Source organism: Artemia franciscana, chromosome 4, assembly GCF_032884065.1.
Source record: "Artemia franciscana chromosome 4, ASM3288406v1, whole genome shotgun sequence".
Classification (NCBI taxonomy): domain Eukaryota; kingdom Metazoa; phylum Arthropoda; class Branchiopoda; order Anostraca; family Artemiidae; genus Artemia; species Artemia franciscana.
This window is the reverse complement of record NC_088866.1, coordinates 7,793,269-7,865,357: the sequence shown is the minus strand read 5'-3', so window position 1 is coordinate 7,865,357 and position 72,089 is coordinate 7,793,269. Positions and strand designations below refer to the sequence as shown.

At 35.2% G+C, this 72,089-nt stretch overlaps 2 protein-coding genes and 1 long non-coding RNA gene across 3 annotated transcripts in view; 1 reads left to right on the top strand and 2 right to left on the bottom strand.

Annotated features, from left to right (window-relative positions):
* LOC136025937 (uncharacterized) overlaps positions 1-7,711 on the top strand; it is a 31,285-nt gene extending 23,574 nt beyond the window's left edge. The window contains exon 3 of the mRNA XM_065702032.1: positions 7,371-7,711. Within this exon, the coding sequence (XP_065558104.1) occupies positions 7,371-7,606 (236 nt within the window). The 3' untranslated portion in view covers positions 7,607-7,711. The remainder of the gene's footprint in view (positions 1-7,370) is intronic.
* A 16,793-nt stretch (positions 7,712-24,504) lies between these two features.
* Positions 24,505-50,955, bottom strand: LOC136025938 (uncharacterized). The gene is made up of 5 exons (XM_065702033.1): positions 50,868-50,955; positions 40,635-40,810; positions 37,051-37,176; positions 26,818-26,988; positions 24,505-24,946 (listed from the first exon to the last, which is right to left on the bottom strand). The coding sequence occupies exons 2-4, from the start codon at positions 40,782-40,784 to the stop codon at positions 26,947-26,949; spliced, it is 318 nt and encodes a 105-aa protein (XP_065558105.1). The 5' UTR covers positions 40,785-40,810; positions 50,868-50,955; the 3' UTR covers positions 24,505-24,946; positions 26,818-26,946.
* Positions 50,956-63,646: 12,691 nt separating this feature from the next.
* Positions 63,647-69,966, bottom strand: LOC136025631 (uncharacterized). Its single transcript, XR_010617124.1, has 3 exons — positions 69,749-69,966; positions 66,719-66,809; positions 63,647-64,085 (listed from the first exon to the last, which is right to left on the bottom strand). It is a non-coding gene; the product is annotated as an uncharacterized LOC136025631 (long non-coding RNA).
* Positions 69,967-72,089: the final 2,123 nt, after the last annotated feature.

Sequence of the window (72,089 nt, the reverse complement as noted above, 5' to 3'; positions counted from 1 at the left end):
CTTTCAAATATATTGACCATCGGGTAAAGAATAATTCCAATTGAAAATATATTGCGTATTCATTGAAGAAGCAATGTTACTAATTGTTTTGGGGAGTTAAATGAGGGTCGCACAACTCATATTAATGGCCTTTTCCGTTTCTTTTTGTGCTGGATTTCTTCATTCAATTTAGTCTGTTTGGTTTAAGATTGTTAACTTAGAGGATTCGACTTGTGCCCGATCTGATCTCTAAAATTGTGTCTTTTCTTTCGCGAAAATGCATCGTTTTCATGCATTGAATTTTTAAATCAAATAACAGTGTATACAGTACTTTTGCGTTGACGATAGCTTCTGGTCTATGGATGAGCATCCTAACCCCAAAAAACCTTTGGGCGTTTTCATGAGTATCTAGGCTTGTATGAGAAGCCTAGAGGAAACTTTTAAGAACCTAATAAAATTATTAAAGAAGAATTTTTATCGTCCTTCAAAAGAACTATGCAGTAAGGTCATGGAAATATGGCATATATTTTATGACATTTTACAAAATGTTGAAGATTAGCAAAAAAATATATAAAACGCCTTTTAAACCGTTGATTGTTGAAAAGACGTTATACTTTTGACTGTGGGGGAGACCTGTACTTAACGCTTTTGGTCTCTAAAACTCATGAAAATTTGGTTATAATAGATTTTGAGTTAATTGTAAATCGAAAGTAACTCTAGAACAAAAGAGGTTATAGCATTAAGCGTTAATTATTTGTAGCATAAGTGCAACATCATTTTTCATAAGCTTACTCTTAGGGAAACAAGTTCTTTCTGCTGTTGTAATTGAAAATACCCTTTAAAACAATTTTTTTGCCGATTCGAGATATAAGGCTCAACCTTTTTTCATAGATTGTTGGCAACAGTAGTATTTTTTTAGTAATGACTTTAATGCAATCAGGCTGTCTAAACATAGGAATTGACTATCCCTTGTGAGGTGTTTCTTTACCTACCGTAACGGTGATACTAGTATATAGCTAGTAAGAATGGTGGGTACTCAGAAGAATATCCATTGACACCCTGTTATATCTCTAGAAGCCGTATTATTAATCCTTTGGAGGAGTATAAACAGATTTCTATGAGCTCTGCAGAACACGGGCATTCATTTTCGGGAACAAGCTTTGTGTAGAATTTGCAGAGAAGTATAATTGAGATGGATGGCTGATCTTTGACTGACTAACTGATTTTTTTGTGTGTTCTCTCTGTCTTTGACTTTTGGAAACTGACCCTCTTGGCAATAGATAACTTTTATGTCTCCACAAGATATACCTGTGGGTACCGGGAAACCTAGGTTGTGTCTCCATTTCTAAGGACATTTGTCAGTATCAGTAAAAAAGTATAGAGAATTCTTTACCTCAAAACAGCGTCGATCTGAAAACACTGTCAATTAGTCCAATCTGTTTTAATGTATTGCACCTTGCATACGGTAAAGCCCTGCTTGTCCATAAATGTGGTCATGATAAAAGTTGAAAAAATCAAAAAGAAAGTGTTCTCCACTAATATTTAATATTTGCACCATAATGCATTTTAAATTAAATAAGCCGATTTTTTTTCTGTTGACAAGAATATTACCTGCCCTTTAAATAAAAATGGTTAATGGCCTCTTTTGAATTATATTATTGAAAGCAGGACGTTTTGCATAAAAAGCAAAAAGTTCAAACCAAACGAGAACCAAAAAGTAAAATCCAAAAGATTTTGCATAAACTCTTAGTTTGAGCAAAATAATTTTGATAAATCAAGCAGAAATCCATAAGAGAAGGAAACTTAAAATAAAGAAAAATGAAAAGAGTGAATGAAAGCAAGCTTAGAATGAACGTAAGTTGCCGTAAGTAAGGGTGCTGATGTCTAGTGCGGGCTAATCAACAAAAAACTTCAAAAATCCTCAGAAAAACCGGTAATTTAAGGCATTACTTAAAGTTTATTTTAGCTCCTTGGATGCAAGTTTCGAGTAGGGACTATAAGAATGATTGATAAAACCCAGCAGATTAAATACGATTTTACGTTTCATTCTGACACAATCTTATATTAGCTGTCTTACAAAACAAAATTGAGTCTTCGTCAGTATGGATATATACACTGTCTGTGTCAACTAGAATTCTCCTGTGGACATTGAGATTGGCAAAGCCATTTAGCCTACTTTAAGACGTCACATTTCTTAGGTGTGTCTTCATTCTTCGAAGTTTAAAAGGAGTGCTCTGTTGTGTTGGTCGATACAGGTATAGTGATTAAAATATTAAGTAAGATATGGATGTTCGGAGAGATTGCTTTGCCACAAATATTTAGAAAATCAGTTGCATTAACATGGTGTGCCTTGTTCCGTTAGATAAATTTTTCTTTCCACCATCAAACGTTTAAGGTGTTGTTTTCCAAATCTTCTTCATAAATTTCGATCAACTTCAAAAATGGCTCTTTCATCTCTTTACTTTCTTCACTATTCTGTGGATAAGTGTGAAGCAAACAGTGAAACCCTTCTAAAATATTCTTGTGCTTTAAGAGACGTTCTTCTATAAAGTTTTATACTTTCAATCCACAAGATAAATAAGTTAATTCTTTAAAATTGTTCTGTGCTTTCGGCTGAGAAATTTCTTCTGTGTATCTGCCTGTCTACAATCCTTGTAACACTAATTGTAGTTCCATTCTATTTGGCCATTTTTGGCCAAATTTCCATTCAATTTGGCCAAAGAAAATAAAATCAGTGAAAAATAGAATGTTAAACTTTATTTCGCCGTGGGGGGGAGGGAAGGTGTCAGCACGCCATAAGTTGAACACCTTACGAATCGTGCATGTTGTTTCAATATCTCTGGTGGGGTGTCCATATTGCTGATGGACGGGTTCTCTTTAGTAACAAACGTAGTGAGAGCCAATTCAAGTTTTGTGCCACTTTCTTTTTGTAGCTCTTTAATGTTAACAATGCTTGATATAGCAACAGGGCCCTTGACTGATACCTAGTGCTTTGCTCAATCTTTGACAAAAATTTTTAAGGCCTACTACCGCTCTATCTTGATAGGTCCATAGAACTTGCTTGCTTGCTTTTTTTTTTTTTTTTTTTTTACTGAACTAAGTATTTACAGTATACATTACAATATAATACTCTTCTGATCTTGTCAAGTGCCTGACAAAAGGCTCTTTAGAAGGGCAGTCCAGTAGACGTGAAACAAATATACCCTCATTCAAAATTTGATTCAATCCAAATTTCAATTTTCAACCCATCAACTAACAGTGGTCCCCCAATTACCTAAAAAAATTCACATAATACCAATCTATTAGCTTTATACAAGTTAATAATTTTTCCTTTTTCCATTTCAAACACCATAATTAGTTAAGGCCTTTTCATTGTAGTTGCCCTGAAAAATTAAAAAAGTACACCAGCTTTGCCTGAAAAACTTTATTGAAGACACGGCTGAATGTGAAAATTGCCTTTGCTTTTGAAATTTATTCTGCTTTTCAACTGGCTGCAAACTACCACGTTTTCTTATATTTTCTCATGCTGTCGATAAATGAGTTTCTTAAATTGAAATTGCTGGAACTCAAATAAGGAGAAATAATATGTAAAAATATCGTACAGATATGCAAGTTTCTGACCCGTCTCTATTTGACAATATGGGAGAATAGGGACACGGAAAAAAAAACGAAGCTATCCACAGCAAAAAAGAAAATAATAATTTTGCAAAAAAAATCTTATTTGAGCCATGATTTCAATGAGGCTTTTTCAGGAAAAGACTTCGTGCTTCTGATTTTTTTTTTTTTTTTTTTTTTTTCTTAGCAACTAAGCGGATTTGAAAATTGTTTCCGTTCAACCAATTTTGCCTAAGAAAGCTATAATAAAGAAAGGTCAGTGCTTTGAATTCTAATTGTCTTTCTTTTGTTGTCCTGTTGCCTTGCATTGTCTTGCTTTGCCTGCTTGGTCTCCGAACTTATTTAAGATTAAATAAAAAAAAAACTAATTTTTATAGCTGAAAGTAAGGAGCGACATTAAAACTTAAAACGAACAGAAATTACTCCGTATATGAAATGGGTTGTCCCCTCCGCAATCCCTCGCTCTTTACGCTAAAGCTTTTAATTGTTTTAAAAAGTAGAATTGTGGCAAAGAGTCAAACTTTAGCGTAAAGAGCGAGGGATTGCGGAGGGGACAACCCATTTCATATACGGAGTAATTTCTGTTCGTTTTAAGTTTTAATGTCGCTCCTTACTTTCAGCTAAAAGAATTAGTTTTTTTTTATTTAATTTCTGAACGTTTTTGAATTAATGCATGTTTGGTTTTGGCTCTCCGCACATAAATTATTAAAATGAAACTTGTATATTAACTCTTATTTTGGCTAAATGGCTTTCTCTTAGTTTTGATCAGACGATTTTGAGAAATAAGGGGTGGAGAAGGAGGCCTAGTTGCCCTCCAATTTTTCGGTTACTTAAAAAGGCAACTAGAACTTTTAATTTTTAACGAATGTTTTTATTAGTAAAAAATATACGTAACTTAAGAATTAACTTACGTAACAAACTTTCATAATCTTATATTTTTATTATGTATACGAGGGGGTTGGTACCCTCGTTAATACCTCACTTTACACTAAATCGTAAGTTTTGTCCCAATTCTTTAAGAATGACCCCTGAATCAGAAAGGCCGTAGAATAAATAGTTGAAATTACTAAAAATACTTTAGCATAAAGAGCGAGGTATATATCTCCTCCTAAATACCTCGCTCTTTATGCTAAAGTATTTTTAGAACCCCTCATATGCGTAATAATCTCTGTTCGTTTTAAGTTTCAATGCTACTCCTTCCTTTCATTTGAAAAAAAGTTTTCATGTTTATTTTTTATTGTTTTCTTATAGTAATGCTAGAAAATCCTGCGCCCTTTTCATTGAATTTTTCTGGCAAAAAATACAAAATTCCACATTTTTGTAGATAGGAGCTTGAAACTTCTACAGTAGGGTTCTCTGATACGCTGAATCTGATGGTGTCATTTTCGTTAAGATCCTACGACTTTTAGTGGGTGTTTCCCCCTATTTTCCTAAATAAGGCAAATTTTCTCAGGCTCGTAACTTTTGATGGGTAAGACTAAACTTGATGAAACTTAAATATTTAAAATCAGCATTAAAATCCGATTCTTTTGATGTAGCTATTGATATCAAAATTCAATTTTTTAGAGTTTTGGTTACTATTGAGCTGGGTCGCTCCTTACGACAATTTCGTTACCACGAACTGTTTGAAAATATTTTGTTGCTAAACTCCAATTCAGCTCAGGTTCGTTTTGATGGAAATTGGCATTAGGGTATTGTCAATAGTCCTTATCGAATTTACTTGTTATGGCACTTGGTATTAACCAAGTGACATATAGCAATCGCCAATTCTGTCGGTCTGTCTGTCGGTCCCGGTTTTGCTACTTAAGGCTCTTCCAGGTAAGCTAGGACGATTCTTAAAAATTCTTAAAATTAATTCTTAAAATTAGAAAAAATGAGGTATTTTCAACTTACGAACGGTGATCGGATCTCAATGAAATTTGATGTTTAGAAGGATATCGTGTCTTAGAGCTCTTATTTTAAATCCCGACCGGATCTGGTGACGGGGGCGGGGAGTTGGGAGGGGGGAAACCTAAAACTTGGAAAACACTTAGAGTGGAGGGATCGGGATGAAACATGGTGGGAAAAATAAACACAAGTCCTAGATACATGATTGGCATAACCAGAACGGATCCGCTCTCTTTGGGGTAGTTGGGGGGGGGGGGTTTAATTCTGAAAAATTCGAAAAAAATGAGGTATTTTTAACTTACGAACGGGTGATTGGATCTCCATGAAATTTGATATTTAGAAGGATATTGTGTCTCAAAGCTCTTTAATTTAAATCCTGACCGGATCTGGTGACATTGGGGGAAGTTTGGGGTGGGGAAACCTAAAATGATGGAAAACGCTTAGATTGGAGGGATTGGGATGAAACTTGGTTGGAAAAATAAGCAGAAGTCTTGCTTACGTGATTTACATAATTGGAACGGATCCGCTCAATCGAGGGGGGGGGGGGGGTAATTCTGAAAAATAAGAAAAAATGACGTATATTTAACTTACGAAAGAGTGATCGGATCTTCATGAAACTTCATATTTAGAAGGACCTTGTAACTCAGATATCTTATTTTAAATCTCAACCGGATCAAGCGTAATTGGGGGGGGGGGCAGTTGGGGGGACCGGAAATCTTAGAAAATACTTAAAGTGGTGAGATCAGGATGAAACTGGATGTGAAGAATAGAAACCTGTCTAAGATAAATGACTGACATAACTGGACCGGATCTGCTCTCTTTGGTGGAATTGGGGGGGGGGGGTAATTTTGAAAATTGAGGTATTTGTAACTTACGAAAGGGTAACCAGATCTTAATGAAATTTGATATTTAGAAGGATCTTGTGCTTTAAAAATCTAATTTCAAATTCCGACCAGATCCTGTGACATTCGGGGGAGTTGGAGGGGGAAATCTTGGAAAAACACTTGGAGTGGAGGAATCGGGATGAAGCTTGGTGGATAGAATGAACAAATGTCCTTGATATGTGATTGACAGAATCGTCCAGTTATCCAGATATCCAATTGATCATGAGTGGTAGTTCTGGATGTTGTGTATAATATTGGGATCAAAAATACAATTTTAAATGAATTAAAATGTAAATAATAATAGAAAGAAACATGATGATCTTATTAATGTCAATATTCTGCATTTTTAAATTAAAAATTCTATTTTATTAGTGTTTTTTTTTAGTTCGATTGCCTATGTGTCCTAACGATACATATGGACACATCAGTACTGTGGTAAATTTTCACAAATGCAACTTTGGCCATAAAAAGAGCATAAAATTAGAAATCTAAACATGCCTCTTTTTTTCTTGCATGTCTCCTTCTGGAACGTTGCCTTTCTGCAATATCAGGTAAATACCCATCATCATGTAAATATCATGTGTCAATACCCATTTATCATGCTCAGTAAAAAAAAAATGTTTTCTTTGTTACTTATTCACGAATGGTAACTATTATTTCCATTAATCTTAATAGTAAGATTTGTTTAGAAAACAGATGTATAAGACTTTCAAAAAAGAGCCTGAAACTCCTCGAAATTGGTGTCGCATGAAAATGAAACATTAAACCATTGATATCATCATGGTCTGAAACCTTATTTGGGAAAGTTACAGCCCCCCTCTTAATATGTGTTGATATAATTAAATGGATCTTGATTTAAATATGTGTATCTCGATATTTTTCTGTATGTCGTCTGTTTGAGTCAAAAGAGTCAAAATACTGTCTCATATCTTCTCTTATTTTTTATTTATTTTTGTTTTATTTTGCTCAGAGATTTTTTTTTGTATAATGCTTCTTTTTTTCTAGCGCCTACACTTCAACAAGCGCCAACCTCAATAAAAAGTAATCTCGGATTCTGCACAGTGCCGAAATCTTCCAGGAAAAAGGCAGATTTCCGACAGGGATCATTGTTAAAACGGTTACTTTTGCGGCCAAAATCAGCCAAAACAAGTAAATCAGGTAGAAGTATGTCATTTGGTTTTCTTCTTTTCTCCTTTTCTTTCTTTTTAAACACATTCCTGTCTCTTCGTGTGTTTATCTGAGAGTGTGCTTATCTGTGTTAGTGTCATGAGTATATACTGACAATCAGACAAACTATTTATGCTAAAAAAAAAAATTTTTTGCGGAATTATTTTAGTACTTCGAAATGGGTTGTAAGCAATTTTGTGTTTGTCTGTTTTACTTTTACATTTTTTTTACTTTTAGTGTTGATTTTTTCGAATAAATCACTTTTAAAAGAATACCTTAAAGAATCGCAGTTTGTTGTCCGTCATAAACTTATTTAGTTCTTTGGCTAAACTATTTATAATTGATATGTCGCTATTGCCCTAACTTGTTGAGCTTGGATGTTGCCATCTGAAAAAAAAAAATGACAGAAAATGAAAAGTTGACCTACAGAAATCTTAGGAAAATAATTTAACTTTTCTTGTTTTGCATCGGAGATAGAGATGTTGATTTTTAATGAAACTGGCATCCTTAGAAAACGATAATATGTTTTTTCCGATCAAATGGAACAGAATTCTTTTTAAAGTCTAGAAGATTGCAGTCCCTGAAAATATTGGAGCATACCTGGTTGGAAAATGTAAAAAATCTTTGCAAAGGAAGTAATAAAGAAGCAATGTGACAGCTGTGGGGGTTCCCTGTGGTGCTACCCACTTTGATTGAAAATTTGCCGACACAGAGGATGTATTTCTTATGCTTTAGGTACATTGAATAGACAGTGCTTTTGCTGGAAAATTAGTTAAAGATTGTAATTCCTCTTTATTTTACCCTTTCGTTAACTTTCCAAATTGTCGGCGTGTCTAAGGTTCCTTATAAAATTTTAAAGACATTTTGAGCAAATATAATTTTTCTATCTTGTTTTTCCCATGGACAACCGGGACACAAATGACGCCCGGGACACAGGGACTATAAATGACGTCCGGGACACTCAAAGAGAAATTACATACCGGGACACCGGGACACAAATGACGACCGGGACACAGGGACTATAAATGACGTCCGGGACACTCAAAGAGAAATTACAGACCGGGATACAAATGACGACCGGGACACAGGGAATATAAATGACGACCGGGACACTCAAAGAGAAATTACAGACTGGGACACCGGGACACAGGGAATATAAATGATGACCGGGACACAACTACAATGGGGACGCCGGGGGGCACAGGGGGGATATATAAATGACGATGGGGACACAGGGAACGTTCGATTAGACATCACTATCAACAAAGCTCAAGGGCAATCATTAGAATAATGAGGTAAAGATCTGAATACGGATTGTTTTTCCCATGGACAATTATATGTTGCATGTTCAAGAGTCGGTAAACCTGACAATATATTTATATGCACAAACAATGGGACAGCGAAGAAGGTTGTATGTTCGCACATTTTACGTAGTTAAAACATATATATATATATATATATATATATATATATATATATATATATATATATATATATATATATATATATATATATATATATATTCGCAGGTTGGGACACAACTGCAATGGCGCATAACTATTATGGCGCATAGACTTACGCACGCGGGGGGGGGGCAAAGTGCCCCCACCAAATAGGTGTTGGGGTGGCTCGAAGCGCCACCCCAACAGCTAGTTACATTATAAAGAAAAGAATCACTACTAGTAATTACCTAATCAAAACAAATATCATAGAACAAATAAACTTTTTTCCAGATGTGCAAACAAATAATTTACCTGTAATTATTTTCATATCGAAAAGTTACACAGTTTAATCCCCTACTCTGTAAAATTGAACACTATAAACCTTTGAATGGACTCACTTGTATTGACACCTCACTACACATCTACTCACTACACATCCAAAAGAAAACAGATGAACAACCACTATACCTAAAAATAGGACAGGGTGTCTGGTTTGAAAATAGAAATTTTTCAATAAAAGAAAGACTTTCAGATGAGTCCTCAATTTTCCAAGCTGAAATTAAAGCAATTGAAATAGCCATAACAGAAATACAAAACAATGAAACTCCAGATTCTTTCCTAATATGTTCTGACTCACTATCATCAAGTCTCACCAACAAACGAAATGGCAAAATCTCCTAAATGATCAAAACCCTTCAAGAAAGGAAATTCACAATAAAAACTAGACCTACGTTGCCCGGGCAACGGGAAGTGTTGCGGAAACCTTTGTCCGGCTTCACCGGCTAAAGTATTGCGAGAGCAACACTTTGGTTTTGTTTCTTCGCTATCGATCAGTAATCACATGATCAACGGCTATTCCTCAGCGTTGAAAAAACAACAACAGTAGTATCGAAAGAAGGGACTAAATTGACTTTGCAGCCAGTTGAACTTTATCCTTTTCAATTGTAGACATCGTGACTTTTGAAAACTTGGAACAATATCTTATATAATCTATTTGGTATCATAAAGCTATCCGTGACTTTTCAGGATTAAAATACCATAGGTGACACTAATTATTACGAATTTACCTCATTATTTTACGTTATCGTTTGTACCCGTTGCGTAAACACTTAACTCTGTCAGAATTAAAGAGATCGAATACAATGTGCACCAATTTGCACGAAGTTCTAGCCCGAAGTGAACAGATTCTTACTTACAAGTCCCTCTCCCATAATAGGCATCAAGTTCACCGGAAACAAATAAATGGGTACACCAGCTAGTATAGTTGCAAACCCATCATCACTGAAGTCGACTGTAGCCTAACAGCAGATTATTACCTACAAGTCCCCTACATGTCTTACCACTGAAACCAAATTGGTTTTACCATCCAATACACTGGAAGCAAATAATAGATACACCAACGAGTAATAGTTGCTAACCCCTCTTTGCCGAAGGTGATTATTACCTAACAGCTGCCTGTTGGTGACGAGTCCTCTATATGTCTCACAATTTGTATCAACCTCGATTTCGTTTCAGTGTGTACCTTAATTTTTGTACCAAAAAATGAATACCATATACTTTGTTCAGCTCATCAAGAGCTATCGATTGCCGTCGAAAAAATATACGATCTGTCTTAATTCAAAAGTTGATTTTTTTTTTTTGCCGTAGGCCAACTTTCTAACGTCAACTCACCTTAGACTTAACTTTCAACTTTTTTCAACTTAGAAAGGAGATAAGGATAAACTCCAATTTCTTTAGCAACGAGAGAACTTTTAAAGTTTATTGTTTATCTGGCATAGAGTTTTAAAGTTTATCTGGCATAGAGCCAGAACATAAGGAAGGGCCAGCACATAAAACGAGACACCAGTTCGGAAAACAGAGTGGTACAAATTTAAATAATGATCTACTATAATGGTTAATGATAATGATTTAATAATGATTAATGATAATAATGATTTAACGATTTTACGCTGTTTTAAAACTGAGTGTTTCCAAAACATACCGTGTTTACTTGATACAGGTGCGTCAAAACGTTAATTAGAAAACAGGTTCTTAAGAGGTTTCCTTCTATTGTACAAAATCTCTGTTTCTGTTAAGCTGTTATTAAGCTGTTAAGTTTCTGTTAAGCTACATTATCACAGATACTATATATGCTAGAGTGTATAGATATTCAAAGCTAACTTATCTAGATGCTCCCAACCGACTTTTACCCAAGTAATCATTTATTGTCGTTTCAAAAGAATACCATTTGAAAAAAGAATTGAAAATAGGTATTAAAAAAAGAAAGAAAGTGAAAAGTGTTGAAAGTCTAGGTTAAACAAGCCAAATTTCCAAATTATTCACTCACCGTAAAAATACGTTCAAAAATTTCTTGTGAGTAGCTAGGGTGTCAAATCATGCAAATAGAAGGGGGGGGGGAGGTAAAATTTATTTTCAAAAACCTAGGTGGGGCAAAATTTATTATATAAAATATAGGGAGGGGGTGGACAACTATGCTCTACCCTTTTCTCACAGAGCTGAAAATATTTTGGTTGATAAAACCACTTTATCAAACTACCAAACTTTGACAACAAAGCAAAATGAAATAATATTATAATGTGCCTCTAAAAAAATAATATTTTAAATCTATTAAGAGCAAAATTTCACTGTTATTTTATATTAAATTTTTTAATAAGTACAAAAGATAATATTTGTAATTCAGTTCAGTTCCTTTCTTTATTACAACAAATATTTACAATAGCACTATAGGCTCCATGGCCCATAGTAGGGGGGCTAAATAACACAAAATTTAAAACAAATAAACAAAAGAATTCACTTCATTAAGTTTATAAAATAATAAAAAAAACTCAAGCAACAAGAGAAGACACCACTCCCTGATCGATCCCAACATTTAAAACCTATCGATCCTTTGACCCCATCCAGTGCATAGGGCAAAAACAGCTACTATCCATCCCAAAAAATTGCTGCCCCATGATTCCTTGTTGAAAAGCATTTCCCTGTTTAAATCAGGAATAACCCTTATTTATTAAATAGGAAATAGAAATAAGGAATAGAAGAAACAGAAATAGGAAAAATAAGAAGTCGAAGAAGAAATAAGAACATTCAGTTCTGGAAAAGGAAAAATCCTATACCTCATTACATAATTTTATTTTCCTATACCATATTACATGAATAAAACCTCAAAATTGACGTTTAAGAGAATTTCTCTGTGACCAAAAGAGAAAATGGTAAGAGAAAATGAGAGCAATAAGCAACGCTATCTAGCTAAAAAAAAATCAACATCATACAAGTTTCATCAAAATACTTATTTTTTAAAAGCAGTCTTTTCGTTTTGCCTTAACCTTGATCAAGGATGATGGAGGTATTTCTCCAAAAAATAGACCCATCTGTGCCGCGTTTGTTCTTTAACTAACATAGTCCTTCCCAAATTTACTTCTTCAACCGCCCCTTTTCATGAAAAAATATAACTCAGGGCCCCCCTGCGGATTATTTATTTTCAAATTTTAATAGCAAATAAACAGAAAAGAGTAAAAAATAATAAATCTAACTTTTTCGTAAATTTTACTAAAGAAAGGAAGAAATTAGTAAAACTGATGCTATTACTAAAATATTTTTATTGTAAAGTATAACAAAGTGACAAAATTATCTACAATGAGATTTGTTTTTCGACAAAATCTTTAAACTAGCTGTCGAGCTTAGAATAGAAAAGTAATGCAAAACAGTTCAAATATGCAAAATCGTCTCATTGAGGAAGATGAAACTTGTTTGCTGCTAATTTAGTTAGCCTTCGGGCAATAGTAGTCTTATGACACCTACCCTATTCTGAAAAATCATTTTTTTCTGTTTGAAAAACAGACAATAAAATATAATTACAAAAACAAACAAGGAGCGTTTTCTCACCTCATCAGAAATTATTAGACCATTATAAACATGAAAAAAAAATCTAAAATTTGTAATTTCATATGCTTAATAAGATTTATTATTTAAATCTGTATTGTTTAGGATAAAACTAATTTATTCATTTGGTTGCATATTATATTTTTGGGTTAGACAAGGTGTGAAAAATAGCAACAGACAAAAGTGCTATAATAAAGTTATGATGGAAATTGTAAGACGAATTTAGCTTGAGTAACAGGGGAGTCTGAAGTTATTATTATCTCACCATTATTTACTTTTAAAAAACCAAGACATTTCTTAAAATAAACTAATAGTTTTAAAGGGAAATGAAAAAAAAAAGGCTTAAACAATGAATAAAACGCATCATAATTTTAATTTAAAAACTAGGCTTTTTAACTTAATCTAAACTTTAATTTACGATTTTTTATGGGATAGCCAATCTATTTGTTTAAAATGAAGTGTATTTTATGGTAAAAATCAAATGAAAAAACAAGTTTTTTCAACTGAAAGTAAGGAGCAACATTAAAAATTTAAACAAACAGGAATTAATAGGTATATGAAGGGGATTGTCACCTCCTCAACACCTTGCTCTTTACGCTAAAGTTTTTTAGTTCTTTAAAAAGTCGTCTTGCTGCTCTAATTAAACGACCCCAGTATTTCAGGAGTTATTCTTAAAGAATTGCGAAAAAATTCAAACTTAAGGGTAAAGAGAGGTTTTGAGGTGGCAAGCTCCTTCACATAGAAAAGAATTTCGATTTGTTTAATTTTTAATGTTACTTCTTACTGTTAGTTGAAATAAACTTGTCTTTTTACTATATTTTTGATCATTTCTTAAAATATTTTCAGAAAATATGACCCCATCTCCACGGAAGAACCCCCTTACCATGGAGGTATCCTCTAGATAATTCAATCCCAGTAAAAATTTACCCCGGACAGTTACTTTTAACCTCTCCTCGCGTAAAATTGAGACAGAAAAGAGAAAACAAGACATATAAAAAGAATTTTGTATAAGAATTCTGGCAAATTCTCTTGACAAGTTCACTCCCTGGAAACTTACCTTCTTATGGCATATTCCCCTGTGGAAAAACCCCCAGCAGAAAATTTGTCCCCTCTCCACCTGAAAATGTATGCATGTATATTAATAACAAATACTATGCGTAAACATTAGGTAAATATTATGACTTAAATACCTTCCCATGGGGCTGTACGGAGGAGAAGTTCATGTTATACCCAAAGAATCAGTTATTAGGTCTTTAAACAACGATGAACAAAATGACTATCTCAAAATTTCTATAGGACAATTTTGGGAAAAAAGTAGCGGGGAGATGGGCAATTCGCCCTTCAATTCATTTGCTCACTTGAAAAGGGTACTAGAACGGTTAACCTTCGCTCGAATGAGCCCTCTTCCAATATTTTATGACCACTGGGTGAATACGATTACCCCTGGGGAAAACAAAAAAACCCAAAAAAAACTAAACAAGCATCCGTGATTTTCTTCTGCCAAAAATACAAAGTTCCACATTTTTGAAAACAGGAGCTTGAAACCTATGCATTAAGGGTGTCTGATACGCTGAATCAGACAGTGTGACTGTGTTGCGAGAGCAACACTTTGGTTCCGTCCCGGTTTTCTTTTTTTTTCCTATGCCACCGACCTCAGCTTATTCCTGGAAACTGGTAAGAGTCTAACCTGTGCGGTTTTTATGGAAAGTGTGGACCTCATGCCGGAATGATGAATAAGACATTACATTTTGGGAAGCTCTGCAGAACTCTTGCCTGGGGCCAAAAGGGATGGATTTTGCTTCTCCACGAGCCAGAGCTTATGGTGTGCGAAGTAAAGTGGAGTTATATGGTCTATGTCAGAGAGGAATATCTGAAGTTGTGCAGCCAAGCTTTCGATTCATCAAAGCATGTTTCTGCTTTCAAGTGAAAAGCTCCGTTCTAGCAGGCAAGCAGGCAGGCACCACTTTCAAATTGAAGATTGACTAAAATCTATAAGTGGTAAATATATGCGGTAGTTACCCGGCCCCACAGCCAATATATCATCTTTGAATGATAAATAGAAAAATTTACAGAAGCTAAATTGTGGTATTTTCCCACGGGTCCGAAAGTGCTGCCATCGATTGTTTCTACCCATTTCTGTTCATGATTTCAGCTGAGTTTATCATTCGGTTTTTTCGACTTGGGATTGGCGTTGAGAAATGTTATCAGATGTGCCTAATAAACTTTAAAAGTTCTCTCGTTGCTAAAGAAATTGGAGTTTATCCTTATCTCCTTTCTAAGTTGAAAAAAGTTGAAAGTTAAGTCTAAGGTGAGTTGACGTTAGAAAGTTGGCCTACGGCAAAAAAAAAAAAATCAACTTTTGAATTAAGACAGATCGTATATTTTTTCGACGGCAATCGATAGCTCTTGATGAGCTGAACAAAGTATATGGTATTCATTTTTTGGTACAAAAATTCCTTCATGAGGTACACCAAAACCAAGGTTTGAAAGTTTCAAGGGGTTAACAACTTCAGTAGTAAGGTACACACTGAAACGAAATCTAGGTCGATACAAATTGTGAGACATATAGAGGACTCGTCACCAACAGGCAGCTGTTAGGTAATAATCACCTTCGGCAAAGAGGAGTTAGCAACTATTACTAGTTGGTGTATCTATTATTTGCTTCCAGTGTATTGGATGGTAAAACCAATTTGGTTTCAGTGGTAAGACATGTAGGGGACTTGTAGGTAATAATCTGCTGTTAGGCTACAGTCGACTTCAGCGATGATGGGTTTGCAACTATACTAGCTGGTGTACCCATTTATTTGTTTCCGGTGAACTTGATGCCTATTATGGGAGAGGGACTTGTAAGTAAGAATCTGTTCACTTCGGGCTAGAACTTCGTGCAAACTGGTGCACATTGTATTCGATCTCTTTAATTCTGACAGAGTTAAGTGTTTACGCAACGGGTACAAACGATAACGTAAAATAATGAGGTAAATTCGTAATAATTAGTGTCACCTATGGTATTTTAATCCTGAAAAGTCACGGATAGCTTTATGATACCAAATAGATTATATAAGATATTGTTCCAAGTTTTCATCAGTCACGATGTCTACAATTGAAAAGGATAAAGTTCAACTGGCTGCAAAGTCAATTTAGTCCCTTCTTTCGATACTACTGTTGTTGTTTTTTCAACGCTGAGGAATAGCCGTTGATCATGTGATTACTGATCGATAGCGAAGAAACAAAACCAAAGTGTTGCTCTCGCAATACTTTAGCCGGTGAAGCCGGACAAAGGTTTCCGCAACACTTCCCGTTGCCCGGGCAACGTAGGTCTAGTTTTTATTGTGAATTTCCTTTCTTGAAGGGTTTTGATCATTTAGGAGATTTTTGCCATTTCGTTTGTTGGTGAGACTTGAAAATTAGCAAGATATAGAAGGGATGATAGTGAGTCAGAACATATTAGGAAAGAATCTGGAGTTTCATTGTTTTGTATTTCTGTTATGGCTATTTCAATTGCTTTAATTTCAGCTTGGAAAATTGAGGACTCATCTGAAAGTCTTTCTTTTATTGAAAAATTTCTATTTTCAAACCAGACACCCTGTCCTATTTTTAGGTATAGTGGTTGTTCATCTGTTTTCTTTTGGATGTGTAGTGAGTAGATGTGTAGTGAGGTGTCAATACAAGTGAGTCCATTCAAAGGTTTATAGTGTTCAATTTTACAGAGTAGGGGATTAAACTGTGTAACTTTTCGATATGAAAATAATTACAGGTAAATTATTTGTTTGCACATCTGGAAAAAAGTTTATTTGTTCTATGATATTTGTTTTGATTAGGTAATTACTAGTAGTGGTTCTTTTCTTTATAATGTAACTAGCTGTTGGGGTGGCGCTTCGAGCCACCCCAACACCTATTTGGTGGGGGCACTTTGCCCCCCCCCCGCGTGCGTAAGTCTATGCGCCATAATAGTTATGCGCCATTGCAGTTGTGTCCCCACCTGCGAATATATATATATATATATATAATATATATATATATATATATATATATATATATATATATATATATATATATATATATATATATATATATTTATATATATATATATATATATATATATATATATATATATATATATATATATATATATATATATATATATATATATATATATATATATGTTTTAACTACGTAAAATGTGCGAACATACAACCTTCTTCGCTGTCCCATTGTTTGTGCATATAAATATATTGTCAGGTTTACCGACTCTTGAACATGCAACATATAATTGTCCATGGGAAAAACAATCCGTATTCAGATCTTTACCTCATTATTCTAATGATTGCCCTTGAGCTTTGTTGATAGTGATTGCTATTCGAACGTTCCCTGTGTCCCCATCGTCATTTATATATCCCCCCTGTGCCCCCCGGCGACCCCATTGTAGTTGTGTCCCGGTCATCATTTATATTCCCTGTGTCCCAGTCTGTAATTTCTCTTTGAGTATCCCGGTCGTCATTTATATTCCCTGTGTCCCGATCGTCATTTGTATCCCGGTCTGTAATTTCTCTTTGAGTGTCCCGGACGTCATTTACAGTCCCTGTGTCCCGGTCGTCATTTGTGTCCCGGTGTCCCGGTCTGTAATTTCTCTTTGAGTGTCCCGGACGTCATTTATAGTCCCTGTGTCCCGGGCGTCATTTGTGTCCCGGTTGTCCATGGGAAAAACAAGATAGAAAAATTATATTGGCTCAAAATGTCTTTAAAATTTTATAAGGAACCTTAGACATGCCGACAATTTGGAAAGTTAACGAAAGGGTAAAATAAAGAGAAATTACAATCTTTAACTAATTTTTCAGCAAAAGCACTGTCTATTCAATGTACCTAAAGCATAAGAAATACATCCTCTGTGTCGGCAAATTTTCAATCAAAGTGGGTAGCACCACAGGGAACCCCCACAGCTGTCACATTGCTTCTTTATTACTTCCTTTGCAAAGATTTTTTACATTTTCCAACCAGGTATGCTCCAATATTTTCAGGGACTGCAATCTTCTAGACTTTAAAAAGAATTCTGTTCCATTTGATCGGAAAAAACATATTATCGTTTTCTAAGGATGCCAGTTTCATTAAAAATCAACATCTCTATCTCCGGTGCAAAACAAGAAAAGTTAAATTATTTTCCTAAGATTTCTGTAGGTCAACTTTTCATTTTCTGTCATTTTTTTTTCAGATGGCAACATCCAAGCTCAACAAGTTATGGCAATAGCGACAAATCAATTATAAATAGTTTAGCCAAAGAACTAAATAAGTTTATGACGGACAACAAACTGCGATTCTTTAAGGTATTCTTTTAAAAGTGATTTATTCGAAAAAATCAATACTAAAAGTAAAAAAATGTAAAAGTAAAACAGACAAACACAAAATTGCTTACAACCCATTTCGAAGTACTAAAATTTTTTTTTAGCATAAATAGTTTGTCTAATTGTCAGTATATACTCATGACACTAACACAGATAAGCACACTCTCAGATAAACACACGAAGAGACAGGAATGTGTTTAAAAAGAAAGAAAAGGAGAAAAGAAGAAAACCAAATGACATACTTCTACCTGATTTACTTGTTTTGGCTGATTCTGGCCGCAAAAGTAACCGTTTTAACAATGATCCCTGTCGGAAATCTGCCTTTTTCCTGGAAGATTTCGGCACTGTGCAGAATCCGAGATTACTTTTTTTTTAGGTTGGCGCTTGTTGAACTGTAGGCGCTAGAAAAAAAGAAGCATTATACAAAAAAAAAATCTCTGAGCAAACTAAAACAAAAATAAATAAAAATAAGAGAAGATATGAGACAGTATTTTGACTCTTTTGACTCAAACAGACGACATACAGAAAAATATCGAGATACACATATTTAAATCAAGATCCATTTAATTATATCAACACATATCAAGAGGGGGGCTGTAACTTTCCCAAATAAGGTTTCAGACCATGACGATATCAATGGTTTAATGTTTCATTTTCATGCGACACCAATTTCGAGGAGTTTCAGGCTCTTTTTTGAAAGTCTTATACATCTGTTTTCGAAACAAATCTTACTATTAATATTAATGGAAATAATAGTTACCATTCGTGAATAAGTAACAAAAAAACATTTTTTTTTTTACTGAGCATGATAAATGGGTATTGACACATGATATTTACATGATGATGGGTATTTACCTGATATTGCAGAAAGGCAACGTTCCAGAAGGAGACATGCAAGAAAAAAAGAGGGATGTTTAGATTTCTAATTTTATGCTCTTTTTATGGCCAAAGTTGCATTTGTGAAAATTTACCACAGTACTGATGTGTCCATATGTATCGTTAGGACACATAGGCAATCGAACTAAAAAAAAAACACTAATAAAATAGAATTTTTAATTTAAAGATGCAGAATATTGACATTAATAAGATCATCATGTTTCTTTCTATTATTATTTACATCTTAATTCATTTAAAATTGTATTTTTGATCCAAATATTATACACAACATCCAGAACTACCACTCATGATCAATTGGATATCTGAATAATTGGACGATTCTGTCAATCACGTATCAAGGACATTTGTTCATTCTATCCACCAAGCTTCATCCCGATTCCTCCACTCCAAGTGTTTTTCCAAGATTTCCCCCTCCAACTCCCCCCAATGTCAAAAGATCTGGTCGGAATTTGAAATAAGAGCTCTGAGATATGAATTCCTTCTAAAAATCAAATTTCATTAGGATCCGATCATCTATTTGTAAGATAAAAATACCACAATTTTCATGTTTTCCAAGAATTCTGGTTTCCCCCTCCAACTCCCCCGAATGTCACAGGATCTGGTCGGAATTTGAAATTAGATTTTTAAAGCACAAGATCCTTCTAAATATCAAATTTCATTAAGATCTGGTTACCCTTTCGTAAGTTACAAATACCTCAATTTTCAAAATTTACCCCCCCCCCCCTCCTCCAATTCCACCAAAGAGAGCAGATCCGGTCCAGTTATGTCAGTCATTTATCTTAGATAGGTTTCTATTCTTCACATCCAGTTTCATCCTGATCTCACCACTTTAAGTATTTTCTAAGATTTCCGGTCCCCCCAACTACCCCTCCTCCCAATTACGCTTGATCCGGTTGAGATTTAAAATAAGATATCTGAGTTACGAGGTCCTTCTAAATATGAAGTTTCATGAAGATCCAATCACTCTTTCGTAAGTTAAATATACGTCATTTTTTCTTATTTTTCAGAATTACCCCCCCCCCCCCCCCGATTGAGCGGATCCGTTCCAATTATGTAAATCACGTATGCAAGACTTCTGCTTATTTTTCCAACCAAGTTTCATCCCAATCCCTCCAATCTAAGCGTTTTCCATCATTTTAGGTTTCCCCACCCCAAACTTCCCCCAATGTCACCAGATCCGGTCAGGATTTAAATTAAGAGCTTTGAGACACAATATCCTTCTAAATATCAAATTTCATTGAGATCCAATCTCCCGTTCGTAAGTTAAAAATACCTCATTTTTTCTAATTTTTCAGAATTAACCCCCCCCCCCCCCGCCCAACTACCCCAAAGAGAGCGGATCCGTTCTGGTTATGTCAATCATGTATCTAGGACTTGTGTTTATTTTTCCCACCATGTTTCATCCCGATCCCTCCACTCTAACTGTTTTCCAAGTTTTAGGTTTCCCCCCTCCCAACTCCCGTCACCAGATCCGGTCGGGATTTAAAATAAGAGCTCTAAGACACGATATCCTTCTAAACATCAAATTTCATTGAGATCCGATCACCGTTCGTAAGTTGAAAATACCTCATTTTTTCTAATTTTTAAGAATTATTCCCCCCCCCCCAACTACCCCAAAGAGAGCGAATCAGTTCCGATTATGTCAATCATGTATCTGGGACTTGCGCTTATTTTTCCCATCAAGTTTCATCCCGATCCCTCCACTCTTAGTGTTTTCCAAGATTTTAGGTCCCCCCCTCCAACTCCCGACAATGTCATCAGATCCGGTCGGGATTTAAAATAAGAGCTCTGAGACACAATATCATTCCAAACATCAAATTTCATTAAGATCCAATCACCCGCTCATAAGTTAAAAATACTTCTTTTTTTTCTATTTTTTGCGAATTAACCGGCTATCTTGGTTAATACCAAGTGCCATAACAAGTAAATTCGATAAGGACTATTGACAATACCCTAATGCTAATTTCCATCAAAACGAACCTGAGCTGAATTGGAGTTTAGCAACAAAATATTTTCAAACAGTTCGTGGTAACGAAATTGTCGTAAGGAGCGACCCGGCTCAATAGTAACCAAAACTCTAAAAAATTGAATTTTGATATCAATAGCTACATAAAAAGAATCGCATTTTAATGCTGATTTTAAATATATAAGTTTCATCAAGTTTAGTCTTACCCATCAAAAGTTACGAGCCTGAGAAAATTTGCCTTATTTAGGAAAATAGGGGGAAACACCCACTAAAAGTCGTAGGATCTTAACGAAAATGACACCATCAGATTCAGCGTATCAGAGAACCCTACTGTAAAAGTTTCAAGCTCCTATCTACAAAAATGTGGAATTTTGTATTTTTTGCCAGAAGACAAATCACGGGTGCGTGTTTATTTATTTTTTTTTTTTTTTTTCCCCAGGAGTCATAGTATCGACCAAGTAGTCCTAGAATGTCACAAGAGGCTCATTCTAACGGAAATGAAAAGTTCTAATGCCCTTTTTAAGTGACCAAAAAAATTGGAGGGCATCTAGGCCCCCTCCCACGCTCATTTTTTTCCCAGTCAACAGATCAAAATTTTGAGATAGCCATTTTGTTCAGCATAGTCGAAAACCATAATAACTATGTCTTTGGGGATGACTTACTCCCCCACAATCCCTGGAGGAGGGGCTGCAAGTTAGAAACTTTGACCAGTGTTTACATATAGTAATGGTTATTGGGAAGTGTACAGACGTTTTCAGGGGGATTTTATTTTGTTTGGGGGTGGGGATGAAGAGAGGGGGCTATGTTGGAGGATCTTTCCTTGGAGGAATATGTCGTGGGGGAAGAAAAATTCAATGACAAGGGCGCAGGATTCTCTAGCATTACTATAAGAAAACAATGAAAAATAAACATGAAAACGTTTTTTCAAATGAAAGGAAGAAGTAGCATTGAAACTTAAAACGAACAGAGATTATTACGCATATGAGGGGTTCTAAAAATACTTTAGCATAAAGAGCGAGGTATTTAGGAGGAGATATATACCTCGCTCTTTATGCTAAAGTATTTTTAGTAATTTCAACTATTTATTCTACGGCCTTTCTGATTCAGGGGTCATTCTTAAAGAAATGGGACAAAACTTACGATTTAGTGTAAAGAGTGAGGTATTAACGAGGGTACCAACCCCCTCGTATACACAATGAAAATATAAGATTATGAAAGTTTGTTACGTAAGTTAATTCTTAAGTTACGAATATTTTTTACTAATAAAACATTCGTTAAAAATTAAAAGTTCTAGTTGCCTTTTTAAGTAACCGAAAAATTGGAGGGCAACTAGGCCTCTTTCTCCACCTCTTATTTCTCAATCGTCTGATCAAAACTAAGAGAAAGCCATTTAGCCAAAAAAAGAATTAATATACAAGTTTCATTTTAATAATTTATGTGCGGAGAGCCAAAACCAAACATGCATTAATTCAAAAACGTTCAGAAATTAAATAAAAAAAAACTAATTCTTTTAGCTGAAAGTAAGGAGCGACATTAAAACTTAAAACGAACAGAAATTACTCCGTATATGAAATGGGTTGTCCCCTCCGCAATCCTTCGCTCTTTACGCTAAAGTTTGACTCTTTGCCACAATTCTACTTTTTAAAACAACTAAAAGCTTTAGCGTAAAGAGCGAGGGATTAGAATAAAAGAATAGGTAAAAGAATATTGATTAATCCCATCTCCTCAAAAATATATTTTCACCATCCATTCACACGGTAGATATTCTCGAATGGGTTTGTTCCTTCTGGGTAAGAAAGCATGGTGAAATTATACCTTCTATGGACACAATGCCATCCATCTCAATTATACTTCTCTGCAAATTCTACACAAAGCTTGTTCCCGAAAATGAACACCCGTGTTCTGCAGAGCTCATAGAAATCTGTTTATACTCCTCCAAAGGATTAATAATATGGCCTCTAGAGATATAACAGGGTGTCAATGGATATTCTTCTGAGTACCCACCATTCTTACTAGCTATATACTAGTATCACCGTTACGGTAGGTAAAGAAACACCTCACAAGGGATAGTCAATTCCTATGTTTAGACAGCCTGATTGCATTAAAGTCATTACTAAAAAGAATACTACTGTTGCCAACAATCTATGAAAAAAGGTTGAGCCTTATATCTCGAATCGGCAAAAAAATTGTTATAAAGGGTATTTTCAATTTCAACAGCAGAAAGAACTTGTTTCCCTAAGAGTAAGCTTATGAAAAATGATGTTGCACTTATGCTACAAATAATTAACGCTTAATGCTATAACCTCTTTTGTTCTAGAGTTACTTTCGATTTACAATTAACTCAAAATCTATTATAACCAAATTTTCACGAGTTTTAGAGACCAAAAGCGTTAAGTACAGGTCTCCCCCACAGTCAAAAGTATAACGTCTTATCAACAATCAACGGTTTAAAAGGCGTTTTATATATTTTTTTTGCTAATCTTCAACATTTTGTAAAATGTCATAAAATATATGCCATATTTCCACGACCTTACTGCATAGTTCTTTTGAAGGACGATAAAAATTCTTCTTTAATAATTTTATTAGGTTCTTAAAAGTTTCCTCTAGGCTTCTCATACAAGCCTAGATACTCATGAAAACGCCAAAAGGATTTTTGGGGTTAGGATGCTCATCCATAGACCAGAAGCTATCGTCAACACAAAAGTACTGTATACACTGTTATTTGATTTAAAAATTCAATGCATGAAAACGATGCATTTTCGCGAAAGAAAAGACACAATTTTAGAGATCAGATCGGGCATAAGTCGAATCCTCTAAGTTAACAATCTTAAACCAAACAGACTAAATTGAATGAAGAAATCCAGCACAAAAAGAAACGGAAATGGCCATTAATACGAGTTGTGCAACCCTCATTTAACTCCCCAAAACAATTAGTAGCATTGCCTCTTCAATGAATACGCAATATATTTTCAATTGGAATTATTCTTAACCCGATGGTCAATATATTTGAAAGAATGAATTATTTTAGTCATTTTATGATTATTATTACTTCGCCATTAGTAAGCATATAGATACAGTAAACCCTGGCATTGGGGTTTTTGGACAAGCAAGATCCTCTTTCCTACTTTTATCAGGTTCACTCTATATATAAAAAAGTCCTAGCTACATTTTTTAAGTTTAGCATTAATCCGCAAATATAAAATGGCGGGCCCAAAATAGGTCTGTCGAAACTGTTTTTGAAACATAACCACAATATCACTTTTCCTTCATGGCATCCCCTTCTTAAAAGGGGATGCTTAAAGTTGAAAGTATACAATAGTTGTTCATGTATAGTAAGTGCTCTTCATAAATTGTTTTGATAAACATAGTTATGTATTTATTTTAATTTTCTCTATCTTGTACTCCGTCCCTATGAACTATCCCTAGCTCTAAGAACAACAAGCAGTTTGCAAGAATACAAAGAAACAATATTTTATTGATTAAATTTATATTAAAATATAAAATAAAAAAATGTTGTTGTATGTTGAGTCAGGAAGAGGTTCTTTGGCAGGAGCAAAGGCCACATAGTTGCACAGCTTCAGTGAGCAGTAAATTCGTTAGGTGAAGGATGAGCAAAAAATTGAAGCAAAATTGATTAAAAAATTTTTGAGGGTTCTATTTTTTTAGTAAAATATAAAAAGGGGAGCAAAAAAAATATACGCGAATTTTACTGAGATTCTATTTAATTTGAGGTTTAGAACCCTTGTTTTTTTATTTAAACTTTAAAATTATAAGAAACCAGTTCTGCTGCACTGTCTTTTTATGTAAAAATAAGCGTCTATACACAAAAAGACGAATGCAACAGAGAACAGGCTTATACAGGGAGTTCCGAAATTTACTGCCCAGCTACTTCATTATCTAGAAAAGAAAAGAAAAGTCAATCATTTGCAGACAATAGACAATATGTTTTTCCGAACTAAAAAAATTTATAAAAGGATAAATTTCGAAGACTGGCTAAATACATTACAAGAGCGAAAACCTCAAGATGGTTGCGATGTCTGATCAGACCTTTTTTCTTCACATGTAATTATGCTGGCTATTAACAAATCCTTTTAAACTTTCCTGGAACATTTTCCACAGATACAAATGTGTTCCTTAAAACAGAATTAGTCAATACAAGATAGAATGCTAAATGTGAAAATGAGCACTACCTAAGGAGGGGCGGGGGTAGCATGGATTAGTTTTTGGCGGAAAAGACATTTTCCGGACAAAAACTTTCATGGGTAGATAAGGTGTGATTTAAAAAAATTACATTTTCTAAGAGCCCCACGGAGATAAAACCATCGAAAAAGTGATGAAGAACTAATATATTATACAATATATATATATATATATATATATATATATATATATATATATATATATATATATATATATATATATATATATATATATATATATATCATGAAAAGAGAAATCACCAATGCAACAGCACAAACACACACACAAAAAAAAAAAAAAAGAAAAAAAGAAAAAAGAAAAAAAAAAGAGAGACAGAAAGAGAAAAGGAAGACTGTTTTCCTAAATTAGTGATTAATATAGACCAGCACTTGAATGAGGCCTTAATCCTACTCATCCATACAATCACATAGGTCAAACAGCATAGCCATACACAATCAACCATAAAGAATAATCCGTGGACAGGCAGTCATGTCGTCAATAAGTATAAGTCGTCATTTACCAAACAATAGAAAAAAAAATATAAAAAAGACAAATAATTCAGAGGCAACAACCCAACACAAGGGCTCATCAGGAGAATACACTGGCCTATATAGGGTTTCGCCACTTTAAATTCTCTACCAAGCACAGTGTTGTGGCTACCACAGAAGATCCATGGCATCCCCGTGTCAGGTATCACCCCCAAAATACATGCCTATGAAAAAAAAAAAAAAAAAAAAACAGCAAATGTAAAACAACCAAGTAACACCAAAACAAGCTTATCCTGTTAATATATCCCTCTTTTTAGCAAGAATAGGTAAACTAAATATAATAAATTTTTACCAAATCACAAATATTAACACATTGCAAAAAACCTGAATGAACTAAACAATTATAGAATTGATCTTTACCATGTGGCTAATTAAAAAAAAAAAAATCCGCTCAATTAGAAACACAATTCAAAAAAAAAAAAAATCAAAAAAATGCAATTCAAAAAAAAAAAAATAAATATATATATATATATATATGCATATATATATATATATACAGATATATGTACATATATATATATTTATATATACAATGGGCGGACTTAATGTTTTTATTACATACATGAGGGGATTCCCCCCCCCCCCGTCAGTACCACGCTCTTTACACTAAAGCTTAAATTTTGTCCCAATTCATTAAGAATGACCCCAGAATCACAAAAGCCGCAGAATAAATAGTTGAAATTGCTTAAAATACTTTAGCGGAAAGAGTGAGGTATTAGGAGGAGGTGAGCCCCTCATATGCGTAGTAATTTCTGTTTTAAGTTTTAAAGCGGCTCCTTACTTCCAGTTGAAAAAACTTTTCATATTTATTTTTTCATTGTTTTTTTTTAAAATAATGTTAGAAAATCCTGCTCTCCCTTCATGAAAATTTTCCCCCGTGAAAAATTCCTCGATGAAAAGTTCGATCGAAACAAAAAATGGTTAAAAAATCGGTGGATTGAGAAAAAAAATGACATTAGCCTTGGAACATACAGAACTTCACTAACATCTATTAGAGTTCATATTCAATTTGACACATACCTTGAACTGTTTTACCAAGATACTCTCCTTTCCTTTCATTGAGAATCACACTCTGATATATTTTTCCAGTGGTGATATTGTTTTTTCTGTGAAGAGTCACGTCCAAAAATCGTTCATAATTGCCAAGATCTAAGTCAACTTCACCACCATCGTCAAGCACAAAAACTTCACCTAGGATGAGTATGAATGAATGATAGCATTCATTTATCCAACTTGGAACAGGTTTAAATTAGCTGTTCTCAGTATACATAATCAGATAAAAGAAAATATTTTCTCTTTAAATTTGTCCTTAAATCAAACATTAAGATTTTTGTTCTTTAATCATTAAATAGCCAAAAAAGCGTTGGGGCAAAAATACACTTAGTCTTGGATTGTTTTTTTTTTTTGTAGGAAAGGAGTGAGTCTTTTTTCCAAAAATGGGAGCCTATGAACATAAGTATGTGCAGAGTGATCCTCAAGGAGACGATCAAAGAATTTACAAGCCAAATATATATGAGAAAAGTGTTTTCCGATTTTTTCTTCAATGGGGAGAGAGGAGCCTTCAGATGAGTATGAAAGGGCTTACCATATGGGGAGGTCGTCCCCCTTCCTTTATTTTCGGACATGTAGGTGCACACAGAAGTAAGCCGTTACAGTAGGGCATTAGAACGTTTACCCTTGAGACATGTCAAAATTATTAAAAATATGTTCTTTAAGTATGCTACTTTCTGGGAGGATGGGGCATATAGAAGAATAAGAAAGTAAGAATTCATCCCCTTGCCTGTCTTTAACGGTCAAGGAGATGAAATTCTGGAACCCAATGAGCAAGAATATACCAGAAAATATCCGCCTTTATCAATTATTCCTTTTTATAGGCTAACCTATAGCTTCAGCTACTTTCCATCAAATACAGCACCATTTACCTTTTTTCTTATATGCTCTATAGCATTTATGCTTTACCTCTGTCTTCAAGTTTCTAGAGTAATTAGAGAAATTTCAGATTGTAATCCCTCTAAGCTGAGCACTGAACAGGGTAGCAAAGCTGTAAAGAAAAACTTGTTCCTATCTAAACTTGTTCCCTTTTCTTTTATACTTCTTGATATACTTACTTTTTATTATGTTTTTTTATTAATCTAGGTATCTTAGTTTTCAGTTTTTGGGGTTCTTTTTCATTTTTTTTTTTTTTTTACCCGGCTTATAATCTTAAAAACGATGTTCTATTTTCAAAAGATTTATGGTGTGATTTAAGCCTTGAGTTGGATTTAGTCATATTTCTGTTGGTTGTTGGGTTTGTTGACCAATGCTGTCTCTTTTTTTTCAAAAAGACCTTGCCACAATACCTCTTGAGAACAGAGACGATGTAGGTATATGCCTCCTGGGCCTCCTTGCCAGAAAAAAGTAGTCAAGTAACAGGAGAAACGTAACAGGGAACTAATTGAAGCTGTTAATTTAGATTCATAAACATTTGTTTAGCAAACTGTGCATGGATGATGGAATAGACGACAAGTGAGGAAGCAAGTCAATAAATCCACTTAAGGGTAACGCGAAGCCTTTTTTTTTAACCAAGACAAAAATACAGCCATTTTATCGTTATTAAATATTTGAAATAATTGAAATACTGGCTAAAACAAAACCAAGACCAAAATATAGCCATTTTACAACTGATGTTACTTTGCTAAAACAACAAGAGCTAAGAGCTCATATGGCACTTGTGACGAGGCGAGAAGAGCTAAGAGCCAAGAGATCATATGGTATGAGCTCTAACAAAATTCTATGAATCAATAGATTTTTTAAAAAGGAAAATAAGAGGCTTAATGCCGGTCAAGATTTAAAATAAGAGCTCTGAGTCAAAAAGTCCTTCTAAATATCAAAATTCATTAAGATCCGATCACCCACTCGTAAGTTATAAATACCTAATTTTTTCTAATTTTTCCTCTCCCTTTTGCCCCCCAGATGGTCGAATCTGGGAAAACGACTTTATCAAGTCAAATTGTGCAGCTCCCTGACACGCCAACCAATTTTCATCGCCCTATCACGTCCAGAAGCACCGAACTCGCCAAATCACTGAGCCCCTCCCCCCCCCACTCCCCCAAAGAGAGCGAATCCAGTACGATTCTGTCAATCACGTATCAAGGACATTTGTTTATTCTATCCACCAAGCTTCATCCCGATTCCTACACTCCAAGTGTTTTTCCAAGATTTCCCCCTCCAAATCCCCACAATGTCAAAAGATCTGGTCGGGATTTGAAATAAGAGCTCTGAGACATGAATTCCTTCTAAAAATCAAATTTCATTACGATCCGATCATCTATTCGTAAGATATAAATACTCCAATTTTCATGTTTTCCAAGAATTCCGGTTCCCCCCTCCAACTCCCCCGAATGTCAAAGGATCTGGTCGGAATTTGAAATTAGAACTTTAAAGCACAAGATCCTTCTAAATATCAAATTTCATTAAGATCTGGTCACCCTTTCGTAAGTTACAAATACCTAAATTTTCAATATTACCCCCCCCCCCCCAATTCCACCAGAGAGCAGATCCGGTCCAGTTATGTCAGTCACGTATCTTAGACAGGTTTCTATTCTTCCCATCCAGTTTCATCCTGATCTCACCGCTTTAAGTATTTTCTAAGATTTCCGGTCCCCCCAACTGCCCCCCCCCAATTACGCTTGATCCGGTTGAGATTTAAAATAAGATATCGGAGTTACGAGGTCCTTCTAAATATGAAGTTTCATGTAGATCCGATCACTCCTTCGTAAGTTAAAAATACGTCATTTTTCTTATTTTTCAGAATTACCCCCCCCCCCGCAATTGAGCGGATCCGTTCCAATTATTTAAATCACGTATGCAAGACTTCTGCTTATTTTTCCAACCAAGTTTCATCCCAATCCCTCCAATCTAAGCATTTCCCATCATTTTAGGTTTCCCCACCCCAAACTTCCCCCAATGTCACCAGATCCGGTCAGGATTTAAAATAAGAGCTTTGAGACACGATATCCTTCTAAAAATCAAATTTCATGAAGATCGGGTTTCATCCCGATCCCTCCACTCTAAGTGTTTTCCAAGTTTTAGGTTTCCCCCTCCCAACTCCCCGCCCCCATCACCAGATCCGGTCGGGATTTAAAATAAGAGCTCTAAGACACGATATCCTTCTAAACATCAAATTTCATTGAGATCCGATAACCCGTTCGTAAGTTGAAAATACCTAATTTTTCTAATTTTTAAGAATTACTCCCCCCCCCCAACTACCCCAAAGAGAGCAAATCAGTTCCGATTATGTCAATCATGTATCTGGGACTTGCGCTTATATTTCCCATCAAGTTTCATCCCGATCCCTCCACTATAAGTGTTTTCCAAGATTTTAGGTTCCCCCCCTCCAACTCCCCCCAATGTCATCAGACCCAGTCGGGATTTAAAAAAAGAGCTCTGAGACACAATGTCATTCCAAACATCAAATTTCATTAAGATCCAATCACCCGCTCATAAGTTAAATATACTTCATTTTTTCTATTTTTTCCAAATTAACCGGCCCCCACTCCCCCCCCCCCCCCAGATGGTCAAATCGGGAAAACGACTATTTCTAATTTAATCTGGACCGGTCCCTGATACGCCTGCCAAATTTCATCCTCCTAGCTTACCTGGAAGTGCCTAAAGTAGAAAAACCGGGACTTAAGGTTTTCCCCCTCCAACTCCCCTCAATGTCATCAGATCCGGTCGGGATTTAAAATAAGAGCTCTGAGACACAATATCATTCCAAACATCAAATTTCATTAAGATCCAATCACCCGCTGATAAGTTAAAAATACTTCTTTTTTCTATTTTATGCGAATTAACCGGGCCCCCACTCCCCCCCCCAGATGGTCAAATCAGGTAAACGACTATTTCTAATTTAATCTGGTCCGGTCCCTGATACGCTTGCCAAATTTCATCGTCCTAGCTTACCTGGAAGTGCCTAAAGTAGCAAAACCGGAACCGACAGAATTGGCGACTGCTATATGTCACTTGGTTAATACCAAGTGCCATAAAAACCTTCAGAAATTCAATAAAAAAAAATCAATTTTTTTTAACTGAAAGTAAGGAGCAATATTAAAAATTAAAACGAACAGAAATTATTCCGTATATGAAAGGAGCTGTTCCCTCCTCAACACCCCGCTCTTTACGCTAAGACTGAATTGAAAATTTTGGGCTGTCTTTAGTTCTTGTAAGAAGTTACAATAGTTGGTCCTTGTTAATATCAGAAATCTTATTCGAGAAAGTGCATTTGACAAAGAAATCTTTTGAACATCATTGGCATATTTACTTTCATCTAGTATTTTCTACCATTTTTATTTTTTTTTACATATAGCAGTGGGCAATACAAGATCTTCTCCAATGGTGATTACATTTTATTTTAATAAATAAGGTAAGAAAATTCATATAACGTGAAACATAAACATATAACGTATACGTTTCATATAACGTATAACATAAAAACATGCCATGATTAAAGATTTATTAAAATTTTTTTTTTCATTACCGTCACAATAATAAAAATGTAAAGAAAAATTGAATAAATTACTCTTTTTCGTACATTAGATTTTTTTTTTCTCAATAAGCCTACTTTATCCTGCCTGAGCAGCGTTTATAGCATTATTATTTGCGTCACTGCCATTCTTGTATAAGTTGAGCCATTTATCATTGGCTAAAAATTATTATGATCCGAAAATCAAATAAGTATATATAATAACTTGTTGTATACAATAATTGATCATTAGTGAATAAAAATAAATTAATCTATTTTTTACGGTGTTTTACGTGAGTTAAGGTAAAAAAAAAAAAGTTGGAGCTTTGAAAAACAATTTTTTACAGTGTCAAACGCTATCACAAAGAACATAACCCCAAACTTATTCGAAATATTGACGAACAAAGATCTTTAGTTTGTCCTTCCCAGCCTTTCAAGCACTCAGAGAGTACAGCTTCGTGATGTGGCGTAAAAATTATTCGATTCGAATGATGTAAGGATTTCTCAAGAAAAAAAAATTCCGGAAAAAGCATTTTATGCCGAAAATAGGGCTAACACTCAAAAAACCAACAACTCAAAATGCCTACGACTCTAAATGACCACGGCTAAAAAGGCCCACGACTCAAATTACCCACGACTCAAAATGCCCACGATTGGATAAATTTTAGGTTTCAGTCCTTAATTGGGGATGAGACGGGGGGTTACTCACTCCCTAAACCCATGTACACCAGGTGCCGGTGCCGGGAGGCACTGGATGGGTGCCATTTCATCCTACACAGGATAAAATCCCAAACACAAGTCCAAAAACTGTTATTTTTAATCAAAGAATCATTCTTACTTTCATGATGCAAGTTAACTGGTGGATTTGTATATCCTGGTTTTGCTTTCTGTGTCAGCACAATGTTATGCGGCATTGCTTATTTACTTGAACGCAAACAATTCTAAACTGATCAAAAAACACAGGAAACAATTATTTTTCACCCATCCGGCACCTCCCGGCACCTTCCACTTTTGTCAGTCTTTACCTTGTCTATGATGAAATGCCACCCCCATGGCATCGGCACCGGGTGTATATTAATTCCCGGAAATCCTCCCAGCACCTCGCGGTATCTTCTAATTTTATCAGATTTTGCCCTGTCTAGGATGAAATGACACCCCCCCCGGCACCTTCCACTTTTGTCAGTTTTTACCCTGTCTAGGATGAAATGGCACCCTCCCAGCGCCTTCTGGCACCAGCACCCGTGTACACGGGTTTGGGGAGTGAGCAACCCCTCGTCTCATCCCCAATTAAAGACTAAAACCTAAATATTATCCAATCGTGGGCATTTTGAGCCATGGGCATTTTGATCGTGGACATTTTGAGTTGTTGGCGTTTTGAGTCGTGGGCATTCTGAGCGTGGGCCTTGTGAGCGTGGGCCTTGTGAACGTGGGCAAAAAGATCGTGGTGATTTTGAGAACCACCTGAAAACAGTAAGACAACAATAGTATTAGCCAAGATTTAAGCCAGTGGATAAATTTAAAAAAAAATCATCATCTACCATCAACATAAGCCAGTCAGGAGAAATAAGCCAATATGGCAAAACAACAGAGTCAATTCTACACTAGTTTACATAACAGTCAGCGTTATTGAATCACTATATCGCTGAACCCATGTGGGGGAGTAACTGCAAAAATACACATCTAGATAATGTAAAATCGTCTACCAAATAAGATTATAAAAACTTAAGAGGGCTGTATGAACCCTCTTTGGGGACTCAGGAATCCACTCATATAAATATCATCATGACCAGGGGAAGACTTGATATTAAGAGAATTAAGTGCTAAACAAAATTCCTCTTGGGAATAAGGTTTCATCAGAGTGCCTTTATAAGAACAGGTAAGAGGGAGATTAAAAAAAGGAGGTCGGATAGGATGAAAATCTGAGCAACCATTTTTAAAAATATTAGTAAACAAATCTGCCTTCTTTTTATCTGAGACAATTGGATAACTATCCTGAATGATATCATATCTACGGTCATCATTAGGCTGCTTTCCACTATTTAGTTGGCTAATGAAATTCTGGACCTTTGAAATTGGGGTTCTAAAACTTATACTTGAGCTGAAATTCAGCCATGTACTCTGTTTAGCTCTCCTACAAAGTAGTTTCACTTTAGCACATGATTCCTTGTAAGAGATTGCTGTTGACTGAGATGGGTGCTTTTGAAACATTCTACGAGCCATTCTTTTTGCCAGAACTGCAACCCTAGACTCATCATTCCACCAATATTTGGGTCTTTTGGAGCCATTGTAAAAATGCGTCCTAGCCATTGGAATTGCCAATTTAGCTGACTCCAGAAGGATTGATTTCAAATTAAACTCAATTGCATTAATATCAGAATTGAAAGAAACAAAGGAAAAATCTACTTCATTTAATATCTCACGAAAAAGGGACCAATTGCCTTTGGAGTTAATAAATGTAGGGATGTAGGGTTTGGGAGTATAGTATAAATCTTGAAATGATGTAAGAATTGCAGAATGATCAGATTGAAGAAACGACACCTTTACCATCTGAACTAGATCATAATACGAAGAAGAACCTAGAAGCAAATCTATAGTTGAGAAAGAGTTAGAAGAAATATTATACCTGGTATGAAAGTCAAGTGAAGTGAAAATCAAGGTGTCTGGATAATGGACAGAATGTACTCTATTACTCTTCCTACTTTGTTGCTAGCAGCTGATTATTCCCAGAGAGGATCTGATAATTCTGCTTCCAAGATACTTTGGATGTCCTTACTCCCACTTGGATTATAAAAAGATTTTATGGCAAGATGGTTACCATTGGCTAAGGTAATTATTATACCAACAACATATATTTCATCCCTGTGGATAGTTAAGGGTTGAGGGGAATACAGGATTGAAATTCTCGTTTTGTATGTTTATTATTGAAATTCACATTTTGTTTGTATTATTTGTATGTTTTCTCGTTCATTTATTTAAAATTGTTTTTTCTTTATTTATTAAATATGTCTTGTTGCATTGATATCAGTTAACCAGTAATAGAAGAAGTGGGTAGGATTATACTCATTGCACTTCTACTTTCAGTGATTAAAAGCGGAGTGAAAAACTTCTTATATGGTTAAATACCCTTTTCTGGGATGCATCGGGCTGGGCAAGGGTGTTACAGACAGCATCAGGCTAATTTTGTATTTTTCGGTAAGCACTATAACTGAAAATGTTCATCACGATTGGTGAAACTGAATGGGTTGTTACAAAATTGGAAAGCTTGCCGACGTATGTGATGCTTTGCAAAAACAAAGGCTAACTTCTCGTGATGTTGAAATACTTAAAGAATACATGAAAATTATGGATCCAGAAGCAGTGACATTTAGACATTCTTCAGGGGGAGGAAAAATGTTTCCTTGATACTAATAATCTTACAATCAAATCGCTTGAAAGGAAGATAAAAAATATCAAAGATTTGGCGAAAGTCAGCCAGTCTTTGGTACATGCTCTACTTGTGGGTCTCGAAAAAAGGTTCCTCACGATCCTGGACGAGAGAGTTCTTCATGCAAGAGACTATGTTATTGCCACTGCAAGTCAATCTTTCTTCAAATTGAAGTGGTCTCCTGATAACCAGAATGATGTAACAGTTGAACTCTTAATGGACAAAGCAAAAAAGGTCAAAGATTTCAGAAGTACTGACGAAGCTGATAAAAGTAGTTTTTTGTCTGGAGATGAATACTTTAATCTTAGTAATGAAGAAACAACTCATGATAATCCTGTCAATCGTGGCCGTGAAACCAATTCTGTGAAGGTGGGGGATTTTGTCATATTTGAATGAGAGGCAAAAGGAACTATGTGCGCTCAAAGTGTACCCAAGGTTAATGAAAGTGTTCAGTTAGTACAACTGTATCATTCCTTCGTCCGCAACTGCAGAACGACTTTTTTCGGTAGATGGTGGAATTTTTACTCTAAGAAGAAACATGCTTGGAGATGGTATGTTTGAAAAGCTTCTGCTGTTGAAAGGAGCAAGTAAGAAATTTAAGTTTAGTTATGATGAAGCTGTAATGAACCTTCTTCGTAAATTATTTTCTTTTTATATCTCAAATGAAGTAAAATTCGATTTTTCGTGCAACCAGTTGATTTTTTTCATAAAAACTGTCGGTTTTTCTGAAAAGCAGTCGATTTCTCGTCAGAATCTTGCTTATCTTGACTACAAGGAAAGGGAACGGATACTAAAGAAGTGTTTTGCGCATTATTTACTGTAAGTATAACATTAGTACTTGACTACTTAAATACTGAAGTAAAATCGAAATACTTGATTACTTAAGTACTGAAGAACTTTTTCAAAAGTACTTATTACTTAAGTAGATTATTAGAGAAGTACTTAATGCTTGTACTTCAGTAAAAATTTCTCTGAGTACTTGGTACTTGTACTTAAGTAAAAAAAAAAGTACTTGGCAAAGCACTGACTAGTGGATAGATGTTGAAACTGCATCAGATAAATATTTTGTCTTAAGAAACATCCACTTCACAATTAAAAACTTAAGGCAACTCGCCAATTACAATAAAAACAAAAAATAATCAATTATTGTAAAGAGACATTGATCATCTAAACAATCTATATAAAATCGATAATTATTGGGATAGTAATATTCATCTTCAATCACCAGAACAAATTGAATAGAAATGAATTCCTTTGCATTATTACTAGTATTATGATAAAGAAGGACTGATAATTCTAAAATTAAGTTTTAGATTAGTAAAAAAACCTTACTAAGGTTTTTTTTTAAATCTTTAGAAGCTTTGAAAAATATTGGCTCATAATGTTCTTTTCTAAGCTGGGGACCTGAAAATCTTTTGGGACGCTAAGGAAATTGTATTTTCAAATTTTTTCACCTTTTATTTTGCATATCTTTTGAGCGTGAGGTCAAGCGGCAAGACATCAGTATTTCCTTGTGCTCTGAATTCCCCTTATGCCTTCCTCAAGACCAGAATATAATTTGCACTTTACTAAAAACAAATTTTTCGCTTTTTTTAATTTAATAAATAAAAAAAATACCAAAACTTGCAGGAACAAATATCAGTACATATATATACATATATATGTACATATATATATATATATATATATATATATATATATATATATATATATATATATATATATGTGTGTGTGTGTGTGTGTGTGTGTGTGTGTATACATTTAATCTGTTTGGAGGGGAAGCATGTAATGAAAAAAGACTTAGGGGAAATGGAAACTTCTTAGGAGGGTGTAGAGGGAATCTTTGATTAGATTATAATGGAGGAGTGTGCATAGCGCTCTTGGCCTCAGGCAGTTTGGTGCTGCGGTGAGTTGTTAGTAGCAGTAATTAGACAGGCAGTAAAAACGATGTACAGACATCTATTGTTATTCTTTTTACATTTTTACTGTAACTTACTCGTATGGCATAACAGACATGAACCAATCTTCGACTTTTCCCAAGCTGGAATAGTAAAGAATAAACCACCGGAAACGAGGAAGAAAAGTCAGTCAAATATGACCCCACTGACCCAGCCCAAGAGAAGCAAGTTTTAAAAAGATATTTATGTTATATTATCTATAGATATGTGTATTGCAGCATAAGGCGTATGCATATTTAAATTGATTTTTTTTCTCAGTAGACAGTTTTGTTTTTCTTAAACAATTTGAATTATTTGTTACTAAGAGCAGTGTTTCAGGCTAGCCCTGGTTTCATCCCAAATTAGCTTTCTTTTGAAATAATTTAACATACCTTTATTTCTTTTTCCACTGAATATTCTTCTTCTTTTTCGATTTCCTCTTCTTCTATTTTTCTTTCTTCTTCTATTCTTTTTTTTTCTTCTTTTTCTTTTGCTTCTATTTCGAATCGTATTTGGTACTGAATAAAGGTATAAGTTTACTGGTGATGCAAAGAAAAAAACTTAGTCGCAATTAATATAATCAAGGCTTTTGACAAGTGGACCGTCATGGAAATGTACAAAATGCTGCATAAGGTTTTGGAGAAATTTAAAGAAAAACTTTGTTTGAAAATAGTTAAAGGAGGACTTTTGACTAGTGTGGCGGTATAGGAGTGTACGCAAATAAAATAAAGTAGAATAGAGATAAACTAGTTTGAAAAAAAATAAAAGAAAAACTTTTTAGTAATATCAGGGTAAGAGATCGCTATAATGGTCTAAATAGAGCTAAAAGAAATTAAGATTTGCAGCGAAAGTCACCAGAGCTAGCAGTGTACAGAGAGGGGCCCCAGCGAGGTGTTGAGGGGTACAACCTCACTCATATAAGAAGTAATTTTTATTCGTTTTAATTGTCAATGCTACTCTCTTTACTTTCAGCTGAACCCATTTTGTAAATGAAGAGGGCATATGCCATCATAACCCATAGACTGTCTTTTGTTAAGCTTTCGTATAACATCACATTATTCACTAGAACTTACTGCAAAGGTACCCGGTCCAGGAGTATGTAAATGATGATTTAATTCCATTTCAAATTTATCAAGAGTGTTAACGTCGGGTTCGGTGAACTGACTTTTGAAATATGAATGCCATTGGTTCTCCCGAGTTTTATCAGTTTTATCATTTGCCGAACGAGTTTTACATAGATTACTAGGGTCATTTGCGATCAATTCCGCAATTGCAACACTTTGGTCAACCCGGTGAGCTTTGAGCTCCTTCTGGAGTGCCGCTTAGTAAGTAACCGTAAAGTAATTACAACTCCGTTTCTAGGTTTTCACAATCATTCCACAGACATAACCAAAATTTCGAAGACTAACAAGCGGATTTGAGGCTCTCGTTACTGGACCATCCAAATTTTTCAGTTCCAAATCTACACGTTCTCACTGGGACTCACTGCGCACAAAAAAATTCAATTCAATATGAATATCAGACTTGCCTATCCATGTTCCCGTTGGGGCAGATGAAACGGTTTTTATCTATCATGAAGTCACACTCCCCTTGGAGGATACCCTTATCAATCTTGTCCCAAGATTTAACACGTAAAATTTTGATTTCCTTTTGACAAATTCAGAGAAGGGAGTATCTCGGACGGGGACCGACAGGGTAAAGGGATACGGTCACTATATTCACCTTCAAACCGACTTTAACAATAAGATGTGCACTGGGAGGATGGAAGAAGACTACATGGTCAAGATTAGAGGTTTTTCCAGAAATTGAAATAGATGAATAATTTCGGTACAATCGAATAACCGGTTGGTAGAATAGATAGAAACGTTTCAGCTCTAGCCCACTTAAGATCATTAGAAATTGTGACACCAAGAAGCTTAACATGTTTCACTAGCATTTCGCTTGGGATAGGGTCGCAAAAAGCAGGAGTAGATTTCAAGAAGTTGATCGTCATTATCTGTGATTTAGTGGGATTTACTGTCATATTTAGACTCTCAGATTCATCCGAACATTAGGTTAGGATTTCAACGGGGTCACTTTTAATATTCCTATGACATACATCAAGGATCGACAAGTCATCCACATATTTCTATCTTTGAGGAATTCCTTGCCAATTTCGTTAATCATGACAAGAAACAATAGGGGTCCCAATAAGGTTCCTTGAGGTATTCCACAGTACCTAGGGAGGGGGTTAGAGAAGGTATTTTTGTATTTTACAACTTGTGATCTGTCTGAAAGAAACGATATAACAACATTTACTAAAAGTGGGTCAATTTCAAAGTTATAATGTAGTAAACGAATTAGGATAGTGTGGTCAACTAAGTCAAATGCTTTTTGGAAATCGACTAAAACCAGGTTTAGCCAAACGTTTGGCTTCTCTAGTTCACTTAGGATCGTGTGAATCAAGTGTACAAGGTAATGGGTGGTGGAGGTTTTTCTTAAATTACCAAACTGTCGGATGTCAATGCGTGGTATACTTTTAATTTTAAGCCAGTGACAAAGGAACCCTTCGTTTAGCTTAGAAAAAACTGGAGTGAATGTAATAGGACGCATGTTGGTTATAGTCAGACTGGAAGATTTCTTTGGAATGGGTGTTATAAAACCTAGTTTCCAGCAACTTGGAAATTTACCAGATTTTGTAATTTGGTTAAAAATATCAGATAAAGGTCCAACAATTGTGTCTGAAAAGGCATTAATCAAGTCAACTGGGATGTCTAATGGACAAGTACTTGATTTTTTTAGCTTTCGGATTTTATTTATAACATCAGAGGGAGAAATTTGGGGGAAAGAGGATGAGGGAGGAACAGTTCGACCTGAACCAGTGAAAGGGGGGAGACTTTGTACTATGGACGCAAGATAGAGGTTCAAATCGTTGGCTATCTTGTCAGTGGTATTCTGTGGCCTGCTTTGTTGTTAATTCTTAGTTTGGGCACAGAGGCAGTACTTTTCTTTTCCAGTCACAGGACCTCAGTTTTTATGGCACTTGGTATCTACCAAGTGACATATAGCAATGGCAAATTCTGTCAGTCAGGCTGTCCTGGTTTTGCTACTTTGTGCACTTCCAGGTAAGATAGGACAATGAAATTTGGCAGGTGTATCAGGAACCAGACCAGATTAAATGAGAAATTGTCGTTCTGCCGATTCGACCATCTGGGGGAGGGATTCGGGGGGTGGTTAAATTGAAAAAATTCAAAAAATGAGGTATTTTTAACTTTCAAACAGGTGATCAGAACTTAAAAAAATTTGATATTTGGAAGGATATCATTTCTCAGAGCTTTCATTTTAAATTCTGACCCGATCTGGTAACATTGGGAGGAGTTGGGGGGGGACCTAAAATCTTAGAAAACGCTTAGAGTGGAGGGATCAGGATGAAACTTGGTGGGAAAAATAAGCACAAGTCCTATATACGTGATTGATATAATCGGAACGGATTCGCTCTCTTTGGGTGAGTCGGGGGGGGGGATTAATTCTGAAAAATTAGAAAAAATTGAGATATTTTAAACGTCCGAATGAGTGATTGGATCTGAATGAAATTTGATTTTTGGAAGGATATCGTGTTCCAGAGCTCTTATTTTAAATCCTGACCAGTTCCGGTGACATTGGGAGGAGTTGGGGGGGGGGATCTAAAATCTTGGAAAATCCTTCGAGTAAATGAATCCAGATGAAGTTTGGTGGGAAAAATAAGCACACGTCCTAGATACGTGATTGAAACAACTGGAACAGATCCACTCTCTTTGGGGTAGTTGAGGGGGGGGGGATAATCCTGAAAAATTAGAACAAATGAGGTATTTCAACTTATGGAGGAGTGATTGGATCTTAACCATTAAGTAATTGAATCTAACCTACTGTCATTCCTCAACTGGCTTCTAAATTTGCATGGAGTCTTAATGGTAAGAGCCTTTAAGAAAAGAAAAAACAGATTAATAACTGTGTTTACCCAGTCATCAACTATCCTGTTTATCCAGGTCTCGGAATCGTATGCTGGATCTTTTAGTTGTTTTTCAAAGAATGTCTTCAAATTGGATATGCTTGTTTCAAATGCTTTTTGATATCGTTGTTGCCCATTAAACCGACGGTTCATGTACATATTTACCAAGTGCTCATCATTGCATTCTGCAAAAAAAAAAACAGGGAGAACTGTGGTTAAATGTGTGGTAAAATGTGGTGCAAATAATTTTGTATCTCTTAAAAAATATCCTAATATTCTTGTCATACTCTCTTGTTTTCCCGTTTCTGTTATGCCAATAATTTCATTATAATCAAAATTTCCACTTGCATTACCATATAGCCCAATGTGAGATGGTATCCAGATAATTTGTGTTGCGAGAGCACCACTTTGGTTTCGTCCCGTTTTTTTTTTTTTTTTCCATGCTGCCGATGTCGGCTTATTCCTAAAAACTGGTAAGGGTCTAACCTGTGCGGTTTTTACGGAAAGTGTGGACCTCAGGCCGGATTGAGGAATATGGCATTACATTTTGGAAAGCTCCACAGAACTCTTTCCTGGGGCCAAAAAGGATGGTTTTTAGCTTGTTTACGAGCCAGAGCCTATGGTGTGCGAAGTGAAGTGGAGTTATGTAGCCATGTCAGAGAGGAGTATCTGAAGTTTTGCAGCCAATCTTTCAGAATATTGACATTAATTAGATCATCATGTTTCTTTCTATTATTATTTACATCTTAATTCATTTAAAATTGTATTTTTAATCCCAATATTATACACAACATCCAGAACTACCACTCACGATCAACTGGATATCTAGAGTCTACATAGCGTAACCGATTCAACAATGAACTAATCACTGAAAGAACAACAAACAAATATATAATTGGGGCTATATATGTGTCCATCAGGAGGGGGGAGTGTTTGGGCACCGACTATAACGTTAAAGCAGGGGCTGTTGCCCATATGTATGGATGTTACGCCCTGTCATAGCTGTCCTCCTATAGGTGGTGTTCTGCGTCACCAAACAATTTAACCCATTACTGGGAAAATGTTCGTAACTCAAGGGACGTTTAGACGCACCAATGGACCCTGTTGAGTGCACATTTGAAAAATATTCTTCCTCCTCCAAGTGTATTTATGGTCCTGGTCAGGGGCAAGGCCCCCCTTGGTCCATACCTTCTATGGAGATACCCTACATATCTGTAGGGCGTCCCCCTATTGCCACCTGGGGACTTTCTAAGTGGCCTGGGGGAGGCCTCTTAAAGCTAGAAAATGGCTTCAAAATTACCAGCTTTAAGGGAGGCTCCTTAAAGCTAGTAAAAGTTGGTTATTGTGGCTGCAAATTATGGCTGCTTTTATCATGGCAATTGGTTACAACAAAATGTGGCTACTATGAGCACAACTATGGCTACTCCCCTAGTATGTTGCAATAAATTACGGCTATTATAAAAATTGCAACTGCTTCCTTCCTAAATTGCACAAAAACATGGTTTTTATTACCACAACTGCAAAATTATGGCTACTATTATCATGGCTATTATTTACAATAAATTATGGCTAATACAAACAGAATTACGGATACCCTATCTCCAGTGCTGCAATATTAGCTATATTACCTAATTCATGACTAATTTAAACAAAATTAGAACTATCCCCCCCCCCCCATATTGCAATAAGCCAAGGCTACTCGTATGATGACAATTAGTCGTAATAAATTATTGCTATTATGAATTAAACTATGGCTAATACCTTCTGACATTGCAATAAGTTATGGCCATTATTAGTATGGAAACAAAATCATGGCTAGAAATATATACATGGCGAGAATTGGATGATACAACTTTTCTTTAGTTATAACAATCAGCTCAGGAAGGGCCATGCAAAAGAGTGTTATCTTTAAAAAGCAAACTTTAAAAAAAATTTCTAAGTTATGCATTTAGCGTCAAACCACAAGCAATTCACCCAAATGCTGTACATGCTTGTAAGTAATAAAAAAAAAATAGACCTACTTTGCCTGGGCAGCGTGAAGTGTTGCAGCAGCCTTTGTCCGGCTTTGCGCGACTATTATACTAAAACTGACGTTCCATTTTTCTGTGTCCATCACTTAAGCTTGATTTATGTCGTTTCATCAGTTTTTTTTCATTTCATAATGAAAAAACAGCAAAAAGTAATTTATAATAAAAAAATTTACTGATGGAAGTGAAGAAAAAATCAAAATAAAACCAAAATGACTGCTTCTTTGAATATCAAATTAGCCAACTCGTGATACATTCTTATATTTGCAAAATTTGCAAAAAAACTACCATGTTTTGGAAAATGCAAAATAGTGCTTTACAATGATTTTTTTAAGAGTGGAAACAATACTCTTTAAGAATGTATTACGGTGGAAAATAAAAGTATTTTGGGATGTTTCACGTGAGTTGAACATGGTTAATTTGATATCTATTGTACATAATCATTTTGAAAACAAATGTGGAAAGATGGTGTCTAGATAGTGTTTAAAATATAAACTAGCCTCTTGAATTCGCCTAATAGCTTGAAAACATCAATACTATACGAATCCTTTGGATGAATTGAAGGATTTTTTTGAAGCGGATAATAGAGAATGATTTTCTTTCGGGGGGAGGGGTTACAAAAAAAAAACTAAAAACGCATAAGAAATTTATCTATATTCACTTTTGTTACGTTTCTAAGAGTCAGGATAACATGTCGGGGGGGGGGGGGGGTTGAAAACCCCTAACCTCACCCTGGATACGGCCTTGATTATGGGTAATAATAGGACCTCTGGATTTCATATAAAGGTTGATTAATTCTTGATTTCAAATATTACTTAATTACGTTTCTAAAATTAAAAATCAATAAAAAATTTTAGGCTATTGATAATTTTTAATAAAACAGCAGAAAAACATCTTTTTTGTTCTTCAGTATTTGAAAAATACAAATGGCAATATTTTAAATTGTAGAAAAAGATAGTATTTTTCCTTTCTAGAAAACAGATGAAAATGAGGTCAATACACAACCTTCATGACAAAATTACTTGACTTAACTTGACTTAATGCTCCTGCTGAAATGCTTCCAGCGTTGAGAGTGATGCTACATGGTGCCTCCATTTAGACTGGTCTCTTGCAAGGATGTGGACCTCCTCTTGAATATTTGCCATGGCTAAGAAGACACCTCTCGTGTCCTTCCATCTGGTTGGGGGACGACCTCTTGGGCGTTTCCAACCATGCAGCACGGGACAAAAGTCAAAAATCGTTAGTGTGGGAGTGTTGGGGGCATGCAAAGGAGATGTCCATACCCGCTTAGTGCTCGTTGGGCGAGTTGGACTGAGAAGAGTGTTTCAGCAGTTAGCAACAGGAGGTTCTTGTTGCTAACAAAATTGTGCCAGCGTAGTCCTTCAATGCAGCAAAGATGTTTTGTTTGGGCTATATTTAAGGTGCTAAGCACAGACTGAGTGGCTGACCAGGTTTTGGCTCTGTAAAGAAGCACAGGTCCCACTGAAGCATTGTATATGGGCATCTTGGTCCTATGGCTGATAGAAGCTTTTCCTCCAAAGGGCACTTAGTCTTCCCACTACTGCTGAGGCTTTGGCAATTCGGTTCATTAGATCTTTGAGGATTCATCCGTCATTTGAGAGATAGAGCCAAGGTATGTAAATTCATCAACAATCTCAGCTGGTTTGTCACCAACCATTAGGACTCACGGGGGATGCAGTGAGTTATGGGGTTCAACAAACATCACTTTTGGCTTCTGCCAATTAATCGAAAACCCTATCTTTAAGGCTTCATCAGCAAGGATCTCTAGGGCTTCTCTGAGCTTTGACGGTGAATCAGAGACAAGAGCAAGGTCATTGGCATAGTCAGCATCTGAAAGTACTCTATTGCCATAATGCAACCTCAACTGAAGGCGGTTTATGGTCCAAGTCATAATGTAGTCAATGACACAATTAAATAGCTCTGCAGCAGTAGAACAGCCCTGACGGACTCTAGTATTGCTTTCAAAAGATGAGCTGTGTCTGCTACTGACTTGCCTGCAGCTCTCAGTCCCTTTGTGGAGCCGCTCAAAAAGGTTGCAGTACTTTGCTGGTAGTCCTGTTGTTTTCAATATGAGCCAGAGTGATTGTCGGTCGACAGAATTGAAAGCAGCCTTGAAATCCACAAAGGCATCATATGCTTTTTGTTGAAATTCTCGAGTCTTTTCTATCAGCTGCCTCAATGTGAATATTTGCTCCATGATGGACCTTCCTGGCATGAAGCCAGCCTGTTGGATTCTTTGTTCGCTTCTGAGGAAAGTGGTACAGTGGTCCAGGAGGGTCAGAATGAAGAGCTTCCCGGGCACAGAGGAGTTTGATACCACAGTAGTTGGAGCAGATTCTGCAACTGCCTTTCCATTTCCAGAGAGGCAGAATGATGCCCGTTTGCCAGTCTTCTGGAATCCATTCTGTACAAAATACTATGGAAAACAGTATTTGGAGCCAGAAAAGGGTCAAAGACAAAATTAGATCTGACAAAGTTAAACCTTAAATGAGCTAAAGGGAGAAACTGGTATTTATTGGTTTTCTCAAATTAACATATTACAACTTATACATACCCAGCTCATATAAGTAAGACAGAGAAAAACTCAATTTGGTTTAACTGAAAAGTAAGGAATGTAGCACTAAGCACTGATTGAAAATCGATAGTTAGAGAAATTATACATTTATAGCCAGTACTAAGCCAAAAGAGTAAAGTAGTTGTATTTTCCTATCCATTAGGTTTTATTTCCACAAAATAAAATGGAAAAATTGTTTTACCCAAAAAGCTTTTGCAGATATTGTAGGGTAACAATCTGTTCTATGGCCTCTTTGGGGGAAAAAAAGAAGAAATAACAATAGAGCAATATACAGTCTACAGTCATTCCTTCCATAAAAGTCTTAGATGCCCTATGGACAGAACTTACAACCCTTGCCCAGGCTCTGGTAGTTTGTATCAACCCCCAAAGTCTTGTTATATGATTTTCTGACTATTTTGAATAAAAGGACTGTCTCAAGTTTCTATTGGATGCATCTTGGGAAAACACAAAATGGGTGTGATAAAGGAGGGGGCTAGCTGTACTCTGATCATTTTAACTCTTAAAAGGGCCAATAGAACTTCTGATTACAAACCCAATGCATATACAACTAGCATTTCTAAAAAAAATATATATGCCCCAAGGGCATAACTTAGAACCCTTGCCCTGAGACCAGTGTGGGGGGAATGTCTTCCTCACAGCCTTAATTTTCAGACCCTTCAACTACAATTAAAAAAATTCTATATCAAAATTTTGCTTGGTCATGTTTGGGGAAATGATGGGCTTGGAAATTGATGGAAAAGGGGGGGGGGGGAGGGACTGGTTGCTTTCAAAACAATTAAGACTCTTAAAAAGAACACTATAACTTCCAATTTCAAATCTAATAAGCCTCATCTTAAGTTTATATACAATAAAATTCCATAAATTCCATTCCATTGAAAACTAGCATGCCAAAAGGTAAAACTTACAACCCTATGCCCAAGGAAATGGGTTTATTTTCAACCCTAGAGGCATTACAATTAACATCTGTATATCACAATTTCCATCAGATGTTTTCAGTGAAAAGAGGAACTGTCAGACAAGGGGGACTAGTTGCTCTCCATCACTTTGACTTGTAAAAGGGAACAAAACTTCAATTTTCAACCAAATAAGACTTGTTCCAAAGTTAAACAAACACCCCATCCATAAAAACCTTAAATACCCTAGGGCATGACATACAACCTTCCCTCCCAGACTCTGGTTGTTTGTACCAGCTCCAAAAGCCTTGTTAGATGATCTTTGTACTATTTTGAATAAAATTACTATAAAACTTCTATTAGATGACTGTTGAGGAAACATATTGTGTGCGTGGGGGGGGGGGGAGGGGGAGGGTGGCTACCCTTTAACTCTTAAAAAGGGCACTACAAATTCTAATTACCAAAGTAATTCTGTATGCAAAATGAAACAAAGCCTAACAAAATACCAACTAAATATTTATTAGAATATAACTACAATATAATTTTTGACTGAACTGAAGCTAACTGTCTCTGTATTCAAACAGCAAAAAACTGGTTATTGCCTGGTCTTATAGGTCCAAATTCTCAAGTAAAGGATAACAGATCAAGTACCAGTAAATCCTTACCCTCCCCTCCATGATTCCATGGATTGGCACTCCTGCATTGTGATATGGCAAGGAATATGACACCAAAATGATAAATCCCAAAGATTAGTGTAAATCTAAATGGAACAGTTTGCCCACTGTAGGTATATTTAGATTTAATTTTTTATTAACAATATTCTGTTACAACATTCTCATGGCCAAGTGTAGATCTCTACTGAAATATTTGTAATTACTCCCTTTTTTACTGGCTATTATTTTGTTTGATTTTCATTATTGCTCAACTTTTCTTTTTTATTCTGTTAACCAAGACTATAGATATTGAACCATTGATTTAAACTAATCTTAAGCAAATTTACATAATAAGTATTTGTATTTTCTTTATGATTGTGGTCAAGCCACAATAAAGTCAAATTTTTTGTAAAAACTAAATTACCCAGGAGTGCAATGCGACTGGGTAGTCCCATCATTAGTTTATTCAATTGAGCTTCTTTAAACTTCCAAATGTATTTTTATGATTGGTCAATTATGAAAATGATTTAGGGCACAGTTTCTGAAATTAAAAACAATAGAAATTTTGAACAGTATATTCACAAATTGTGTGAGCAGAAAAAGAGTTGAGTAATTTTCTAAGCCTAAAACTACCACAAATCACTCATGTCTTAAATACAGGAATACTTTCTTGTCCTTTTTTATATATGATCTTAGTCATTAACTGTTAAGCCATTGAAAGTCCAAACAGCCATGGATAATCAAACTCCAGACAGCAAGACATACATGAACAGGAGTGGAACCAACATGGTACAAAATTATAAGTAGCAATTGTATTAAAATTCAATACTACTACTAATAACTCACTGAAGCACCAAGCACCCTGAGGTGATCAAGGCTACACATAATCCTCCTCCATCCATGTCTATTCAAATCCCTCTGCTTTACACCCTCCCAGGAATTTCCCATAAATCTTTTTTTTACAACATAATTCCACTGCAACCATGAATGACCTGCTTTCTGCTTAGCCCTAGACAAACACCTAAAACAAGAAGAACAATATAGAATTTCTCAAGATAGTGGGAAACAAATTACAATGAATATTTTGGCCCCATGTCCAAGGGCTGTCTTCAAAATATAGGACTATAAGAAGAAAAAACTTATAACAGGTTTAGTGTTTTTCCCTAAACTAATAAAGTAAAATATATCATTATATTGGGGAGCAGCTACATTAACTACTCCCCATAAGCAAGATGTATATAACAATGAAGACCACACTGCCTTTCCATCATGAACATCTAAAACAAGAACAACAACAGGGAATTTCACATACTAATCCTGTTGAAGTTTTTTCTTCTGATACACTTTTGTATTGCTGAAGATGGCCCTTGGACATACAGCTGAAATATTCATTCTTGTTTGTTTCCTACTGTCTTGAGAAATTCCCTATTGATCTTCTAGTTTCAGATGTTTGTGTTGCTAAGGTGGTGGTGGTCTTTTACATTTGCTATTTACATCTTACTTATGGTGAGCAGTTGACCAATGATCAATTTTACTTTATTAGTTTAGAAAAAAAAACATTATCCTGTTGTAAGTTTTTTTCTTCTTATATATTTTTGTATTGCTGAGATGGACATTGGACATGGGGCTGAAATATTCATTCTAATTTGTTTCCTGCTGAAATATTCATTCTAATTTGCTCTTCTTGTTTTAGGTGTTTGTGATGAAAATGCAGTGTGGTCTTTGTTGCTATTTATTTAGGTCTAGATCAGGGAGTCCCAAAATTATTTGAACAATAGACTCCTTTCCAGAAAAAATTACTTGGTGCCACCTGGATTTTGTATTTATTTTAATAGCAATTAATAAGGGATACAAATATAATTGTATCTGTGAGAAGAGGAATTAACATGTAAAAGACTACTTTTTATAATTTTACAATATAAATCATCAAATGTTTTGGGAATAAATCTTTCTATCAAATATAAGTCAATTTCTAAATTTGTTAAGTTAGAATAAGTTAAAATAAATTAAGTGATGAAAAAATAACACCAAAACCATGTTAACAAATGATCAAAATTTATAAATCTTAACTTAAATTTTTATTTTATCTGTAAACATGTCATAAGGGTTCCCAATTAGCCTATTTTCTCTTTTCTTTTAAACTTTCACTACCCTCTAAAGATTATCATTGCACCCCAAATGCACCTGTGCCCATTACCAGGATTCTGGTTTCCTCCAACAACCCCACTGGGTAGCAGTATCCACTTTGAGAATGACTGATATAAATAAATTTTTGATGTATTCTTTAATTTATTTTTGACCCCCACCCATGAAAAAATCCTTTTGTACCCAACCCTCTCCCTCCCAAGTACCGGTAACTATTTTACAAGCCAGAACTTTCTTATTAAAATAAATCACAAAACCTCCTTTTTTTCAAAGTGGGTGGTCAACTGGCCATAGCTTTAAATAGATCTGCTTAATTGAAATGCAACAAAATTGTTTTCAGCTTCATAACTTTGCTCAATTCCATTTTATAAGGTTTTTAAGATATGCAAACACATTTCCTAAATTTAAAAAAACAACTAAATTAAATTTAAAAACATTATCCTGTTGTAAGTTTTTTTCTTCTTATGTATTTTTGTATTGCTGAGGATGGGCCTTGGACATGGGGCTGAAATATTCATTCTAATTTGTTTCCTGCTGAAATATTCATTCTAATTTGCTCTTCTTGTTTTAGGTGTCTGTGATGAAAATGCAGTGTGGTCTTTGTTGCTATTTATTTAGGTCTAGATCAGGGAGTCCCAAAATTATTTGAACAATAGACTCCTTTCCAGAAAAAATTACTTGGTGCCACCTGGATTTTGTATTTATTTTAATAGCAATTAATAAGGGATACAAATATAATTGTATCTGTGAGAGGAGGAATTAACATGTAAAAGACTACTTTTTATAATTTTACAATATAAATCATCAAATTTTTTGGGAATAAATCTTTCTATCAAATATAAGTCAATTTCTAAATTTGTTAAGTTAGAATAAGTTAAAATAAATTACGTGATGAAAAAATAACACCAAAACCATGTTAACAAATGATCAAAATTTATAAATCTTAACTTAAATTTTTATTTTATCTGTAAACATGTCATAAGGGTTCCCAATTAGCCTATTTTCTCTTTTCTTTTAAACTTTCACTACCCTCTAAAGATTATCATTGCACCCCAAATGCACCTGTGCCCATTACCAGGATTCTGGTTTCCTCCAACAACCCCACTGGGTAGCAGTATCCACTTTGAGAATGACTGATATAAATAAATTTTTGATGTATTCTTTAATTTATTTTTGACCCCCACCCATGAAAAAATCCTTTTGTACCCAACCCCCTCCCTCCCAAGTACAGGTAATTATTTTACAAGCCAGAACTTTCTTTTTAAAATAAATTACAAAACCTCCTTTTTTTCAAAGTGGGTGGTCAACTGGCCATAGCTTTAAATAGATCTGCTTAATTGAAATGCAACACAATTGTTTTCAGCTTCATAACTTTGCTCAATTCCATTTTATAAGGTTTTTAAGATATGCAAACACATTTCCTAAATTTAAAAAAACAATCATTGATAGGGCTCAAAATTCAACTCAAATAAGAGGAATTGCATTTTCAGAACTAAAGGCAGAGAAAAAGCAACTAGGCTAATAGCCTAGTTGCTACTATTAAGGTAAAATTATTAATTAAGTCAAATTAATTAAGTGAATTAAGGTAAAATGTTGTTTTGTCAAAACCTGTCATGTAGGCAAATTTCAGGGCCCTCTAGAGGGAGAAGGAGTGGAGGTGGGTACTTTAAAATACCTTCCCAGAACATACTTTAGCCTGTAGACCCATCCCTGAAAGTTTCATTTCCTAACCCAAACCCTTTCCGAGATAGCAAGAAGTCCATTAACTAGAATTTTCCCATATAGGCTAATTATACACACCAAAGGCCTGAAGCTTTTGTTAGCCTAGTTTTCCATTAGATGGAGTCTGACCTCTGTTAATATAGGCTAATCATACACACCAAAGGCCTGAAGCTTTTGTTAGAAGGTACAAAGAGCTTTATACTTACCAATTTTATTTATTTTACTAGTTCTCAGCCAGCCAAAGGGCTGGCTGAAATTGCAGCCCAAGTGCAGACAAAATGTCGGAGACTTTGATGATGGTGATAGAGGGAATAACCGACCAGCGTTGCAACGTCTTCTATCTATGAATATGTTCCCTGAGTATCGTAGAAGTCACACTTTAGCCCTGTCTTAATTGATGTATCGGCCTGCCTATAGTTGGTAGATTAAATAAGGCGTGGCTTCTTGACTTAAATATAAAGAATTGTCAGTTCATTCATATCATCAATTTGAATACTTGTCAATTCTATTTTCTTTGAAGCCATCCAATCCTCTTTGTAAATAACGAGTGAGATTTTTTATTCACAGTGAACTAAATTTCAGCACCCATTCTAAGAAATCTGTGGCTAGTTAAGTATAACCTTTCAAATCGATCTTCAAAAGCCATAAGCCTTCCGTGTGATGGACGTGTTGGTTTTGAGCTCAAAGATATAATTTTTATATCCTCCCTATATTAAAAAAAGCATACAACAGTTTTGAAAGACGTGCCACCAAACTTATATACAGGGGGTGGAAGCTTTTCTATCCTTGAAGACTAGTTAACCTAGTTCTCCAAACACTTGTATAAAGAAGAAATAGATATGATGCCATGAAGCCAATAATAACCGATGAGCTATACGAGAAACGGACAATCAAGATAAACTAATAGTTTCCCCGATGCTGAATTTTGTTAGCAAAGCAGAATCAAAAATTATCTCGATTCCACAGAGTTCATTAGGAATTACTTCTCAGCTCTAAAATTCAACCTAGAAAAGAAGGTCATTTTGGCAATCCTTCGTTTTTAGTACTGCTAAGATGTCCTCGCTTTTATGCTTATGATGTGTTTTATTTTGTTGTTCTAAAAATATAGTTTTAACTGAAAAAACGCCTTACAAGCCATAACCAGATAGATTAGTAACTACAGATACAATTTCAATCAACCACATAGAATGTCAACCACGACAAAAATGGAAAGGATGCCTACTTGAAACCTTAGAAAATTTGCCTGATTTCGAACAAGGTGGGAAACAACCCTAAAGCATCAAGTGATCCTTATAAGAATCACACCATCAGACCCAGGGTATCAGAGAACCCTCTTGTAAAGGTTTCAAACTCTTATATGCAAAAATGTGATTTATTTCCTGTAGAAAGATCACGGAAGAATGTTTACTAGTTCATGTTAAATATGTTTGCTACTCATACTACAACTGTTCCTACATTGCAAGCAGAGGGTATTAAGCTGAAGCTTTCTAGGCTGACAAATTAATGTCTCAAAATTGGCTCAGATTATTAAGTTAGACTTTTCAGGGTAAGTTTTGACAGATTTTGAACTCAAAAGAAGATGCTAAGTGTACACTTTTAAAATCGTTCGATGTTTCAAACAACTTTTTATATTTGAAAAGTGCAAGAGAAAACATTAAAAGAGAAAAAAGGAAGATGGTGTAGTAAAGCTGACTAATTAAGTAGGAATTTGATTTTAGTAAAAATATTAAGACACAAAATACAAAATGCAACATTTCGAAATACCACTTTTTATTATGATATAAGCGTACATCCTTGTGAGTATAGGCTTGTAAAGGAAATTGAGAAATAACCGCTTTTTTGCTTATGTACGTATGTAATCTGAAATGACACGCTTGACCTATGATATAAAAGACACATTTTATGGGATCAAGCAATTTTTTCCATTTAAATTACCGGACTGACCTCTGTTGAGTTTAATTAGGAATACCTTGGACTTTTGTAAGCGTTTTGATGTTTTATGTTTTGTAACTGGAATATTGTATTTGTTTTGCACTGTGGGACGTTTAGTCCCAGTGCCAAATATATAGCCATTTCCCTTATGCCGTTTGTGTTGAGTTAAATAAAGTAATTGTATTATACCAAACTTCTCTATGAAACATTATTTAAGCTTCTCGTTAATTCCCAGTAGGGAATCTTCAGATAATAGGTCAGGCTGTCCCTATGGAAACACTAGCCAAATTTTTGTCACCTTAGGATCTTACTCACAACCCCTCCAAGGGCACGGTTTACAACCGTTACAGTAACACAGAAAAATCTTCCACAACTGGTGGCTTGCGGAAGAACTGGGTCGAAAAGACTAAATAAAGTTGTAGATAAAAACGTAAATGACTCTACCAGAAGGCAAATTGACTTCACAAACAACGCTACTTGACATTGCAAAAAATATACCAGAATACGCGAGAATTTGTGATGTGGATAAATTCATCGAAAAATTGAGAATCTTTGACGATTTAACAGAAATAATTGACGATTAAGTGATAATGCGTAGCAGTTAGATTAAGGGGAAGTGTGCTAAAATATTTTGAATCAATTAAAGAAAAGAAGCAAAAGACATTGAAACTGTAATTGAATCCTTTAAAAATTAAATTTAAAAAAAAGGAGTTTTTTAACGAAAAGTAAGGAGCGACGTTAAGACTTAAAACGAACAGAAATTACTTTCTATATGATAGGGCTGCTTCCTCATCAACACCCCGGTCTTTGCACTTTAATTTTGACACTTTCTCTTAACTCTACTTTTTAAAACAGTAAAAAGCTTTAGCGTAAAGAGCGGAGCGTTGATGAGGAAGCATCTCCTTTCATATACGAAGTAATTTCTGTTCGTTTTAAGTCTTAACGTCGCTCCTCACTTTCCGTTAAAAAACTCGTTTAAAAAAAAAAAATAATTTCTGAACGTTTTTGAATCAATGCATGTTTCGATTTTGGCTCTCCGCAGATGAATAATTAAAACGAAATTTGCATATTTTTTTTTTGCTAAATGGCTTTATCATAGTTTTGATCGAATGATTTTGAGAAAAAAGGAGCGGGGGAGGAGGCCTAGTTGCCCTCAGATTTTTGGTTACTCAAAAGGCAACGTGAACTTTTAATTTTTTTACGAATGTTTTTATTAGTAAAAGATATACGTAACTTACAAATTAGCTTACGTAGCGAACTTCTGTATTCTCATGTTTTTATTACGTATACAAAGGGGTTCACCCCCTCGTCAGAACCTTGCTCTTTACACTAAAGCTTAAATTTTGTTCCAATTTCTTAATAATGACCCCTGAATCACAAAAGCCGTAGAATAAATAGTTGAAATTACTAAAAATACTTTAGCTTTAAAAAGAGCGAGGTATTAGGAGAAGTTGAGCCAATCATATGCGTAATAATTTGTGTTCGTCTTAAATTTTAATGCTTCTCCTTACTTTCAGTTGAAAAAACTTTTTCATATTTATTTTTTCGTTGTAAATTTTAAAATAATGCTAGATAATCTTGCGCTCCCTTCATGAAAATTTTCTTCCCCCATGACAAATTCCTCCAAGGAAAGTTCCCCCAACATATTCCCCTCTTCTCAACTCCTCCCCCCAACCTAAAAATCACCCTGAAAACGTCTGTACACTTTCGAATAACCATTACTATATGTAAGCACTAGTCAAAGTTTGTTACTTGTGGCCCCTCCCACGGGGACTGTGGGGGAGTAAGTTGTCCCCTAAGACATAGTTATAAGGTTTTTGACTACTTTGAATAAAATGGCAATCTCATAATCTTGATCTGGTGACTCTGGGAAAATAATTAGCTTGGGAGGGGCCTAGGTGCCCTCAAATTTTTTTTGGTCACTTAAAAAGGGCACTAAAACTTTTCATTTCTGTTAGAATGAGCCCTCTCGCAAGATTCTAGGACCACTGGGTCGATACGATCACCCCTGGGAAAAAAAAAAAACAAAAAACGAACAAAAAAACAAATAAACACGCATGCGTGATCTGCCTTTTGGCAAAAAATACAAAATTCTACATTTTTGCAATAGGGCTCTCTGAAACGCTGAATCTGGTGGCGTGATTTTCGTTAAGATTCTATGACTTTTAGGGTTTTTTTTTGCCTATTTTCTAAAATAAGGCAAATTTTCTCAGGCTCGTAACTTTTGATAGGTAAGACTAATCTTGATTAAACTTATATATTTAAAATCAGCATTAAAATGCAATTCTTTTGATGTAGCTATTGATATCAAAATTTCATTTTTTAGAATTTTGCTTACTATTGAGCCGGGTCGCTCCTTACTACAGTTCGTTACCACGATCTGTTTGAAAGGTTCATAGATAAGAGTGTTTCTGAGAGGCTAAGAGCGGAGGTAGTTACTTTTACAACTCAACTAGTATTCAGGAGTATGGAGACAAGATTTGTCGGCCTGTAAGCTTATAGTTAGGCAAAAGCAGAAGTGACGAAACAATACAAAAGTATAAGTACAAACTTTTACACAAGGGATACCAAAAAAACTGCTAAGACTAATATTATCACGTTAGCCTGAAAATCTCAAGCAGGCTATAAGTTTGGCAGAAACGGAAGCGAAAATTGATGAAGTTATGACAAAAATTTCATCAGATGTCAATAAATAACACAGTAAACATATATTACTTTAACCATGGAAGAGGGCAAAAACGTCTCAAATTTGGGGAGACAGATCGTGAACCTAAGAGGCACGAAGGGGGCCAAGATTTACCGATTTTACGCTGTTTTAAAATTGAGTGTTTCCAAAACATACCGTGTTTACTTGATACAGGTGCGTCAAAACGTAAATTAGAAAAAAGGTTCTTAAGAGGTTTCCTTCTATTGTACAAAATCTCTGTTTCTGTTAAGCTGTTATTAAGCTGTTAAGTTTCTGTTAAGCTACATTATCACAGATACTATATATGCTAGAGTGTATAGATATTCAAAGCTTACTTATCTAGATTGTCCCAACCGACTTTTTCCCAAGTAATCATTTATTGTCGTTCAAAAGAATACCATTTGAAAAAAAAAATTGAAAATAGGTATTAAAAAAAGAAAGAAAGTGAAAAGTGTTGAAAGTCTAAGTTAAACAAGCCAAATTTCCAAATTATTCACTTACCGTAGAAAGACGTTCAAATATTTCTTGTGAGTAGCTAGGGTGTCAAATCATGCAAATAGAAGGGGGGGGGAGGTAAAATTTATTTTCAAAAACCTAGGTGGGGCAAAATTTATTATATAAAATATAGGGAGGGGGTGGACAACTATGCTCTACCCTTTTCTCACAGAGCTGAAAATATTTTGGTTGATAAAACCACTTTATCAAACTACCAAACTTTGACAACAAAGCAAAATGAAATAATATAATAATGTGCCCCTAAAAAAATAATATTTTAAATCTATTAAGAGCAAAATTTCACTGTTATTTTATATTAAATTTTGTAATAAGTACAAAAGATAATATTTGTAATCCAGTTCAGTTCCTTTCTTTATTACAACAAATATTTACAATAGCACTATAGGCTCCATGGCCCATAGTAGGGGGGCTAAATAACACAAAATCTAAAACAAATAAACAAAAGAATTCACTTCCTTAAGTTTATACAACAATAAAAAAAACTCAAGCAACAAGAGAAGACATCACTCCCTGATCGATCCCAACATTTAAAACCTATCGATCCTTTGACCCCATCCAGTGCATAGGGCAAAAACAGCTACTATCCATCCCAAAAAATTGCTGCCCCATGATTCCTTGTTGAAAAGCATTTCCCTTGTTGAAATAAGGAATAACCCTTATTTATTAAATAGGAAATAGAAATAAGGAATAGAAGAAACAGAAATAGGAAAAATAAGAAGTCGAAGAAGAAATGAGAACATTCAGTTCTGGAAAAGGAAAAATCCTATACCTCATTACATAATTTTATTTTCCTATACCATATTACATGAATAAAACCTCAAAATTGACGTTTAAGAGAATTTCTCTGTGACCAAAAGAGGAAATGGTAAGAGAAAATGAGAGCAATAAGCAACGCTATCTAGCTAAAAAAAAAAAATTAACATCATTCAAGTTTCATCAAAATACTTATTTTTTAAAAGCAGTCTTTTCGTTTTGCCTTAACCTTGATCAAGGATGATGGAGGTATTTCTCCAAAAAATAGACCCATCTGTGCCGCGTTTGTTCTTTAACTAACATAGTCCTTCCCAAATTTACTTCTTCAACCGCCCCTTTTCATGAAAAAATATAACTCAGGGCCCCCCTACGGATTTATTATTTTCAAATTTTAATAGCAAATAAACAGAAAAGAGTAAAAAATAATAAATCTAACTTTTTCGTAAATCATACTAAAGAAAGGAAGAAATTAGAAAAACTGATGCTATTACTAAAAAATTTTTATTATAAAGTATAACAAAGTGACAAAATTATCTACAATGAGATTTGTTTTTCGACAAAATCTTTAAACTAGCTGTCGAGCTTAGAATAGAAAAGTAATGCAAAACAGTTCAAATATGCAAAATCGTCTCATTGAGTTGCTGTTTGAGTTGCTCATGAAACTTGTTTGCTGCTAATTTAGTTAGCCTTGGGGCAATAGTAGTCTTATAAAACCTACCCTATTCTGAAAAATCATTTTTTTCTGTTTAAAAAACAGACAATTTTCTCACCTCAGCGTTTTCTCACCTCATCAGAAATTATTAGACCATTATAAACATGAAAAAAAAATATAAAATTTGTAATTTCATATGCTTAATAAGATTTATTATTTAAATCTGTATTGTTTAGGATAAAACTAATTTATTCATTTGGTTGCATATTATATTTTTGGGTTAGACAAGGTGTGAAAAATAGCAACAGACAAAAGTGCTTTAATAAAGTTATGATGGAAATTGTAAGACGAATTTAGGTTGAGTAACAGGGGAGTCTGAAGTTATTATTATCTCACCATTATTTACTTTTAAAAAACCAAGACATTTCTTAAAATAAACTAATAGTTTTAAAGGGAAATGAAAAAAAAAAGGCTTAAACAATGAATAAAACGCATCATAATTTTAATTTAAAAACTAGGCTTTTTAACTTAATCTAAACTTTAATTTACGATTTTTTATGGGATAGCCAAACTATTTGTTTAAAATGAAGTGTATTTTATGGTAAAAATCAAATAAAAAAAAACAAGTTTTTTCAACTGAAAGTAAGGAGCAACATTAAAAATTTAAACGAACAGGAATTAATAGGTATATGAAGGGGATTGTCCCCTCCTCAACACCTTGCTCTTTACGCTAAAGTTTTTTAGTTCTTTGAAAAAGTCGTCTTGCTGCTCTAATTAAACGACCCCAGTATTTCAGGAGTTATTCTTAAAGAATTGCGAAAAATTTCAAACTTAAGGGTATAAAAAGGTTTGAGGTGGCAAGCTCCTTCACATAGAAAAGAATTTCGATTTGTTTAATTTTTGATGTTATTTCTTACTGTCAGTTGAAATAAACTTGTCTTTTTACTATATTTTTGATCATTTATTGAAATATTTTCAGAAAATATGACCCAATCTCCATGGAGGAGCCCCCTTACCATGGAAGTATCCTCTAGATAATTAAATCCCAGTAAAAATTTACTCCGGACAGTTACTTTTAACCGCTCCTCGCGTAAAATTGAGACAGAAAAGAGAAAGCAAGACATATAAAAAGAATTTTGTATAAGAATTCTGGCAAATTCTCTTGACAAGTTCACTCCCTGGAAACTTACCTTCTTATGGCATATTCCCCTGTGGAAAAACCCCCAGCAGAAAATTTGTCCCCTCTCCACCTGAAAATGTATGCATGTATCTTAATAACAAATACTATGCGTAAACATTAGGTAAATATTATGACTTAAATACCTTCCCATGGGATTGTACGGAGGAGAAGTTCAAGTTATACCCAAAGAATCAGTTATTAGGTCTTTCAACAACGATGAACAAAATGACTATCTCAATATTTCTATAGGACAATTTTGGGAAAAAAGTAGCGGGGAGATGGGCAAATCGCCCTTCAATTCATTTGCTCACTTGAAAAGGGTACTAGAACGGTTAACCTTCGCTCGAATGAGCCCTCTTCCAATATTTTATGACCACTGGGTGAATACGATTACCCCTGGGGAAAACAAAAAAACCCGAAAAAAAACTAAACACGCATCCATGATTTTCTTCTGCCAAAAATACAAAGTTCCACATTTTTGAAAACAGGAGCTTGAGACCTATGCATTAAGGGTGTCTGATTCGCTGAATCAGACAGTGTGACTGTGTTGCGAGAGCAACACTTTGGTTCCGTCCCGGTTTTCTTTTTTTTTCCTATGCCACCGATCTCAGCTTATTCCTGGAAACTGGTAAGAGTCTAACCTGTGCGGTTTTTATGGAAAGTGTGGACCTCAGGCCGGAATGATGAATAAGACATTACATTTTGGGAAGCTCTGCAGAACTCTTGCCTGGGGCCAAAAGGGATGGATTTTGCTTCTCCACGAGCCAGAGCTTATGGTGTGCGAAGTAAAGTGGAGTTATATGGTCTATGTCAGAGAGGAATATCTGAAGTTGTGCAGCCAAGCTTTCGATTCATCAAAGCATGTTTCTGCTTTCAAGTGAAAAGCTCCGTTCTAGCAGGCAAGCAGGCAGGCACCACTTTCAAATTGAAGATTGACTAAAATCTATAAGTGGTAAATATATGCGGCAGTTACCCGGCCCCACAGCCAATATATCTTCTTTGAATGATAAATAGAAAAATTTACAAAAGCTAAATTGTGGCATTTTCCCACGGGTCCGAAAGTGCTGCCATCGATTGTTTCTACCCATTTCTGTTCGTGATTTCAGCTGAGTTTATCATTCGGATTTTTCGACTTGGGATTGGCGTTGAGAAATGTTATCAGATGTGCCTAATAAACTTTAAAAGTTCTCTCGTTGCTAAAAAAAATTGGAGTTTATCCTTATCTCCTTTCTAAGATGACAAAAGTTGAAAGTTAAGTCTAAGTTGAGTTGACGTTAGAAAGTTGGCCTACGGCAAAAAAAAAAAATCAACTTTTGAACTAAGACAGATCGAATATTTTTTCGACGGCAATCGATAGCTCTTGATGAGCTGAACAAAGTATATGGTATTCATTTTTTGGTACAAAAATTCCTTCATGAGGTACACCAAAACCAAGGTTTGAAAGTTTCAAGGGGTTAACAACTTCAGTAGTAAGGTACACACTGAAACAAAATCTAGGTCGATACAAATTGTGAGACATATAGAGGACTCGTCACCAACAGGCGGCTGTTACGTAATAATCACCTTCAGCAAAGAGGGGTTAGCAACTATTACTAGTTGGTGTATCTATTATTTGCTTCCAGTGTATTGGATGGTAAAACCAATTTGGTTTCAGTGGTAAGACATGTAGGGGACTTGTAGGTAATAAGCTGCTGTTAGGCTACAGTCAACTTCAGCGATGATGGGTTTGCAACTATACTAGCTGGTGTACCCATTTATTTGTTTCCGGTGAACTTGATGCCTATTATGGGAGAGGGACTTGTAAGTAAGAATCTGTTCACTTTAGGCTAGAACTTCGTGCAAATTGGTGCACATTGTATTCGATCTCTTTAATTCTGACAGAGTTAAGTGTGTACACAACGGGTACAAACGATAACGTAAAATAATGAGGTAAATTCGTAATAATTAGTGTCACCTATGGTATTTTAATCCTGAAAAGTTACGGATAGCTTTATAATACCAAATAGATTATATAAGATATTGTTCCAAGTTTTCATCAGTCACGATGTCTACAATTGAAAAGGATAAAGTTCAACTGGCTGCAAAGTCAATTTAGTTCCTTCTTTCGATACTACTGTTGTTGTTTTTTCAACGCTGAGGAATAGCCATTGATCATGTGATTACTGATCGATAGCGAAGAAACAAAACCAAAGTGTTGCTCTCGCAATACTTTAGCCGGTGAAGCCGGACAAAGGTTGCCGCAACACTTCCCGTTGCCCGGGCAAAGTAGGTCTAGTTTTTATTGTGAATTTCGACTTAAGTGTAGCTCTCGCAACACTTAAGTCGGCAAAGCCGGACAAAGGTTGATGCAACACTTCACGTTGCCCGGGCAACGTAGGTCCAGTTTTTATTAAGATCAATCGATTTTTAGGGACTCTTTCATTCTTTTTTCGACAATCAAGAAAATATTCTCAGGCTCGCAACCTTTGATGGATAAGACTAAACTTAATGAAATTTTTTATACTTGAAACCAGCATAAAAATTTGTTTCTTTTGATATATATTTTTGTATCAAAATCCTTTTTTATATAACCGTTATTTCGAGTTTTGGTTACTATTCAGCCGATTCTATGATTTTTAAATGAAGTGTATTTTATGGTGGAAATAACGGTTTTTAGCAGTTCTTAGCCATTATGAGATGGCCAGAACCCTAATTTAAGGGCTTAGAAACCTATTTTTAGGTACGTTTTGTTTAGAATGTATTATATGGTAGAAATAAAAATTTAGCATTGATTGGTCATTACGAGACACCCTGACCCTCTAAATTAACCGCCGATAAAGATATTTGTAAATACGATTTGTTAAAAATGAAGTGTATTTACGTTAAAAATGAAGTTTTTTTTTAGCAGTACTTGGCCATTATGAAATAGCCAGACCCCTAATTTAATGGCAAATAAACTTATTTGTAAATACTATTTGTTTAAGATGAAGTGTAATTTATGGTAGAAATTATGATTTTTAACTGTTCTTAGCTATAATGAGATAACCAGGTCCCATAATTAAGGGCTTATAAACCTATTTGTATATTTGATTCATTCAGAAGAAAGTATATTTTATGAAAGAAATAAAAAAAACTTAGATGTCCTTGGCTATTACTATATAGAAAGACCCCTAAATTACGGGTCTATAAACTTATTTGTAAGTACAATTGTATAATTGAAGTATTTTTTTTCTGGTAGAAATAACAATTTTCTAGCAGTCCTTAGCTAATACGAGATAGCCAGGCCCATTAGTTAAAGGCCTATAAACTTATTTGTAAGTATGATTTATTTACAGTAAAGCATATTTAAGGTAAAAAATAAAGATTTTTAGCCGTCCTTAGCCATTAAGAAATAGCCAGGTCCATAAATTAAGGGCCAATAAACTTATTTTTAAGTACGATCTGTTTAAAATGAAGTGTATTTTATGATAAAAATTAAATAAATACAATTTTTTTCTTCACAAAAACTGAAAGTAAGGAACAGCATTAAAACTTAAAACTAACAGAAATTATTGCGTAAATGAAGGGGGTTGCCCCCTCCTCAAAACCTCGGTCTTTACCCTAAAGTTTTTCAGTACCTTTAAAAAAGCCATTTTGTTCTAATTAATGTTTTTGTGTTTCAGGAATCATTCTTAAAGAATTGGGAAACAATTCAAATTTTAGCGTACAGATGGAGGTCCTGAGGAGAGGGCAACCCCCAACATATTAGAAATTATTACTGCTTGTTTTAAGTTTTAATGTTACTCCTTACTTTAAATAGAAAAAAAAAACTTATTTTTTTTATTGAGCTTTGGTTATTTTTAAATAATTCCAGGAAATCTGATCCCACCTCCACGGACGGAACCCCCCTTACCATAGAAATATCTTCTATATAATTCAATCCCGGTTAAAATCTACCGCAAACAATTACTCTTAACCACTCCACGCTTAGGATTGAGACGGGAAAAAGAAAGCAATACATATAAAAAGAATTTTGTATGAGAATTCTGGCAATTTTCCACAGTCTATAATTTCCCTTGACAAGTTCACTCCCTGGAAACTTCAACCCCATAGAAAATTCCCCCGTGGAAAAAACCCCAGCAGAAAATTCCCCCCCCCCCTGATAATTTATACATGCATCTTAATAGCAGCTACTATTGGTAAACAATAGATACATTTTATAACTTAAACACCTTTACCCAGGGGCTGTGGAGGGGGCGGGTCATGTTATACTCAAGGGCATAGTTTTTGGGCCTTTCAACTAGGATGAAGAAAATGGCTATCTCAAAAAATTTATCGCAGCATTTTGGAAAACAAAATTTGGCAGGGAGGTTGCCTAGTTGCCCACCAATTTTATTGGTCAATTAATAAGGGTAGTAAAACTTTTCGGTTTTCTTGTAAAAGATTTTCTTGTCATAGATTTGCGGTGGCCATCTTATTACCCCGTATTATATTCAGCTGCCTATCTGATTTGAAAGTTGTGACCAATCGTAGTAGTTGCGATAACAATCTTACACAATTGATTTTAAGCGTTGATTGGGGTAGTTTTTGATGCTGGGTTCTTTTTCATAGTCAAACATGGAGAATTATTTAAAATATCTGTTACCTCAACAACACCACCTGATACTGAAAAAGTGCCAAATCATAGACAGTGCAATAGATTTTATAGATAGCTATAAAAATTTTAAGAGGATTGATTTACCTGTACTGCTTGTTGGAACTGTGGTAATAGAAGAACAGTCTTCAAATTAAAAACTTCGGTTTGAGGAAAACAAACTCGATTCTACATTTTGAGTAATAGGTGGAGATGAATAAAAGAAAGTAGAGATAGGAAGGAGGTCCAAGTAGAATCGTTCTTTAAAAACTTTGATCTTGTGACTGACAAACGAAGCAACAACATGATTTAAGTTAAAGTTGAGGAAATTAGCTCAGTATATGAAGTTATCCTTCTTAGGCCACTTTTTAAAGAAACCTGACTAAAAGCTTGCACACAGACGCAAATCGTCAATCAGATTGTTCTTGTTATAATTTGTAGGCATATGCACGTTAATTACTGCATGAGCTTCAACCTTTTAATCAGGGTTCCTTAAGTAATTACAAATACAAAAAAAAAGTTTTTTTAACTGCAAGTAAGGAGCGACATTAAAACTTAAAATGAACAGAAATTATTCCATATATTAAAAGGGTGGTTCCTTCCTCAACACTCCGCTCTTTACGCTAAAGTTTGACTCTTTGTTACAACTCTACTTTTAAAAAAATAATAAATACATAAATGATGAAACCTATATATTTTAAATCAGCAAAATCAGTATATTTTAAATTTTTCAATTTATTTTATTGACTCAGGATGCAATTTCTTGGTTGAGTAGACTTCACGAAGAGCAGAAGAGCTGGGATGAGCAGTAAATTCGCTTAGCAAAGGATAAGCAAAAAATATAATTAGTTCAAAAATGTTAAGGGCTGGATTTCTTTTAAAATGTGAAAAAGAAGAAGAAAAAAGGCACAAACAAGAATTTTACTGAGAATGAAACGAATTTAAGGTTGAAAGCCCTTGATTTTTATTTTAACTTTAACATTACAAGAAGCCTGGTCTGTTGCAACGCCTTTCTCTGTGAAAATTAAGGCTATCACACAAAAAGACGGCAACGGTGTACAGGCTTACACAGTTAGTTTTTACTGCAAAATTTACTGCTCAGCTACTGCTTAGCCTAGAAAAGAAAAAGGGCGTTAATCGATTAGAGATAAAAGACATGTAAAGAAGTGATAAAATAAATAAATAAACAAAGACCAGATCATTACTTTAAAGGAGCAATTAGAATGGGTCATCGGGCGGAGATCGTCACATGCACTAGGGGCGCGCTTTTTTGGAATGATTCTAATATAGACCCTTTTCCACTGTGACGGGAAATAGCCAAAAGCTAAACACTCGTTAATGATACTGGACAGTGGTAATGCTATGTGGATGATGTATTCGGTATTCGATGAAGATGTATTCGGTTTGATCTTCCGTAATTCCGTGTAAACGTCAAACCCACTGACTATTATGTTGTTATCAGGCTCACATTTTTCAAGTATGGTGGACTTTTCATGAGCCGTAATAGTTGGATAGGTATTGCAGATCTTGGTAAAGAATTCACTCACTTCTTCTGCACTGATTAAGGACCCACCATCATTGCTGATCTTTACACTGCTGTCAAAAGCTTGGCCGGCCACTTTTTTCACAGTGTTGTTCCACTTTTTGGGGTCCGAAGTAAGAAATTGGGAGGGCATGGTTTCACGACCATAGCGAGCTTTGGCTTTCTTTCCAACTTAGTAAAAATTTTCCCCTAAGCTCATCAATTCTACACAAAAAATATAGCTTTTTGGCTGCAATAGCTGATGAAGTGAGGACATTTTTAAATCATCTATCCTTCAAAAGATAATCCTGTGTCATGCAGCCTAGAACAGAGAAACTTCCATATATGTAGCAGAAATCAGACCTCTAGACATCCATGGACATTTAGGTCTTGAACTCATGGGCTTCTTTTCATTGCACATTCTCTACACCATTAGCTTCAAGAACACTAAACCAATCGTTACACTGAAAAACAACCATTAAGGTAAAAATTTCTTTGTCTCTATAAGTTGTAAAAGAAGACCTTGCTAAACTACACCAATTTCAGTTTAGACGCAAATAATGATAGAAAGATAGGAAAGTGATCCAAAAGAGTAGTAAAAACAAGACCAGACGTCTTGGAATACATAAGATATGTCTCCTAAACTTTAAAATATGAGACTTGTGGGGTGAGATAGAGAAGAAAAATAAATACAAGAAATATCCCCAAAGAAGGAACTGTGTCCAAAAGATGGTCGCTATCACCAACCCCATACATATTACAGTTAAAATTTCCCAAAAACCAAACAGATTTTTGACCAAACAGTATCACATGCTGACTGGCCTTTTAGCTCAATGACAAGATAAAATGTCCATTCTAGGGATGACACAAACTGTTACATTTTAACTATCTGAAAAGTATGTTCCTGTAAAATCTATTTCATCAAAAATGCAAAAACGGCCAAACCCCAAAAATAATTGAAAAATTTCTCATCCATCTCTTATCCCACTCACATTCAAATAAATTAAATTAAAACAACTGTTTAAAGATAGTGAGGGCAAAATCATATCACAATAAACCACAGTTGTACCATAGATTCAAAGAGAGGGTACAGTCCACTTAATTAGTCATGTAAATCAGCATAAATACAAATATGTAAGGAATTAAATGGTGTATGGTTTATTTGGTTGAAAACTAACATTCACTTTCAGATTGTAAGATTTATGGATGGTATAAGAAGAATACTTACAAACTCTGATAAAAGAATGAAAGATTGGACAGCTTCTACTCTATCCACTTTTGCTAAATTCTACTCCCTCTTTTTCTTCTTTTTCAAAAATAGCCAAATTAAGCCAAATAGCAGATTTTAAATACGTATGTTTAGTTCTTCTTTGCTGATCAAAAGAAAGCTTATTACTACATTGAAAGAACTAAGTTGTGCACGGTTTTCAATATGGTTAAATGACTTGAAATTAATATTTAAGAACGATATGCGCCATTATTAATTTTTCATCTAAAGATGAATTGCAGCTATTGCACTACACTATGGATTTAACGGTGTAAGATTCTTGTTTGAGAGTAAATGGAGAGATTTTAATATCTGTAAGATTTCATTTCAGAATTCGAGGCATATAGTTTACCCAACCAAGCATTGCACGCACTATCCGACAATTAAAAGATTGGTACCTGTGGAACCAAGTTTACGCCACTTCTCCTTCCCAGGAGGGCCCGGCAATTCTTTTTTGGTCCAATCCAAACCATTGTGCCTAATAAATAAATTGGCGACAAAGAGCAAATTTAGTTAAACAGTTCCATTTACAACATCACCAGGGGTTACAAAGTTTCGAGAGCTAATTTTGTCTGCTTCTTGCAACATTTTTTCTGTTCAACTGTTCTTTTTTTGTTCAAAGTTACCGCATTCTTGGCTATTAAATAGGGAGGTGAGATTTTCCTAGAAAAAGTCCTCTGAACATCCCACTTCCTAATAACTTTGTATACCAATGATGACACCCAACTTCCACATTACTGGGAAAACACACCTGTGTCTGATCCCAATACAATATTGACTCAAATAGTTCATATTTTGATTAACAGAGATAAGCTAGAGCTGAATTATTATATTTCCGGTGCATATTTCAGTATTACTTATGTAATAAGTAATAATTACATAAATAATCAGTATTATTTATGAATCAGCCAAATATAAACCATGAAAAACGAACATGTCATTATGTGATCAAGCATACCTCTAAATACAGCTCCTAAAAATTTATTATTCATTTCAAAGGCAAGTGTATTCTCCTCCAAGTCCAAGATCATACGGATACGGTCTCCAACCTGAGAATGAGAGAAAAAAGATAATTAAACTAATGTTTATGATCTAAAACAATGACAAAATTTTGATTTTACTACAGTGTACAAATAAGACTATAAGCAAAAGAAAAGTTTAGCCATAGAGAATTGTTTAGAAGTTGGTCATAGCTAGTTCAACTGTACCTGAAAACTGTAGTTTTTAAAGATTTCCCTTTTAGTTGTTTCAAAACTGTGAAGCTTTTAGAGCACCACCGCATTTTCGTCAGTGTTGCCATGTTGAAACGTTAAAAGAAAAAGCAAAATTAATTAGATACATTTGACAACGCTTTTCATTCGCCAAAATTTCCCAAAGCCATCCCATCTTCATAGAAGAGGTGTACATTTTTAAGCTGTTTTTTTTTTCCTTCAATTTTTAACAATATATGTGGTAGCAAAAGTTTCCACAAGATCAATTCAAACAATCACATTTAATTTCCACTATCCTTTCTGCTCTAAATAATAACATTTTATAGTTGATTTTTTTCATATGATTAAGTTGAAATTTTGCTCTTCACTTCTAGACACGCATCTAGTAGTACATCCAGAACCGTTATCTAAGTTCAGCCCCCTTCCCCCTCCATAACAATACCATGCATATCGACTTCCTCTCCAGGTCCTGCAGTGTTCTTTTTTTAGAAGAAAAGCAAAGTAAGATTTATCTTTTTAATCCTCCTTTTTCAAATTAAAGTCTACGTGTTTATAGTAATATATACAGTCCTGTAGTGGCGCAGTGGGTTTGACTTTAGCTTGGTAATACGGGACCCAGAGATCGAATCATGCTGCAGCAATGCACTGCAGGGCCGAAGCAGTGACCTTAGTAGTCAAGAAGCTGTCCTTAATCCTATACAATACAGTAATATATACAAATTACGTTTTAACTACTAAATACAATGACTACATCTTATCGTAGCCAAACACCACTTCAATCTAATACCGATACATCCTTCACTCTGGAGTCATAGGCAGTTATTTTGTTTTGAAAAAAAAAAAAAAAAAAAATATGTTTTCCATTAATAAAGCGAGTCCCAAGCTTTTCAAACTGTTTTTTTTTTTTTTTTTTTTTTTTTTGTTATGGCACTTGGTATTAACCCGGGCCGGTTAATTAAGAAAAAATGAAGTATTTTTAACTTACAAATGGGAGATAGGATCTTAATGAAATTTTATTTTTGGAAAGATAGCGTGTCTCAGAGCTCTTATTTTAAATCCTGACCAGATCCGGTGACATTGGGGGGAGTTCGAGGGAGAACCTAAAATCTTGGAAAACGCTTAGAGTGGAGGGATCGGGATGAAACTTGGTGGGAAAAATAAGCAGAAGTCCTAGATACGTGATTGACATAAGCGGAACGGATCTGCTCTGTTTGGGGGATTTGGGGTGAGGGGAGGGTTAATTCTGAAAAATTAGAAAAAATTAGGTATTTTTAACTTACGAAGGAGTGATCAAATCTGAATGAAATTTCATATTTAGAAGGATCTCGTAACTCAGATCTCTTACTTCAAAACCCGACTGGATCCAGAGTCATTAAGGGGGGGGGGGGAAGTTGCTGGGGAACCAGAAATCTTGGAAAACACTTGAAGCGGAGAGATCAGGATGAAACTTGGTGGGAAGAATAAAAACAAGTCCAAGATACGTGACTGATATAACTGGAACGGATCCACTCTGGATCCGTGACATATGGGGAGTTGGGGGGGGCCTAAAATCTTGGAAAACGCTTTGAGTGGTGGGATCGGGATGAAACTTGGTGGGAAAATAAGCAGAAGTACTAGATACGTGATTCACATAACCGGAACGGATCCGCTCTATTTCGAGGAGTTGGGGGGGGAGGGTTAAATTTTAAAAATTAGGGATTTTTAACTTACGAAGTAGTGATCGTATCTTAATGAAATTTCATACTTAGAAGGACCTCATAACTCAGATCTCTCATTTTAAATCCCGACCGGATCCAGCGTCATAGTAGGGGGGGGGGCGGAAATCTTGGAAAACGCTTGAAGCGGAGAGATCAGGATGAAACTTGGTGGTCGTAATAAAAACTTGTCCAAGATACATGACTGACGTAACCGGACTGGATCATCCCTCTTTGGTTGAGTTGGGGGGGGGGGGGAGGGAGTAGTTCGAAAAAATTAGAAAAAATGAGGTATTTGTAACTTACGAACGGGTGATCAGATCTTAATTAAATTTGATATTTAGAAAGATCTTGTGGTTTATAGCTCTTATTTTAAATCTCTACCAGATCCGATGACATTTAGAGGTGTTGGATGGGGAAACCGGAATTCTTGGAAAACGTGAAAATTGAGGTATCTTTGTCTTACGAATGGGTGATCGGATCTTAATGAAACTTGATATATAGAAGAATCTTATGTCTCAGATGCTCCATTTTCAATTCAAATCGGATCTGGGACATGGGGGGTTGGAGGGGGGAACAGAAATCTTGGAAAACGCTTAGAGCGGAGAGATCGGGATGAAACTTGATGGTGAGAATAAGCACAAGTTATAGATACGTGATTGACATAATTGGAACGGATCTGTTCCCTTTGGAGGAGCTGGGGGGTGTTGATAAGTCAAGTGTCTAAAATTAAAATTGTTGTCTCCGAAGAACTAACTTTAGACGATTTGCCCTTGTCGACGAGCATTTGAACATGGAACTCCGAAGTGGCAACTTACAATACTCGAATCAGAGGTAGCTCAAAATCTTTCCGGAATGATGAAAAAATTCGTAGGCCAACTAATATTCTGAACTGCATGAACCATTATTTGAGAAGGAAATGAGCATGGACGTGATTTTAAGTAAGACATTCAGCTTCAATAAACTACAAATAGACTATCATCACATTGATACGCTGCCTGTGGTTGATACAATTAGGAATATTCCTCCTTTAACAAACTACTCCAAGCTTCTGCTTGGAGTAGACAAGGATGAGACAAGTACCTGATAATGACCCTCTTTAGCCGCTAGGTGAAGAGCAGTATAGAGGTCTTTGGAAGGTGCATCCACACTTGCACCGTACTGAAGAAGAAGCTGAACCATATCGACGTTTCCAAGCCTCGCAGCAATGTGAAGAGGAGTTTCCTGTTCCTAGAAAGGAAAAGAACAATGCTAGACGTTCTAATTGAGCATTTTAACTCAAAAGATAATACTCAAGATGCGTGCCAAGTTAATCACAAGAGAGAGAAAGAGAGAGAGAGAGAGAGAGAGAGAGAGAGAGAGAGAGAGAAAGAGAGAGAGAAAAAGAGAGAGAAGTTAAAAACACACACATATATATATATATATATATATATATATATATATATATATATATATATATATATATATATATATATATATATATATTCACAGGTGGGACACAGGGACATAACTACAATGGCGCGTAACGACTTATGCGCGTTCGGGGGCTTGGGGAGGGGTGCGAAGCACCACACCAACAGCTAGTCTATATATAAAAAATAGCAGTTGGGGTGGCGCTTCGCGCCACCCCAACACCTAGTTGGTGGGGTCGCTTCACGCCCCCCCGCGCGCGTAAGTCGTTACGCGCCATTGTAGTTGTGCCCCTGTGTCCCACCTGTGAATATAGATAAAAGAGAAAAGATCCCTTCTTTTCGTTATAGATATCTTCTTTTCGTTCTTTTCTTTTCGTTATATATATATATATATATATATATATATATATATATATATATATATATATATATATATATATATATATGTTTTTAACTACGTAAAACTTGCGAATATAGAATATTCTTGGCTGTCCCATTGTCTGTGCATATAAATAGATTGTCAGGTTTACCGACTCTTGAACATGCAACATAAAATTGTCCATGGGAAAAACAATCCGTATTCAGGTCTATACTTCATTATTCTAATGATTGCCCTTGATCTTTGTTGATGGTGATTGCTAATCGAACATTCCCTGTGTCCCCGTCGTCATTTATATATCCCCCTGTGCCCCCGGCATCCCCGTTGTAGTTTTGTCCCTGTGTCCCGGGCGTCATTTATATTCCCAGTATCCCGGTCGTCATTTGTGTCCCAGTCTGTAATTTCTTTTTGAGCTTCCCGGTCGTCATTTATATTCCCTGTGTCCCGGTTGTCATTTGTGTCCCGGTCTCTAATTTATCTTTGAGTGTCCCGGTCGTCATTTATATCTCCCGGTCGTTATTTGTGTCCCAGTCTGTAATTTCTCTTTGAGTGTCCCGGTCGTCATTTATATTCCCTTTGTCCCGGCTTTTGGTTTCCTTTTTTTCCTTTTTTTGTTTTTTTTTTCTTTTTCAGTTTTTGTTTTTTTTTAGTTTTTTTATTAGTTTTTAGTTTTTTTTTCTTTTTAGTTTTTTTTTGTAGTTTTTACCTTTTTTTAGTTTTTTTTTATGGCACTTGGTATTAACCAAGTGACATATAGCAGTCGCCAATTCTGTCGGTCTGTCTGTCTGTCGGTCCCAGTTTTGCTACTTTAGGCACTTCCAGGTAAGCTAGGACGATGAAATTTGGCAAACGTATCAGGGACCGGACCAGATTAAATTAGAAATAGTCGTTTTCACGACTTTGACCATCTGGGGGGGAGTGGGGGCCCAGTTAATTCGCAAAAAATAGAAAAAATGAAGTATTTTTAACTTATCAGCGGGAGATTGGATCTTAATGAAATTTGATGTTTGGAATGATATTGTGTCTCAGAGCTCTTATTTTAAATCCCGACCGCATCTGATGACATTGGGGGGAGTTGGAGGGGGAAAACCTAAAGTCCCGGTTTTTCAACTTTAGGCACTTCCAGGTAAGCTAGGACGATGAAATTTGGCAAGCGTATCAGGGATCGGACCAGATTAAATTACAAATAGTCGTTTTTCCGATTTGACCATCTGGGGGGGGGGAGTGGGGGCCGATTAATCGGAAAAAATAGAAAAAATGAAGTATTTTTAACTTATGAGCAGGTGATTGGATCTTAATGAAATTTAATGTTTGGAATGATATTGTGTCTCAGAGCTCTTATTTTAAATCCCGACTGGGTCTGATGACATTGGGGGGAGTTGGAGAGGGGGAAACCTAAAATCTTGGAAAACACTTAGAGTGGAGGGATCGGGATGAAACTTGATGGGAAAAATAAGCACAAGTTCCAGATACATGATTGACATAATCGGAACTGATTTGCTCTCTTTGGGGTAGTTGGGGGGGGGGGGAGTAATTCTTAAAATTAGAAAAATGAGCTATTTTCAACTTACGAACGGGTGATCAGATCTCAATGAAATTTGATGTTTAGAAGGATATCGTGTCTTAGAGCTCT

Bases quoted from the DNA above. Each gene is read 5' to 3' on its own strand.
- LOC136025938 (XM_065702033.1), bottom strand. From the start codon at position 40,784: ATGTACATGAACCGTCGGTTTAATGGGCAACAACGATATCAAAAAGCA. The intron at 37,177-40,634 runs GTAAACACAGTT...ACCTTTATTCAG, and splicing joins ACAGGATAGTTGATGACTGG to TACCAAATACGATTCGAAAT. The intron at 26,989-37,050 runs GTATGTTAAATT...TACTCATCCTAG, and splicing joins CAGTGGAAAAAGAAATAAAG to GTGAAGTTTTTGTGCTTGAC.